Genomic DNA, 71640 nt, shown 5'->3' with positions numbered 1-71640 from the left:
TTATTTGTTTATTTTTTATTATTGATTTGATCATTTGAATTTCATTGAAAAAGCTTAAAATATTATACTTCTGTAATTAATAAAGTAAACTTAACTCATAAATTGGACTCTATATGAGGTTCAGTGATTCAGGTCTAATGATTGTGAAATAATGATTATGTTAAAACACAACCAACACCATCAGATCACCTTTTCTCTTTGTTCATCTGGCTGTTATAACTCATGTACAGCAGCCGAACAAAACTTAAAGTTAATAATTTAAGGTCAAGAGCCCAACTAAAACACACACTGATCTCCACAATGGTGACTTTAATTATGGGTTTCTCCTTCAGTGATTCTGCTTGTTAACACCAGGTGTCTTCAATGTTGGCAATAAAAGATATTTTGTACATTTTACTCATTTTAAATGGTTAACTTTTAAGGAATTCATTTGATTAATTATTACTCAATTCTAATTTGTTAAATTTAATTAATAATATTGCTTGTAATCTGTTGCCTCATTTTTATTAATTAGATATTAATAAAATCAATGTATTCTTTTTTACAGTGCACTGACATGACAACGACGACAACAATCTCAAAAAAGCACAAAGTTTTCAACAATCCCTCATTTCTGATGCTCAGCAGCCAGTGTTGACTTTTTGCAGTCTGGATAGATCCGCCGGTGATCTTCCACCACATGAAGGAGAAACTGCAGTTGTTCTTCAGAGTGTGTGAGATAGCCACTGTATTCTTGAATCAGAGCCTCTGATTTCAATAAAATGTAGTTCATTTGCAGCAACTTTTAATATTACTTGCATATCACAATAACGCCACACAGCTTAACATAGGCAATCTTCCACATGATTGAGCTACCTCTAGATATCATTTTTTTGTCAACATTTTTGCATATTTCTAATTTTGAAGTTAAGAGGAACAGTTTAAAAGGTTAAGACACTACCATTTTGCAACAAAAAAAAAAAAAAAAAAAAATGGACTTGATAAGGACCACCCTACTATATATATATATATATATATATATATATATATATATATTTTTTTTTTTTTTTTTTTTTATCAGAGCAACTTTTAAGAAATCCTTAGAATTATATTGAAAAGCTGGATCTTATGCTGTAGAATCACAGTGATGCTGTAGTCAATAAGGTTAATCAAAAATGAAATATCTAATGTCAAAACACAACCAACATAATCAGATAACCTTTTCTCTTCGCTTGTCTGGCTGTTATAACTCTGTTACAACAGCCCAAACAATATCCAAAATTAAAAGGTCAAGGGTCAAGAGCCCAACTAAAGCAAACACTGATAATCATAATGGTGACTTTAAAATTGTGATTTTTCTCCTTTGGTGATTCTGCTTATTGACATGGGTGAACTCATTTCTGCCCACAGGTCTGGCTGTAATGACAGCAACTTGAAGTAAAGCCATGGGCATCAACCCATTGGAACTCATGACAATATGAGTGATAAAAACTTCCCCAGCAGAACTGGGGTCTCTAATGCTCATGACACAGCGGACTGTGAAGGCTCAACTGCAAGATCAGCTTTAGGTGTCACACACTGCACTGAAACAACAGCAGTAATTCAGATCTGGCCAATGAAACTCAGCTTGTATGACATCTGGGATTAAAATTGTAATAGATAACAATTAAAATGACTCCACGTCTAAATTTGATGCCTTTAAAAACGTCAGAATAAACCGTGGTTCTCTCTGCATTTGCTTCTATCTCAGGTTGACGACTACAATTCCTTGGAGAACAGATGCCAGGGAGGTGTTCGGTCCCACTTGCATCAAGCCAAAACAGTGGTATTGCTCCATAACCTGAGATGCTGGAGATAGGTGTGAAGACCCAAGAGGACGTTCACATTTCACAGTAGCACACCACTGCATAAGATCCCAGTGTAGAACTAGAACTAAATTATGCAACATAATTGTTATAGATTAGACTCCACCCATCTCCTAGACATGAACTCTGAACACACACCTCCATCACTACACCCTCAAGGCTTCATCACCTGGAATAGATCAAGTCTATCCAGGCTGAACACTACACATCATAAGAAGAAAAAGATGGTGGAGAGTCCAAAAGTGTCACTTCACTAAAGATGTATTGTCCATCTTCACACTGACAGATCCACATAGCTTCACACACATAGGGACAGGGAAAGTTAATCTCATTATGACAGTCTAAAAAAGACACACATAGCATACACTATTTACAACCCTGTAATATACATATGCATGGCTACACTCACAAATCGGTGATGCCAAATTATTTAGTCTCAGACACTGTAACCTCCACTAGGTGGCGCTCTTTCAGTGTGATTAATGTAATATTCAGTCAGTGCTGATGGTGGGAGGAGCCAGTAAAGCTGATCATTACTGATAAAGAGCTGAAGAAAGAGGAAGGAACTAAAGCAGACAGATGTAGAGACAGAGAGATTCACACAGAGAACATTCAGCATAAAGAAGACTGAACTCAACTCACAATGAAGATCCTCCTCATCTTCTTCACTTTCTCCCTGATCTCAGGTCAGAGCTTTTCTCTTTCATCACTGCAGTAATGATGCTGTTTTCTGTTCATGAGGTTTCTGATCACAGTATCAATCTGATTGACAGGTGCAGTGAGATGCGTCAGTGTCACTGGATATTCTGGAGGAAGTCTTCTTGTTGATTCACAGAAGACTTGGTTCAGTAACTCTGCTAAATATATGGCCAAATTACCCGAGTTTAGAACAAAAATACATTATAAGAAACATGATAAATGGATTAAGGAAGGACGATTCACACTGTTTAAAAACAATGAGGGAAAACTCATGATCTACATCAGAGATTTAATTCAACATGATGCTGGAAGATACCAGATTTGGTATCATAGCGACTGGTACATTGATATGACCTTGAATGTGGAAGAAGGTCAGTCAATTTACAATAAAAAAAAAATTACTGATCATTAAAAAGCTTGACAAAATATATTTCTGTTTTGTGAATGACAGATTCATGTTGTAACGTGTCAAAGAGAGTGATGGTGAATATTGGAGAAACTGTAACCTTCAGCTGTGAATATTCACAGAATCATATTAATGATCCCAAGATCATATTCAAAGAAGGAAAAGACTCTATTGAGATGATTTACAGCACCTCGAAGAAGACCGAAAGATTCAGTGTTTCTGATGACAGACATAAAAACCTCTTCACTGTGAGAATTACTGCTGTGACTCCAGATGATGGAGGAGTTTATTTATGTGGAGTTTGGATCTACAGTCACTCGTACAGTTACTTCATTATTAACACTGTTCATCTTCATATTATGGGTGAGTAGTACAAACTAGTCTAATCCATTTGTCAATGTTCAATGTTTTCTTTGTTTCATATTTGTATGTAGTTCTCCTAGTTAACAAATAAAACGTTGAATGTTGACAGATTCGTGTTGCGGAGCGTCAAAAACAGTGAATGTAAACAGTGGGAAAACTGCTGCTTTCAGCTGTGAATATTCTTGGAATCAAAGGGATGCTAGAAAGATCTTATTCAAAACAGAAAATAACATCATTGATGAGATTATCTTCACTACTGACACCTGGACTCAGAAAGAAAGATTCAGTGTGTCTTATAATAGTCATAATAAACTCATGACTGTGATAATTTCTACTGTGACTCCAGATGATGGAGGAGTTTATTTATGTGGAGTTTTGGACTACAGTCACCCGTACAGTTACTCCATAATTAATACTGTTCATCTACATATTATTGATAAGTATAAAGTGGGCGTGTCTAGAGCGACTGGTCACTCAGGAGGTCGTATGATGATCAAGTGTGAACATCTTCAACACAAAACCAAGCCAAAATACATCTGTAAAGAATCAGATGGATGTTCAGAGAGGAAGAATCCAGGAGTTCAGGATGAATGGATGGAGAATGGAGATGTTTCTTTATATGACGACACCAGAGCAGGAGTCTTGATGGTGTTTTTTAGAGAGCTGAAAGCTGCAGATGCAGGAACATACAGATGTGGAGTGAATGTGTCTCACTATACTGAGAGCTTCACTGAACTTCAGCTGGACATCAGAGACGGTGAGGAACCAGAAATACTTTATCTCATATCCAGTATTTGTTCTGATGTTTATCTAATTGTGTATATATATATATAGATGGAAAATATCCAAAGACGAAGACTGAATCTGCTCATCTTGGTGAAGAAGTCAACATCACCTGTCAGATCCCAGAGGAACATAAAGTTCATTTCTGCAAAGAGGATGATGATCACATCTGTCAAAACATCAGCACATCTGCAGTGACAGAAATGAGTCCTTCATCTGAGAGAAATGAAGAGAGAGTTTTTACAGTGAGCATCAGTAATGTGAGCGTGAGAGATGCTGGAGTTTACTGGTGTGGAGCAGAAACCAGAGACACACATTTGACTTTCATCTCCCTGACCACCAAAATTCAGCTCAACCTCTTCAGTAATGGTGGGTTATTTTATTTTATTTTTTTTATTTTTATTTTTTACTGTGGTTTGAATCAATAAATACTTTTGAGTGTATAATAATACAGAGTACATGGTATTAATTTAATTATTTATTGCTTCATTAAAAAAAAAAAAAAAAACTCCTCTCTAGAGATGTTTTTTCTAAAGTCAGTGAATGACTTTTCTGAGGTAACGTTACGTGTCAAGCTTTTTATTGGTGTCTTTCCACAGTTGAAACACTGATCAAGCAATTATGTGTGACATGAAACATTTCAGTATGTTGTAACATATGTATTTACACACATTTTGTGTTTCTGTAAATAGGAAAAAAAATATGAAAAAGGTATGATCGGTTCATGTGCTTCCGCTTGAACTAAGGGGGCTACAGCGATCTGTCATGTTACAACTTGATGCAATTGACAGAATTAGTTTCTTATTAAAAATTAGGCACAAAGTTAATTGCAATTATTGGATCAGAGCTTATGGGACATGGGGAAAAAAATATGAGATGGGAATACAATTTTATGCCAATGTTTTTGTGTTTTCTAACAAATGGTTTTGCGTTCCCTTGATAAACTTTGCGTTTGCTTGCGAAACTTTCCATGACCATGTCTCTTTAGGGGCTCCATACACAACAAAGACATTTAGTGAAACTTTTTATGTTGTCCACACGCTGTTTTTTTGTTTTGTTTTTTTATTCAGTCTATAGATCAAAGATAAAGTCTCTGTCTCAAAGTAAATCTGTGTAACTTGACTTTAATTAACACTGTGTTTGTGTGTTTTATTTTCAGGTTTCTCCATGATCATCATTATTTGTGTGTGTGTGATTCTGCTGCTGATTGGTGGATTCACTCTGACTGTGTGTAAATTAAGACACAAGAGACAAGGTGACACACACACACAGTTACACACCTTTTGTTTTTCTGAGCTATGCTTCAATCTTACTTTCATTTGATGTTGATCTCGGTTGTCTTTGTCTTATCAATTGATTTATTTTTTTGTTTTGGGTTAATTAGGAAAAGCCTTAACATCAGACAAAAATATAATGGTGAGTTACACTGTGTGTGTTTGTGTGTTTGCACATAGCTACTGCAATGTTTTCTTTCTTTTTTTTATCCATTTTCTTTCTATTTTCCATGTTCAGTCATCATGTGCAGACAGCAGACGTGATTCTCTCACAGATCCTGGATCAGCTCAGATTAACAGTCATGGTGAACTACCCACAATCCCCTCTGATGAGCTCCTGTACACGTCTGTCAGTTTCCAGAAGCATGAAGAGTCTCTCAGTGAAGCTTCAGTCACTGTCAGTAAGAACGAGCTTTACTCTGATTACGCCATGGTCAATCACTGCATGAGACTCAACTAACTCACTTATAACAGAGATCAGAGCAGGGGCGATATCAGGATTTTATAAATGGCACAGGGGGAACCAAGAACCAGTGTGATGGGAAATCAGATAATTCAACTGGAAATAAATACTTGTTTAGAAAATATTAAGCACGATTTCAAAAATATTTGCAATGCCCAGTATCCTAATATAGATGTTATTAAATGTGGCACTGCACAAGAACCTGAAAATCATTTTGTATTTTGCATGGATTGGACCACACAGTTTTGTTTTAATAAATAAAAAACATCACATAGGCATTAATTAGTCATTTAACATGCTTTATTCTCAACACAAACATTGAATGTGTGTGTGTGTGTGTGTGTGTGTGTGTGTGTGTGTGTGTGTGTGTGTCGGTGAACGTTCTCTGCATGAAATCTGTCTCTGACATGGTTTCTTCTTAAAGAAACCTTGGATGTCCTGTTGCTGTGTCTGACTCTGTCCTCTTTTCATTCTCAACTCCAACCACACACTAAATTCTGTCTAAAGATAAACAAAAACCCATGTAAAACCCAAGTAAAGTACACAGAGTTGCATGTAGCTATGACATTCTCACATTTTAATGTTTACCACACCACAGCTTTTTTGGAAAAAGATTATTGTGCCTTAAGTCTTTAAAACAACAGATAAAGTAATATTTATCTATTTTATATTTATGTGGTGGAGTGCGCTGCCGCTGAATAACACTGACAAGTCATCTTTATTCAGTAGTCTGCCGAAGATACGTTAGCTAATAACGTTAGCCTACTGGCGACATACAATAGCTTGATCAGTCACACATGAAAGAAATCAGACTAACATACGGTGTGCTATTTCAAAATATATACTGTAATTGAATGTGTATACCATATACAGTGACGTGTCTGTCGAGGTGTCTCTCTCTCCTACTGTTTGAAAAATGCGGATCTGTGATTCTGCTTTGCGAATCGCAAATCAAGCAGTGATTGACAGCGCTCTGATTGCTATTATACCGGCGGGATAAATGACTCTTGCACCCGACGCAAATCTAAAATGGGTTGGTCTGAAGTAGCTTCATTACTCATAGGTGTGGTTTGGGCGTAACGTGAAATAAACCAATCAGAGCGTCATCTCACATTCCCTTTAAGAGCAGGCGCACGTGTTCCATGGCGGATTGCTATTATAACAGCGGATTTGCCAGGAGCGGTTCACAGCCGAGGAGACCGCCGTTCTCGTCAGGGCCGTAAAACACAGAGAAGTGACATTGGGGATGGAGAAACCCACCCAAATTAGCTTCGGTTAAACAGGCGTATAATAATTTGGGTAAATGTGTAAGCTAGATTTATGCCTATTTTTTCACATCTTCATAGACACCACAATGATTTCCCTCATGTGGAATATTTTTCCTTGTAATTATGTATGGTTTACAAAAATGTGAACTGCTGCATCTGTGTGTAGATGAGAGAAGCAAAGTGTATGCGCGTTGTGCACAATCTACATTATGGCCAAGCATGCGCCCTTAAAATAGCATCTGAACGCGCCACTGACTTTAGATTAGGTTTTTCCTGGTCTGTGGCAGAATTGTTTTCTGAAACTGCAAAATAGCACCAGGGAAGTTCATTCCCTAATTTTACCGTCGTGCGTCTGTCGAGGGGAAAGTCCGCTGTGCGTCGGATGGAAAATAGAAATGAAACATGCGTCGGTGTACAAAGTCAATTGTGCTGGGTACAAGATAGGGCCCTCAGACAGAGCGTGATCTGATGTGTAACATTATATTAGATCTGTGTGGTACAGTAGCCCGTTTAATCCCACCAGTCACAATTGTGAACAACCCTTTCTACAAAGTACAGCCCATCTTCAGTGCACTGAATGAGTGCACACACATCTCCCAGGGGGCAAGTGTAGTCCTTAGTCTAGTCCATAGAGGTCTAGCAGAACAAGTGGAAGTTCCTGGTCTAAGGAGTAAAATGCATAAACTCAAATTGCCCAAAAAAATAGGCTTTATATATATATATATATATATATATATATATATATATATATATATATATATATATATATACTACAGAATTGGTTTAGAGTTTGAAACATCTTGAATTTTTTTTCTTTTTCCACAAATTGTGTATGCTTGCAAATTATATAATATCAAAGGTAAACATTTAGTAATTGTGCAGTTAATTGTTCTCATACTGTATTTTCAGAAAGTTTTGGAATATATTCTCTACCCAAATGTGTCATTAATAAAACACAATAAAAATAATTTAAAGAGAAGGCTTATATTGACCTTTTAAGATTTTGTTTACATCTACCTTGTAAATATATGTTTTGCTATTTTATTAAAAAGGTTACAATTACAACAACAATTACAATTTTAACAATATTTCAAGTGTAATCTTTCTTTGTAAAAAATAAAACATAGGCCTACATTTTATCATACGTATTTCAAAGTTAAGGATTAATTAGTTTGAATATAGCCTACATTGGAACAAACACTATAATAACATCTTAGTTGATTACTTTATTTTTGACAAAAATACTATATATATAAACATATGCACAGAAATTGCAAAACAAAAGCTTATTTAATGTGGCAGTAGTCTATTTTACAGTAAAAACTTTATAATCTATCCAAAACTAGTCAACAAAATGTTGTCTTTCATATTTCGTCTGTAACATATCGTTTTTATGATATATTAGGGAATATAAATGTTAATTTGCAGTTTAATACGTTGCTTATACAAAGACGTTTTATTTCAACATATTTCAGTCGATTTTTACTCATCTCATTATAGCAATATAGTTTGGTAAAAGCTGTTCATTCATTCACACAAAGAAACGCGATTCATATTTAAACAGTCTGTCGTTTTGCGGTTTACAGACACTATTTGATATTGCGATTAGAACAAAGCACTTAAGAATAAATAACTTACCTATTCTTCAGCTGGATCCATTGCTCCTCGAAATGAAACTACCAGCACTTTTCCCCAGGATTATTATTAAGATAGTATTATTCCTCACAGCGTCATAAAGTACATGAGTCTGATTAAACTCGCAGTGTGTGTTATCCAGCTGATGTGGGCGTTGACACGTTTGCTTGGATTGCCTCAGATCATTTGCGTTTGAATAGCGCGCGCTCTCCGTGGGTGGGGGTCACATTAAAACTTAATGAGCTATAGAGCTATATGAGCTGAGATGAGAACGACTGACATCTCTCTCTTTTCATACAGATTACATAAACTGAGAAAATTATTTCATTTAAAAGAAGAGAATTCAAGCTTCATGCCGGTGTGTCTGTATGCCTGTTTGACTGAGTATTCGCTGAGTTATGGTTCATTTTCGAACGCGTTTCAGAATTGACTTCACTGACAGAGAGAAAGCAGAACTCGCATCATGTTTATTTTTCTTTATTTGGCAAAAAGCACAACACTGTTTTTATTATTAGTATACAAAAAAAATAGATACTTAACAGGATCGAATGATCAAAATCAGTATTTTGAGTCTCTTTTGCACTGATAAGAAAAAAAGTGAGCCTATCGCGCCGACCCCAGGGGGGTAAGGGTGTTGCGCTTTTGCTGAGTACACTGCCATGGGCGGTGTGTAAACAGCTTATCTGCCAACGAAGGCTGCGCTGTCAGGTAGAAGGCCGTAAGCAGGCCTCCTTGATGGGCAGCCACCAAAAAGGGCTCTTTAGGCCAGCTTACTTCAGGTGGTTGGACTTGGTAGTTTGGGAAGTAGACTCACTTACGAGTATTAGGCCTTAACAGGCCTCCTTGGAAGAGAGTCACCTACATTGTGGGACATACTTTATAGCTGCTATGTTGTTAACAACTATGTTGTTTTCGAAGCAGAATAGACTTGCTATCAGCTAGTAGGCCCTATTAAGCCTCCTTGAAGGTGAGTCCCCAGCAGTATGGGTAAATTGGCTGGCGAGTTCCCAAGGATAAGCAACTGGACAGCTATCCTGACCGGCTATCAGGTAGTAGGCCTCACCAGGCCTCCCTGAGGCCGAGTTCCCAAGGATGGGCAACTAAACAGCTAAACTGACTGGCTATCAGGCAGTAGGCCTCACACTACACTGTGTCACAGTGGCCAAAAAAGACAAAAGATATAATAAGAGTTAAGAGTCCAACTATTGGAAACACTAATCATCGTTATGGTGACTTCAAATTAAACAGATTAGAGTTAAACCCATTTTAATTTTTAATAACAACTTTGTAGACGTCTGACAGAAATAACCTCAGTCTGGTTAGTAATAAGTGAAGCTGGTAATGCTGTTTGTGGAGTTGTTTAATCCTCCTCTGCTGAGATCTTCACAGATTTAATGTCTTCTTTTCTCTTCAGTTGATTTCATCTGAGGCTGTGTCTGAAGTCAGTTGTAGTTCTTGTGTTTCTGCTCGTCTCTTTTTCTGTTCTCTTCTTTCCTTCAGTGATTCTGCTTGTTAACAGGCTTATTAAGGCTGAGATGACTCCATATTTAATATACACAGGTTTTGTGGCTCAGATAAGGTCCAGACATGTGGCATTGCTATGGCCTGCTTGTGGCCCAGATCTGGCAAACAGGAGTGGTCCGCCCAAGGGCCGTCATTCCACGCTGCATGTGGGCCAGATCATCTTTCCACGACGTGTGCCAGATGTGGGCCGGATCTGGGACGTAACAATGTTGCTATGTGGGTATAGGTGCTTTATTTTATACAACTGTGGTGGCCATGGAAGTGATTGGAACACCTGAATTCAGTTATTTTGAGGGGTGTCCCAATTATTTTGGCAATATCGTGTATATTTGGTCTTGACTTGATGTGTGCCAAATTTGGTGTTATTAGGGATTTTAAATAGCCTGGTAATACCAAACTCTGCTACTTCACTTTGCTTCGTAGACAGAGTCTGGAATGGCATAATAGAGAAGTGTTTTCTCTCTTGCTAGGGGGCGCTTGTCTGAAGTTTAAAATCATTGGTTACCCGTAAAGCCAATCACATAACGTTTGGTTATGGCGTGTGTTATGCGCATGCGCATCTAACTTCCACTGTAAACACATGTATGATGCGAAAACAAAACCATCGAGCGAAATACCGGAGTGAACATGGCTGTGAACGACTTTTGCAGATTATGTGAAGTAAATCTACGCATCCACGGTAAAATCAGTGTCTACGTCACGGCTCTCAGCCCACCCTCTGTTCGTTGATTGGCCCAGCCGTCCAAAGGCCAATGGAAAACTGAAAGATAAGCTGCTATCTCAGACTGACTACAGAAGCGAAATGAAATTGAGCGGAAGTAGGAAGTCTGACGTAGTCAGGCTAGATTTTAAAGGATGGCTAGGTGAAAATAACAGTAACTCATTTGTGAATATTTGCGCATTGCGACTCATTTTTCCAGCACGGGTCACATGTATACTTTTTTACTTTACATTTGTTTGTGCTCACAGTTCATTTCAAAAGTCTGTGTACAGTCCATAAACAGATTTTTGGTTTAAAGTTCAGTGTTGAAGACAGGACGTAAAACCCCTGAGTGACACTTCTAGAAAATATTATAAAGTTTCCACTCCAGATGCAGACATTTTAAATGCAGCTTTTGACACATAAAACCTCTTTAATAGCAGCTCTTAAACAGACACAAGTTTAAAACACCTTTATGATGAGACGCATGAAACATGATAATCTGTTCAAAGCTGTTAAATAACAGTTTTCTCTTTCTCATCTCTCTGAATTAGATTTGTACATTGATGAGATACTACAGAGAGATTATGAGAAAGATATTTTTTTCCTAACATCATTATTTTAGCACATTTAAAAGTTTATTTTTATAAACTTTAACTCACTGATTCTATACTTTTGCTGATGTTGTTTTTAGTTCAGTCTTGTTCTGTTTGTTTTAGTTTATTTTTCTGATTTTGCAGCTGCTGATACTTTTATTGTAGAATCATATTTTAATTCACTGAAAAATATATATATTATTTTTTACTATAATTTCTTGTTTAATTCTCCAAATTTTAGACTCGTCATTGTGATATTCAAGGATCTGAAAATGATATTTTATTCTGAGATCGTTATGTTGTCAGAAAGTTTCTCACGAGCCTGGAGGTGTTTTTGTGTTTGTGTGATGAACAGACAGTTTTTTCCATCCAGCTCGAAGCCACAGAAAACATGTGAAGGTTGAGGGTCTCAGTTCAGTTTAATTTAACACACTTACTCAGGAAACCCACAGAGAGACACATGAGACTGAACAGAGAGACTGAAGATGAACAGAAGACAATAAAGACTAACAGCTGATCATTCAGTAATTCACCTTCAACATTTACTGTGTTAACATAATACATTGATGTCGATACCACTTTAAACAAGCAACATCTAGAGATTTATATATAATGGTGTCAATGCAGGCAGATCAATAATATTGTTTAATATTACATTAAATGTGCCCATTTGTGATATTTTGTGTGAGATCATCATCATAAGACAGCAAACAGTTGATAAACCATGAAATGATGAGTCTGTATAGTTGTGTTTGAACATTTTACTACAATCTTTCAAATAAAAAAACAGAAATTTGATTTCATTATTTTTTCTAAAAAATATATAGGGGTGTAATTTCAGAAAATGTTAACTTTTTTAACAGTATTTTTACTAAGACAAAGAGACTTGCTTGTAAGAGTCTCAGTGCTTTGTGTTTGCAGGGTGGTTTGATACTGTGGTCAGTGTGATAAAGATCTACATCATGAGATGTTCTTCAGCTTGTGGTTTCTTTTGCTCTATTTATTTTCTTTAGGTCAAACCAAGAAGCCCTTCAGCCGCCTACAGGTGTGATAAAAACAGGATATAATTTTCCATTACCAATGGTTAAAGATTTATCTCCACTCTATACAAAGACACTGTAATTTGTGCAATGTATGGAAAATAAAAATCTTGTTTATAATTGATAAAGCTCAAACTGTTAAGCAAACAGTCTAACTGACTGCAGTCATAAATCAGTCAGTGTGCTTTATTATGAAATAGGTATATGTTAAAAGCCGAACCCTTTTAAAGCCCTTTGCTCTCTGCTGCACTTCATATAGTTTTCATGTAGTAATTAATCGGTAATTGGAAGACCTGAAATAATACATCAGTATTTGAAAAGGGAAATCAAAAGTAGTTTTTGTATCTGTACTGTCATCTACATTGGCACAAAGAACCTACATATTCAAATCTGGCACAACAACATACATGCAAGAGCCAATGAGGTTTAAACACCGTTTTGACTCCTCCCTTTTCTCCTTATATGGCGCTGTGTGTTCTTTTGAATAAAATGAATTGAAATTTGAACTGACAGATCAGAGAGAGGAACATTTTTAATTAATTAAATTTACAGCCATTCCGCACACAGAGTCGATTTATGTTTTCTGTAGACTTGCAGTTATAGAGGACGAAGCGTATGGACTGTTTTTATTGAACTTATTGTAGCTCCATAGCAGAGATGTTACTAAAGGTTGTGCTAAACGTCTTGAATTACTATCAATATCTTTACAAACTCAAACAACACTGTTAAATGGCTATGATAAACAATGAGCATACATTACTGTAGTGTAAACTATACTATTAATCACCATTCTCTATAATGTGCTGGGATGTCAAAATGACCAACTTCTAACAGTATATTAAACTAGATTTGTACATTTTCAGAAGAGTGAACACTGCATGTTCATTCAAAACTCGCCCCACAATGCAATGGAGTGGTTGCCAGGTTTTAATGGAAAAATGAGGAATAATTAATGTATCCCAAATGCTGCTTTATTAAACACACTCCTCTCAGAATTAATAAGCAGGATGCACACGATTATTTTGTGATCATTTAGGAATTAATGTAAGGAAAGACATTGAACTGTATAGTTTGTAAAAAGATCATGTGAGACACCAACTTAGTCTAGTTTGTAAACATGAATTTACAGTGTTTTATTTTTATGCTTTTAAGTTTCTTCTTGTAAGCTGTGTGATCTCATTTAGTGTTTGTGATTTCCTGTTCATGGTTTTCGTTTTGTAGCACCTAATCACAATCAGAAGCGTTATTAAAATCCCTGGCTCCATCTAGAGGCAAAAATGTGCATTTTTTTCATTTCTAAGTGTGTTTTATACAGGCTCTAGTCTATGGAGTGAATTTACATGTACATTTTACTGTCGCCCTCTAGAGGAATATTTATATAATCCAGAACAGTGTCATTTGTCCTTCTATAGAGAAGATGAAGCCTGTATGAGCTCTCAGTATCATACACTGTATCCTCCACTAGGTGGCGCTCTTTCAGTGTGATTAATGTAATATTCAGTCAGTGCTGATGGTGGGAGGAGCCAGTAAAGCTGATCATTACTGATAAAGAGCTGAAGAAAGAGGAAGGAACTAAAGCAGACAGATGTAGAGACAGAGAGATTCACACAGAGAACATTCAGCATAAAGAAGACTGAACTCAACTCACAATGAAGATCCTCCTCATCTTCTTCACTTTCTCCCTGATCTCAGGTCAGAGCTTTTCTCTTTCATCACTGCAGTAATGATGCTGTTTTCTGTTCATGAGGTTTCTGATCACAGTATCAATCTGATTGACAGGTGCAGTGAGATGCGTCAGTGTCACTGGATTTTCTGGAGGAAGTCTTCTTGTTGATTCTGGAAAACTTTGGTTCAGTAACTCTGCTAAATATATGGCCAAATTTCCTGAGTGGAGAACAATAATAAATGATAAGAAACATGATAAATGGATTAATGAAGGACGATTCACACTGTTTAAAAACAATGAGGGAAAACTCATGATCTACATCAGAGAACTGAACCAACATGATGCTGGAAGATACGCAATTGAAGTCCTTCACAAGTGGCGTAAATATATGACTTTGAATGTGGAAGAAGGTCAGTCATTTTAAGAAGTCTTTGTATCGTAAAACTATTTCAAAGTTTCTATATTCATAAAATAGATTTATTATGTGAATTACAGATTCCTGTTGTAAAGTGTCAAAGAGAGTGATGGTGAATATTGGAGAAACTGCAACCTTCAGCTGTGAATATTCACAGAATCATATTAATGATCCCAAGATCATATTCAAAGAAGGAAAAGACTCAATTGAGACGATTTACAGCACCTCGAAGAAGACCGAAAGATTCAGTGTTTCTGATGACAGACATAAAAACCTCTTCAGTGTGAGAATTACTGCTGTGACTCCAGATGATGGAGGAGTTTATTTATGTGGAGTTTGGATCAACAGACACTCGTACAGTTACTCCATTATTAATACTGTTCATTTATGTATTATTAGTAAGTTGAACAAACTCAATCAAATCTGGTAAAAAAACAAAAAACAAAACATTATTACATACTGTAACATGCAATATGTAAACTGTGAAAATATAAGTATGTAATATATAATATATCAAACTATAATGATATTATTTGTCTTTGAAGTTTAATGATATTTGTGATTGACAGCTAAAGTGGGCGTATCTAGAGCGACTGGCCACTCAGGAGGTCGTATGATGATCAAGTGTGAACATCCTCAACACAAAACCAAGCCAAAATACATCTGTAAAGAACCAGATGGATGTTCAGAGAGGAAGAATCCAGGAGTTCAGGATGAATGGATGAAGAATGGAGATGTTTCTTTATATGACGACACCAGAGCAGGAGTCTTGATGGTGTTTTTTAGAGAGCTGAAAGCTGCAGATGCAGGAACATACAGATGTGGAGTGAATGTGTCTCACTATACTGAGAGCTTCACTGAACTTCAGCTGGACGTCAGAGACGGTGAGGAACCTGAAATACTTTATATTGCATGTTCAAAGAATTGGTTCAGATTTTATGCAATTTCTCTTTGATTGCAGATGTAACGTTTGTGACTGAATCTGCTCATCTTGGTGAAGAAGTCAACATCACCTGTCAGATCCCAGAGGAACATGAAGTTCATTTCTGCAAAGAGGATGATGATCACATCTGTCAGAACATCAGCACATCTGCAGTGACAGAAATGAGTCCTTCATCTGAGAGAAATGAAGAGAGAGTTTTTACAGTGAGAATCAGTAATGTGAGCGTGAGAGATGCTGGAGTTTACTGGTGTGGAGCAGAAACCAGAGACACACATTTGACTTTCATCTCCCTGACCACCAAAATTCAGCTCGACCTCTTCAGTGAGTGAATTCAGATGATTTCATTGTAGTAAATACAGTATATTCAGAATCAAATGTGTGAAATTAAAGCAACACTAAAGAACTTTTTTTACCTCAAAATAATCGTATCAGTCGTAACAGGGTGAACAGCACTTCTGGATTCGCTTTGCAGCCCTATATCTGCTATAACAGCACTATGCAAGTTTGCCAGATCGAATAGCGTTTCTGTAATTCGAATAAGACTACAAATTTGACTTGCTTTACGGCAAGCGTTACAATAGACATTATTTAGTTTTTCTTCATTTCTGACGTCGCAATACATCATACTTTCATGAAATCATGCATCATACTCTACCTTGTCTGTGGACATCGTTCATTCCAGAGCCGCTGCTGGATAAACAGCGAGCGTGTGTGCGACTGTAAGCTGCGGTAGGCTAAATTATTTACAACAGCGGTAATGGACAATTCCACTTCCAACCTGTAGGGGGACCGAAGAGTTCCTTAGTGATGCTTTAATAGTTCACTTAAAAATGAAAATTATGTCATCATTTACTCTCCCTCAGGTTGTTCTAAACCTGTATAAATGTCTTTCTTCTGCTGAACACAAAGGAAGTTATTTTGAAAAATGTCAGCAACCAGACAGATGATGGACCCCATTGACTTATAGGTAAAACAATACTATGGAAGTCAGTGGGGTCCATCAACTGTCTGCTTGAGAGTGAGTAAATGATGACAGAATCTTCATTCCCTATTCCTTTAAATGTCTGTGTTTGTTTGTTTGCAGTGGCTCCAGTAGTGAGATATGAAGGAGGAGGAGAATCACACATCTTCACTAAAGTGCATTTAAGCATAAACAAAGGTAAGACAGTTTCTTTTATTTGTATCTTCTATCATATCAACACTTTAACAATCGGTTATGGGCAAGTCTACCGATTTGAGGGGAGGGGAAAGAAAAAGCATTTCCACTCCATCGTTTGGTTTTATGCTATTTAAAATATGCACACAGTGTTGTCCGATTCATGAACAAATGACTCTTATGAAGCGATTCATTTGAGTAAATCAAGAACATACAGTGCAACTAGTATAGTCAGATTCAAGAACAAGTGACTCTTACAAGCCAGTCATAATAAAGAATCGTTTAAAAGACTCACAAACCAAAGCGTGCGATTTGAATAATTCAGTGAACAAACTCAGAGAAGTCACTGAATCGATGTCCATCCACTGGCACTAACTGAACTGTAAGATATTAATAACTTCTCACTACAAAAAAAAAAAGTTAAATTAAAAATAATATTAACTTACAGGAGCTCTGAGAAATAATCCTGTGCATATTGTCTGTGTTTGCATGCAGTATGTTGTTATTTTTTCTCACTGTGTTTGTGATGAACAGGTTTTTTTTAATACCAGATCAAAACCACAGAAATGAGCTGAAGGTTCAGAGTCTCAGTTTAATTTGGCTGTGAAGAATTACAGTCTTTATTCAGAAACCCACAGCGAGACTCGACAGAGACAGAAACAGAAACAGAGATGAAGCAGAACGTGCAGATCTGCAGACGAGAGACTGAAATACACTCATGTTACTGCAAAGCTACAGTAGTTCCTTTATGACAGAGTTCACAGATCAAACATTAAGACAGAAATCTGTTAAGTGTGTTTTTACTCAGTCTTCAGTAAAATGTATTTAAAATTCATAAGTGTTAAAACAGACGTTCATGTTTGGGCTGAAAATGTTATTATATTTGTGTTATTCATCTCTGGGATATGTTTGTGTGTTTTACTTTCAGGTTTCTCCATGATCATCATTATTTGTGTGTGTGTGAGTCTGCTGCTGATTGGTGGATTCACTCTGACTGTGTGTAAATTAAGACACATGATACGAGGTTTGATCATTTATTATCCGTTGAAACAAATTAATAAAGTTATCTGAGTTTCTCTGTTCTGCTTCAATGAGCAACAGTAAAATCTCAATGAGTTTCTGTCTCAGATGCTGCTGTTCGTCTCCAGTTTGATCTAGTTGCTCTATGTTTTACTAATTGATTCATTTTGTTTTGGGTAATTAGGAAGAACCTCGACATCAGAAAAGAGAAAGAGGGAGAAAAATACATTGGTGAGTCACAGTGTGTGTGTGTGTGTGTGTGTGTATTGTGTTTTGTCATGTTAATGTACTTTTTCCTCTCTATTTTTCCTGTTCAGTCATCATGTGCAGACAGCAGACGTGATTCTCTCACAGATCCTGGATCAGCTCAGATTAACAGTCATGATGAACTACCCACAATCCTCTCTGATGAGCTCCTGTACGCGTCTGTCAGTTTCCAGAAGCATGAAGAGTCTCTCAGTGAAGCTTCAGTCCCCTTCAGTAAGAAACAAGATTCACTTTACCAATCAATCAATCTTTACCAGATTATCACACATTACCACCATTATTAAAAAACAAAAACAAAAAAAAAAACAGTAATTTACATTTGTTTACACTCACAGAAAATGTCGTTATAATCCTTAATTTAGTGTCAACCAGATGTTTGGTTTGTTCTGTACAGTCTTTTAAATCATGAGACACTTTAGTCTAAAGAAATATATCCAGAAATACCTTATTATTATTATTATTATTATGAGTGTAAAAGGGCTATACTCTGCAAAGGAGAAAATCTATGATCTGAATGATTTTATTTTATTTTATAAATTATATTTTGTATCATCTCAGGGCTGATCTAAATATTCACATATAATCTAACACCATGAACGCTGAATGTGTTTTTTGTGTGTTTGTGTGATGAACAGGCAGTTTTTTCCGTCCTGCTCAAAGCCACAGAAAACATGTGAAGGTTGAGGGTCTCAGTTCAGTTTAATTAAACACACTTACTCAGGAAACCCACAGAGAGACACATGAGACTGAACAGAGAGACAGAAGATGAACAGAAGACAATAAAGACAGCTGATCATTCAGTAATTCACCTTCAACATTTAAGGTGATGAATTGAGGAAAAGACAAAAAAATGATGTATGATCAACAAATGATTTGTGTGATTTGAGAGTTTTTCTATTTTAAAAACAGATCAAACTAAATGAAAACAATGAGTCCACAAGTCAATGAAACGTCTCGGGTTACTTGACTGTAACCCTGTTCCCTTTTAAAAGCTACAGTTGATGCTGCACTGATCAGCGCATTGGGAACGTCTTTAACGTCACCAGCTGTGAATATATGTGCAACACGTCAATGAAATTAAACAGGAACTTTTATAGCCTTGGGTGGTGACTTCAGAGGAGCGCATGTGCACCGCAAGGCTATAAATAGATGAGCCACAGCTGCATCGGCAGTATATTTTGTCTGAAGAGCAGTCCTGGGGCATCTTCAGCACTGCAATACAGCGCAGCATTTCATTCCACTTCAGGGAACAGGGTTACAGTCAAGTAACCCCAGACGTTCCCTTTCAAAAGCTACAATCGATGCTGCGCTGCTCAGCGCATTAGGAACGAGAATACCCACGCCGCCGTGCTTGAAGGTGTCTGGACCCCTTACGGTTATGTAGTGTGTGCTCACAAGAACGCAAGAAGGTCTCAGGCATGAGCTTGTGATGTCGACTCAAGGATGTGGCGTGAACATCCAAACTATAGAATCTTATGAATGTGTGCGGAGAGGACCAGCCTGCCACATCACAAACATGCTGTAGGGGGGCACCCCCCGCTTGGGGAGAAGTGTGAGGACTACCATGATATTTGAGCCACATGTATGTACATGTTTTCATTTTTGAGAGAATAATGTTTATGTATGGTTATTGAAAAAACTAAAAATGAAAGTTTCTGAAATAAGGCCACAAAACACATACTAAATATATGTCAATAAGACATATATGTCGTCGCCTAGAGTTTTTTCTTCAAAATGATGTGAAAATCATCCTGCCTAATCATTCACATAAAACGATACATTGATTTAAGTTTTGTTAAACACTTTTAGTTTGGAAAGCCAATATGCGGATGGGGCGTAAACGATCATGCATATTTAGTAGTTCACACCTGATTAGACAATGCCCCTGCATACTTAATGAGCCATTCATTCAGGTGTGTCACCTATAGCTAACTTAAATATACAAGCTTCATAAAAATTATCATTCTAGAAGAAAATTTCAGATGGCATTTAGAGGCTTTTGCATCTGAACTCTTCATATATATACACACACACACACATATATATATATATATATATATATATATATATATATATATATATATATATATATATATATATATATATACACTACCAAATTGGTTCACAGTTGGAGGCATCACAATTTTTTTTTTTTTTTTTTCACAAATTGTGCTTGCAAATTGTATAATATCCAAGGTAAACATGTCTAGTAATTGTGCAGTTAATTCTCATACTGTATTTTCAGTTTTGGAATATTTATCCTCTCCCCAAATTTGTCACTAATAAAACACAATACAAATTATTTAAAGAAAAAAAATATATTTACTTGTTTACATCTACCTTATAAATATATATTTTTTATTAAAAAGGTTACAATTACAACAACAATTCAAGTGTAATCTTTCTTTTTAAAAACTAAAGTATACAAAACGTATTATTTGATGACTTTATTTTTGATAATTTTTGATATTTTTCCTCATCTCAGTATAGCAATAGAGTTTGCTAAAAGCTGTTCATTCAATACAGCAGTATTTGAAAATCGATAATATTTTGTAAAATTACATTTATATTTGCATTTATGTCAAAACCTAGACACTTTATTTCAACATATTTCAGTCGATTTTTACTCATCTCAGTATAGCAATACAGTTTGCTAAAACATCATCATTCATTCACACACGCGATTTAAATTTAAACTGTCTTTTTGTAAGCTGTGGTAAACAGCGCGCATCTCTGCCGTTCATTCATTCATAAACAGAAACCCGATTCACGTGAGAAGGAAAAAATCTTACTACAGCATTCCTCAGCTCGCTCCTCGATATACCCGCACTTCTGAGGTACATTTTCCATTATTATTATTCCTCACAGCGCTGCGAGACGGTGTAAACAAGTAGGCTACAATGATCTGATTCAACTTGTATTCTCGAGCTGATATGGGGGCGTTCACAGTTTGCACGGATTGCCTCAGTCATTTGCGTTTGAATAGCGCACGCTCTCCGAGGGCGGAGTCACATTACAAGTAATTAGATGAGATGAGAACGACTGACATCTTGCTCTTTTCTTACAGATTACATGAACTGAGAATATTTGTTTTTTATATAAATTACTTCATTTAAAAGAAGAGAATTCAAGCTTCATGCCTGCGTGTCTGTATGTCTGTTTGACTGAGTATTCGCTGAGTTACAGTTCATTTTCGGACGCGTTTCAGAATGGACTACACTGACAGAGAGAAGGCAGAACTCGCTTCGTGTTTATTTTTCTTTATTTGGCAAAAAGCACAACACTTTGTTTTTATTGTGAGTATACACAAAAATAATACACATTTAACAGAATCGATTGATGTATGAAACTCCTATGGAAAATCAAAGTCAACAGAGTATTTATGAGTTTCTTTTACACTGATAAAAAAAAAAGCGACCTGGTATCGCCGGCGATACCGCCGACCTCAGGGGGTTAACCCCCAAGCACATTACCCTCTGGGCAGGAGAGAGAACGCTCTTCTGGGCCAGTATCAGCCAATCATCTATGTAACATGGCTAGGTCGAATGGAAGGACCCTGTATTGGTAAGCTTCGCCCATCAAAGCAAACCTCAAGCAACTTCCTGTGTTGATCATATCCCAGATCAGCCATGAAGAACCAATCGCGATGTTGAATTTGCAACATAATCTTCTTGATAGTTAGCATCTTGAACTGGAGCGTTCTGACAGAACGGTTCAAGCCTCAAAGATCTAAAAACGAAGGCAGTCCCCCATTTCTTCTTTTGTGACAGCAGATGCGCCTACTCCTGTTTCACGGTAGTGGGAACCACGGCGTTAAAACGAGGAGGGCAACGTATTCCTTTTTACTGTCTTTAGGACGCAAAGAGAGATACCCGGCAGTAGCTTTCACGCTGCTAAAGTCTCTTTAAAGGGGTACCAATTTGAATACTTCCTTTTGGGGGAATGTTAAATGTTATATAATATAATAATAAATATAATAATGCATTTAAAAGTTGGTGGCTTCACCAATGGACATCGCTCAAATGCCTCTAGGTGCAATTGGATAGACCTAAAACCAATCAGAGCGATCGTCATTGTGTAAAGCCCGCCTCAACGTTTCTGATTGGTGCCGCGATTTCGACGGATTAGAAATGGGCTTGAATGAGCTCTTTGCCAGACTACTTGCAGAGCAAATCTAAATTTGCCGGAAGTAGTCTGGGTTTTCGCAGGCTAAGGGCAGCATGCTCTTTCCCCAAACAAACAAAAACAGCATTGTGTATCTGATTCAGCCATAGGACGTGAACACGGAGGCACACACGTTGTTTTTTTTAAATCACTCATTTTCTTTTCTTTTTTTTGTTTCTTTTCCTTTCACTTGTCAGACAGAGTGTAGAGGATAAAGAGAGAGATAACTCCTATCAGAGGAAATAGAGAGTTTTTGAGAGCTTAAGAAGCACACAGTATGGTCTGAAGACAAAAGACCTGTCGATGCAGCTGTGGCTCATCTATGTATAGCCTCGTGACGCGCACGCGCTCCGATGACGTCACCGCCCAAGGCTATAAAAGCTCCTGGTCAATTTCACATATATTCACAGCTGGTCACGTTAAAGACGTTCCCAATGCGCTGATCAGTGCAGCTTCGATTGTAGCTTTTGAAAGGGAACAGTGTGTCTGTGTTTTGAATGTAATACCTTTGTATTGTTTAAGTTAGGAATATTATGTTAATAAAACAAGCAGCATCTCCAGGTTTACTGTATTATAGTATTTTTACTAGGTTAAAGACACTTGCTTGTGTCTCAGTCCTGTTTGTGTTTGCAGGGTGGTTTGATGCTGAGGTCAGTGTGATAAAGATCATCAACATGAGATGTTCGGCAGCTTGTGGTTTTCTTTTGCTCTATTTACTGTATATTCCCTCGGTCAAACCAAAAACAGGTGTGATAAAAACAGGAAATGTTTTTTAGTACTAAAAGACACAAACTTTTCTCTCCATATGAAGATGCTGTGAATTTGTGTAATATAAAATATATATATATATATATATATATATATATATATATATATATATATATATATATATATATTAGCTCTTCCAGGCTGTATTACTGACTCTATCTGACTCGGAGTATCTCATCCAGGATGGCACATAAAACCTTTAATTCTTATTTATATTGGACATTCAAATATGGCATGACAACATACATGCCAGAGGCAATGAGGTTTAAATGGGTGGTATAATGCCCTTTTCACAAGATGTAAAATAAGTATCTGCTGCTGCTGAAAACTATATCACCTGATTGTTTTTGTCTGAATAACTTCAAATTATGTGTTTTCGTAAATGTTGTTAATTTGCTGTATCCACATCAAACGTTGATATTATTATTGTCTTTATGCATAAAGTATCCATACAAATCCAGATCTGGGGCCTCATTTATAAAGCTTGCGTACGCACAAAACGGGGCTGAAAACATGCGTACGCCAGTTCATGCGCAAAAGGTGGGATTTATAAAGAAAAACTTGACGGGAAAATTTGCGCACCTGCACGCAAACTCTGACCCATGCGTACGAACGTTTTGGAGATGGAGCACTTTGGCGACACCGATGGTGAGCTGGAGTTAAATGTATTTTTGGTCACTTTTATACAGAAAATCTAAAGAAAATTAAACATATACAGAAAGATTATACAAATACAATTTCAATCACCAAGCCTGTCACTTGAAGCAAATATCCATTCCTTCTTAAATGTCCGTGGCAGCGAGCGCGTTGAGCCGTTTAGTGAAACTGACGCAAATAACAGTTTAAATAAATAAAATACTTCTGATATAAACATTTATATTAAATATGCCATTCAAATTAATGGAGTTAAACACTTAAACATGAAATCATTACTGAAGTTACAACATTTTTTTAAATTCAATCATTAGAAATATTTGTTGTGGATGCGATTGTTTTTGAACACTTTTCCTGTGGCGTGCTTTAATGTTTTAACCACAGAGATAATTGCTTATCATGATAATACCAGATTGTCTGAGAAAATAGTTTCGTGCAAATAATGCCCAAGGCCTATCTGTTTCCATTAAAAATATAAATCAATTAAAAATACAATTCGGCAAGTGGAAAAGATTGAGAAAAACTTTCTCTGAAATGTATTTTACACTATTTGATTTATGTAGGCTATTCAAAAACAAGGCAAGGATAGACAACTACTTGATTTGTATTAATGTAATGTTTCTTGTACCGTTTATATCATTTGCATATGATTATTCATATTGAATAATCATATGCAAATGATATGTAGATGAGGATCTGCATAATAAAACTAGGTGTTGTAAGCTCCATATATGGTTATTTCGGGGAGGAGACGCATGTACGCACAATCTTCCGCTGACTGGGATTTATAAAGTGAATTCTGCGCAGGTTCTGGCGTACGCACGGTTTTATAAGTCTGAATATTTTTTTGCGTACGCCATTTTTGGCTTCCGGGCGCACGTACACTTTTAGTAAGGTTCCTACGCACAGTTTTATAAATGAGGCCCCTGGTCTGTTTCCTCCTAAAAAAGATGTTAATGTTTCTTACAAGTGATAAAAATGTTAAGAACCCAAAGTATCAGATGCATTTTTTTTTATTTTTTGCATTTCAAAGTTTACATGTTGATGTTAACATCACACGACGTAATAGCGTACCTCCAGCACGCAAACAATAAAAAAGATGCAGTTTAGTATGTGAGGATGCCAAGGAATAATTCTGAGAGTAAAAGTAGGCTATGTCAAATAATTATTACAATAAGTTAGGCTTCATTGCGTAACAAGAAAATTAAAATGAAACACATTTATTATTCACAGTATGGAAAGAAGAAATAAAACACAGTTCGTTAAGAGCATGACTCAAACATGCCATTAATGGGCTCTTTTATTTTTTAGTTATTTTTATCCATTCCACATATGTGTGTTTTAGCAAGGCGGTCTGTGTTGCAAGTTGGTGAATGAAGATACTTGCCAGGTTACGTAGGGTTGCCAACTTATGGAAAGGAAAATAAGGGATAATCGTGGTTCTTCATAGGAAAATAAGGGACAGAACAAGGGACACCCTAAATATTTGTAGGCTACTGTACCACACAGTGCATATCATTTCAGCATCTGCAGTTAAATATGTGTACAAAAGATGTATAAAGGTTCTCAGACAAACACATTTGGGTCATTTAAAAAAAATCAACCAAATTTCAGAAACTTTCCCGGCTCAAATTTGAGATTTTGTTAAAAGAAAATATTCTGAAGAAAGCCAAAATATTAGGCTACATGTGATGGATGTCTATTTACTGAGTAATTTACAGTTTTGTAAAATTCAAAATGACAATTGTCACCTAAGATTTGGAGTCAGATTACAGGGGGGTTAAAATGACTTTAAAACTGCAGCATTATTTTACTTTTACAGAGATTGTTAGGTCTATTCGCTAGTTGCACGTGGCCGCCATTTTGGATTTCGGATCAGTGAGGGTATGCTAAGACACTTCCGGTTTGGCATTACGCCCGGTGCAGGGAGCCGGAGAAAGACGAAATTTATCTTTTATAGTTGTTTATAGAATCAATTATCACTTAAAATACTACTAAGATCCATATTACTATCACACGAGCCAATGGCAATTAAATGCACGGACGCATAGTCAGATTAATGAACGAAACACAACTGTTCACGAACAGAAGATTGTATTTGACTCATGCTGCATGCACATACGCAATGACAGTTATGCCTACTGTAAATATAGAGTTACAACTACGACTAGAGTTGTTTACATAAAATGTACCGTGAACATCCACATGTTTGCCCTGTGATCGGCTACAATTTATCTCCATAAATACTGTTTTCTCAATTCTGCTCATATCTTTTACTTTCTTACATCAATTGCTCGATCAATATTATCATCACATATTTTACATTTTCATTTTTACGGTAGGTACCACAAACAATTTAATATAGGTAAGTTTGTGTATATTTTACACAATACATGTGCTGCTTATAAACACCAGACATATTATTATTATTATTTATGGAACAGATCTTTACTCATCTCACTTGCACAAATAAATGCAGTAATAGAAAGCATAGAAACGCACAGGTGAAATACACTGAAAATGATATGCATTTAAAAATGTGGTCGGGTTGAAGTCATCCCTCCGGATCTTCTGTATATACGCAGCCCGTCCCGCAGCGTCAACGGGGACCGCATGAAAGCTGACTTCTGTTGTAACGTGACGAAATGGTACCGGCACACAACGATTAAAGGGACACTCCACCCATTTGCATTAAGCTTTGCATTGTTAGAAACCCAGTCATACTATTGAATGGTCGTGCAACATTCTCGCATTTTCCCCTGAGACGGGAGAAATCCGTTATTTACCTCTTACACTTCCTCCTATAATGACGCAAAAATCGTCATTTGACGTCATTGTAGGAGGAAGTGTAAGAGGGGGGGATTTCTGTTGAGACTACTAGCACTAGTTCCTCATCTTTCCCAGGGGGCGGGACCCGCTCACGCTACAGACCTATTACAGATCAGTGGGTGGGACTTTAGTCTCTGAAACTGAAAGCAATATCCTCCATCTTGTTTGAAGCTAAGCTAACAGGCGCTGTGGAGACAGATGTAAAGTTATGACAATAGCGGAGGAGAGTGCTCAATATGATATAGAAGAAGAGGATTTCGGAAGTCTGATGCTTGAATCAGGTGTTTGTGGCTACCTTTACAAGCCGCATTATAGCGAAGAGCAGCCGAGGCAGAAGACCTGCCTGCCGCGGACGAGGAGCCCGGACTGGCTCGAGTTAGGGCGGACTGGTGGCGCCGGTGATCTCACTATGCAACTACGAACACAGAGATAGAGTCCGTCTGCGGCAAAGAATTTCAACGATGACAATTTCTCCTGGACGAAATCTCTGAATCAGACGAGGACACGGACGTTTGTGTTGAGAACTATCCTAGTTTCGCACCGCATATGTTCTGACTGAACATCCAGGTACCATGCAATAATTCACCTTTTCGAAAGAAATACAAACAAGGAGTAATGCACTAATAAGTTCGCCAACTAACTAGACATTTTGTGTGAAATGAATTTCAAGCTCTGGTGGTAGCTAGCCTTGTAGACGGAAGAGTGATTTCTCTTATAGGCAGATATGCGCTTTCTGGATTAGTGGGAGTGGCTTGCGGAGCTGTGCAATGTGGTGCATTTTGGGAGTTGTTGTCTTTCATACAAATGCGTCCTGAAGTTAATTTTTGTCTTTACTCGGTCACAAAGGCACCAAATTCAAAATTTATTTTACATTTCGACTACATATATGACCCACTTTAAATAAAAAACAATGTTCAAATGGGTGATAAATGCCCCTTTAAGTGCTGAGGCTGTCCTCTGAAAGGCAAGTCACCTCTCTTGAATCCTAAAAACACTCCTTGTGAAAAAAATATCTCTGTGGTAATGGAACTTGGTCGCTGTTGTCTCTCGCTCTCGCTGTCAGATCACCGTAGTTTTCACTGGAAGTACTGGCCCACACACTCAAGTTCGAACAACGGTTGCCGTGCACGGAGCGAATTGTAGCCGATCACAGGGCAAACATGTGGATGTTCACGGTGCATTTTATGTAAACAACTCTAGTCGTAGTTGTAACTCTATATTTACAGTAGGCATAATTGTCATTGCGTATGTGCATGCAGCATGAGTCAAATACAATCTTCTGTTCGTGAACAGTTGTGTTTCGTTCATTAATCTGACTATGCGTCCGTGCATTTAATTGCCATTGGCTCGTGTGATAGTAATATGGATCTTAGTAGTACTTTAAGTGATAATTGATTCTATAAACAACTATAAAAGATAAATTTCGTCTTTCTCCGGCTCCCTGCACCGGACGTAATGCGAAACCGGAAGTGTCTTAGCATACCCTCACTGATCCGAAATCCAAAATGGCGGCCACGTGCAACTAGCGAATTGGTTGACTTTAGCCATTAGTGATGGGATTTATGGCTCTTTGAGGGGATCCGGATCTTGGCGATCCGTTCCTTTCAAAGAGCCGTTCAAAAGAACGGCTCTTTTGGCTCTTTTTAAATATTTAGTCAGTTTTAAGAAGCCAGCTTGGGGGCATCTCAGTTTATCCTGGAAATAATCACTGGGAGGAATGATGAGGTGAGATTTGTAGTCAAATAATTAAAACTCAGATATCACACACCAATATCTGAGTTTGAATTATTCTGAAATATTGAATATTACCTCATTTGTCATGTGTGGACTATTTTCCATAGGGTTGCACAACATCCCTCTGCTTAGACAGTGACATCACTATTTTGGATTTACCTTTAGTACAAAGTGTGTGTATAAGCTACGTTGACTTATGTTATTCATACAATACCTACTCACAAATAAGAGTATTTGAGTCTTCAAATGCCTGTGTAAATTATTTGTTGACCCAGACTTAAATGAAATGACTTTTTGACAAATGCTGCATTCAGCCTTACTGTTTTCTTCGCGAGAAAAGTGTACCCAAATGCTGCTCCTTTTCCTCTGGCTCATTTTCAGACGTGTCACGTGTGTGTCTTCTTCCTTCGAACGACGTTGGCACTGAGACAGAGAGGCACTCGCACGTGTTTTTTTTTTGTTTTGTTTTTTTAACTGGAGTAAGCATGTGACGGCAGCGTGCACAAGTCATGGCTCCGCTCCTACCCAATGACAGAGGCACGCAGGGTTTTTTTCCACTGGAGTATTCGCGTGAAGGATGCGTGCACAACTATCATCATGCTGTTAGGCAGTAGCACCCCTGCGCTGGGTGCGCCCCTCCCCCTATAACTGTTCTGTCTCGCGGAGGAGCTAATTTGTGTGCATCTGTGTGAAACACGCATAGGAAAAAAAGAACGACAGAAAGAACGGCTCCCCTCCAGCCGCGACTCGGCTCCCATCGTTCATGTTTATGAGCCGTTCAAAAGAATCGGTTCGTTCGCGAACGTCACAACTCTAACAGTAACATTGTTGTGTGAGACTGCACGTAGTTAAAACAGAAGTTCGGCTGATTGCGTCATCGGACAGAGAACGGTGTTGGAGACTGGCTGAGAGCACAAGAGATAGTTGCTGGAGCCGTGAGTTTCGTGCGGAACACTGTTGTTTTTGGCGTTATTCTGACTGTAAGAATTTTTGAGCGTCCTACTGTTTTTCTGAGTGGTCCATGATGACTTGTGATGACTTGCGGCGACTTGTGGCGAATTGCGATGACTTGCGATAACTTAATGAACAGCTGAGACAAGACAGTAAGATGTCGAAAGGATGGCAGGGTAATAAACAACAACAACAACAAAAAAAACACAGAAAAGTTTCAGCGCGGCCCAGGAAAAACTCAGGAACTTTCTGGAACAAAATGGCGCAGCTCAGCCCAGCTCGCACGCGGCACGCATAGATCGAATGATCTTAATCACACACAAAAATGTCTCTCAAAAACAAATCTTGATCATGGACGATCGTCAGTCTCTAAAAAAACAAACAAAAACGAATCACTCCTTCAAAACCGATCGTTCAGCTCACAGACGCATCCTCGCGCACTAACAAGTGCACTTAAATGATTCACCCAAAAAAAAAAAAAAAAAATTGTCTCTCGCTCCAACAGTTTATGGACCATAGGCGTAATTTGCGGGTGGGACGGGTGGGACATGTCCCCACCACTATTTTCTAAGGTCGATATTGTCCCCACCACTTTTGAAACATCTCGCGGCACGAATGTACCAATACAAATAAACAAAACATCTCCAGTTAACTAGCAGAGCATTCATTTCGTTCGTTTTTTAAATAAGAGGTGATCTAGCGCTGAAATGTGTCGTTTTTTAAAGGTCCCGTTCTTCGTGATCCCATGTTTCAAACTTTAGTTAGTGTGTAATGTTGTTGTTAGAGTATAAATAATATCTGTAAAATTATAAAGCTCAAAGTTCAATGCCAAGCGAGATATTTTATTTAACAGAAGTTGACTACATCGAACGGCCCGTTTGGACTACATCCCTCTACTTCCTTCTTTAATGATGTCACTAGAACCGTGTTTTGACTAACCTCCGCCCACAGGAATGCTCCCTCAACTGCGCACTTGAACTTACTGTGTTTACTCAGCTCTTACGGTGATTTTCTGAAAACTGACGCTTCATCTTTTGTGTGATGTACAATAAACTTTATTAAACTCATCAGTATATGTTTGATCATCATTCAGACAGCAGACTTGTAGGCTATTAATAAATAATGGATACATACAAGCAGATGACAAATACGTTATAACCGTAATTAAACTACTAAACTATACCTGTTTCATCTCTATACAGCACTCTGACTCTGTAGGCATTATTGTCCGACTCGAAATGAACGCTGTTACTGAGAGTTTCTGATATTATCATCATTCCGTGAGATGAAATAGTCCTGAGAGACTGAGCGCGAGCTCATGAAGCTCCGCCCCCTGTGCCGTCCAGCAGCAGCTCATTTGCATTTAAAGGGCACACACTAAAACAGCTCGTATTTCTGAGCCCCAAAAAATGTCAATTTAAACATGCTGTAAAAAATGATCTGTTGGGTATTTTGAGCTGAAACTTCACATACACACTCTGGGGACATCAGAGACTTATTTTACATCTTGTGAAAAGGGGCATAATACGGGACCTTTAAATCAACTGATCAAAGTGCTCGTTGCGATCAGTGGCGCGGATACTATGTTTGTTTCAGGCTCGCGCACAGCCTTCACTCGGACGCGCGCTTCAATCCGCGGTGAAATTCGAAAACAAAAAGCACACAAAGTGTCCCTGCCTGATATACAACCACTGAAAAACATAATCGGTTTTATGAAAAAAAAAAAAAAAAAAACTATACGAGTGCGGATTAGAACCCTGAACCTTTGACACGCTTGGCAAAAGTTCTATCCCTGGACCACTTAAATACACGCTTAAAATAGTCGGATCAACATATAATAGGCCTCATTGAACGACCACTTAAACCTAATCAATGTACTATTTAAATCGATTGCTGGACATCTTAATGTTATTGTACATATGTTTTATGATTAATCATTGTGTCCCCCCCCCCCCGTCCCACCCACTTTTTAAAACAAAGTTACGCCACTGGTCATCACATCAAAGTTGTCGTTGCCACAGACTGGTACAACAGTTCGATACACACACACACACACACACAAACACTTCACTGATATAGTGTGAACCGAACTGAGTGTTTGAACAAACTGAGGGTTTCAACTGTCAATTTGAACTGTGGTTGTGATAACAGTTGTTTGGAAACTGAATCATAAAATTGATTCATAAGAGAATCGTTTAATAAGTGATTTCAAGGTTATACATATTCGAAATGAGTTATTTGAAGTGAGTCGTTTTGGGTGGAGTGAGTTTATGAAGTGAATCATTTGGGTGGAGTGAGTTTATGAAGTGAGTCATTTGGGTGGAGTGAGTTTATGAAGTGAGTCATTTGGGTGGAGTGAGTTTATGAAGTGAATCATTTGGATTGAACTATAAGAGTCATCTACATCTACAGGGGCGGCAGTGGCTCAGTGGTTCATGTAGGTTGTCTACAAACCGAAAGGTTGGTGGTTCAGTCCCCGGTTCCACCTGACCAAGTGTCGAGGTGTCCATGAGCAAGACACCAAACACCAGCTGCTCCCGATGAGCTGGATGGCGCCTTGCATGGCTGACACCGCCGTCGTTGTATGAATGAGTGAGTGAATGGGTGAATGTGAGGCTATGTAAAGCGCTTTGGTGGCCATAGGTCTGTGAAAGCGCTATATAAATGCAGTCCATTTACCATTACATCCAGTGTTGTCTGTTAATAAGTTTGTGCCCTATACTGACATTAATTTTGGGAAACACTTTTGAGGTGTTAAAAGAGGTTTGTTTTGAAAGTGTTAACCATTTGATGGTCTTTCAAGAAAACAAGGAATTTAAAACTGTTTATTTTTATTTATTTATTTTTTTGTTACTTTTTGTTATTTTATTCCATTGAAACAGATCCTTCCAGCAGAAATATAATTTACTTAGGGAAGGAGAAATAAATTACCAATTGATCAAATTAAGACATTTGACAGTTATTTTTGAACTTACCTTGGGGTAGGGGCGTCTCACTTACACTATTAGGATTAGGTGGGTGGGGATGTGAATTTCAATTTATTTTTCACCACATTCACTTCAGGAAGCCACCGTGTCGACCTACTCACCTGATGCCTACACTACCTATTCCTGTAGTATAAAATAGTGTAAGGTAAAACATATACTCATAACATATTTCATACTGAGGCTAGTGTTGTCAAAAATATCGATATTTCGATAAATATCGATACTGAAATATCTGAACGGTACCAATATTAATTTCCCGAAGTATCGATACTAGCCGAGCTGTCACTTTCACTTCTCTCCAAAGGCGCGTTAACAAACACCACACGTGCACTCGTCTCATTCGCTCTGGTTAAATAGCAAAAGTGAAGTGAATGGGGCCGATCAAACCTGATGCGTTTTTTGCAGTGAGAGGCGCCTATTTTCAATTGGTTTCCAGCGAGCGTTCTGCGCGATGTTTATGCGCCTCGCGGGCCTTCCGTTTTAGTGATGAAAGTTAGTTGCTTGAACGCCCGGAGAGTGCGATGATGGAGGATAAACTTGTGGTGCTTTTGCGACTCGCGGGTTACCAGGAGCTTAACGACTTCACGAACCACAATGTTAACGTAACTACCACAATGTTAACAGAAAGTAAATAAAGTTAATAAAAGGCTGATTTGACGTTTACTTGACTGACAGGACAGCTGTTTCAGTGGTTGCCTAGCTCGTTCTGTGTGATGGGTGCTGTGTGCCTCGCGTTTTAGAACCTGAAAAACACGTTAGGTGTGATACCGACACCCGGATCTATATAAATAATTTCGAGAGGTTGGTAACTCTTCTCATTTTAACATTTCTGAAACATTAACCAAGATGGCCTAGTATTGTTGTTGATATGAGTGTGTGTTGTCTCGTTTTTTCACCGTAATTCTTAAAGTTAATATGATCTGACTGAGGAATCTTAGACAAGTAAATATTTTAACTGTGGTCAAATGTAAATTAACTTGTGCTTATGTAACTTTATTCAAAAAAATATTATTTAATTCTGCAATTTGCCTTCATTAGCGATTATCATCAATTTGATAACACAGATAGTTACTAATTAAACTAAACTGAGCTAGACAATGACATCTCTGAATTCAATAATGAAATGCCTTTGAAAATTTAATGTTTAATCTTATTATTATACATTACTGACAAATATCCTCCAATTTGATACTGTTAAGTGATTTGACACAATATGTATTGTTAAAAGCACTATGTAAATAAAGGTGACTTGACTTGACTACATGTCGATCCAGTGAGCATTGTTTTCGCTCATGTAAAATATACCTCATTGTCATGTTCTAAACTTGTTATATTTAGCTTTAAAAAAAAAAAAAAAAACCTTAATATTGTGACAGTTTTTTTCTCCGTGGTATCGAAAATGGTATCGAATATCGATATTTTTCAAGGTATCGTATCGAAGTTAGAAATTCTAGTATCGTGACAACACTAACGGAGGCTCAAAGCAGTGGAGCAGGGACTAAGATCCTTTTGCTTTTAAGTCTCCCAGGGTAGTGTTCTAATTTTCCCCCAACGAGACAAGACTTACAGTCCCGTTACACATGCCTGCAACTCATATTAAAACTATCTTAATATCCTTTTAGATTCTAATTCTTAACAAACTTTTCTTTTGGTTTCTTAATTTTTAAGGCCGAATATGGTTAATTTTAAGTCCCAATATAAGGATGTTAAAGTGGCTCCATGAGTAAATTAGTTTACATTTTCAATAATCGCACATTTTCTGAAGAACAAATAATGTTGAAACTAGAAATGTATCTTGTTTTTTTTTCTATCAACACAATTAAGTTTGTGTGCCTGTAACTATAAAAGTAATAAAGATAATATCCTTCTATATTCTCATTCTTAATAAACTTTTCTTTTGTAATCTTCATTTTAAAGGCCCTATATGGTTCAGTCCCATAGAAATAATGTGGCTCCATGTTCAATTTTTTTAATTTGACCTTTTTTTCAATATTTAGCTATACCAACGAATATTACTGTACTCATCAACCTCTATTCAAAACGAAAACATAAAAGTTTTTTTTTTTTTTTTTTTTGGTCAGGAAGATAGGCCTACAGATGGCATCAAATTTAAAAGCATAATAATTAAACGTCTTTCAAAAAAAAAAAATAAAAATAAAAAACATTTAAACAATGTCACTTAAAATTTTGAACTAGGCCATAAATATTTTTGCAACCATGTATGAATAAATGAAAAGTGCATACTTTCCAGATAAAGAGAACTTAGATGATTAGTATGTGCTGCTTTTGGTGCTTGAGATTTCATTGGTTATTTTGTGTTTCAGTAACGAGGTCCAAAGTAGCCTACTACGGTACAAGTTACTTTAATGTAAAATGTTTCTCTCTATTTAACATTAAAGGTATAGACTATTGTTATCATCAAGACTATTGGTCCTCCTAGTTGTCAATCATTCTGGCCGTCGTACTTAGATTTTCGGCGAGTCTAACATAGTGGAAAAAGTGCAAATCTTCTTTTGGAAAGTAGGCTTGTATGAGCCATGCCGACAGCAACTTGTAAACAGAGCGTGCACGAGGAGAACTAGGCTCGTGCATTTTTTCAAAAAGTGGAGACGGTTCTTTTCTAAAATTCGGGAAAATCCTCCACTATACCTTTAACTTACAATAGTGAAAGATTTTTGATAACGTCTTCCCTCAGGTAGGCTGCATGTTTTCTTGCGTTGCTGAATGTTGGACTCATGAACAATAATCACGTTGTTTGTAGTCGCCCAAACTGATTAGCCGGAATCAAAAGCGGACAGTGAAAGAATGGATTTGCCGTTAGCGCGAGTCCCGATGGCTGTGAAGCGGGAGCGACAGCCGGGAGAGGATTCTGCTGGGTCTTAAAGCCTTCCGCGAAAGGCTATGTTTGCAAATCAAACAAAGATTTGTCTTAAAGAAATGGTTAATTCTTAATTTAGATCGTATGCCTGAAAATACGGGACAAACTGCGTTCCGTATGGCTTTCATACGGGACGCTTCATTGATGCCTTAAATACGGGACGATTCCATATTATACGGAACGGTTGGCAGTGTCACTACTGCTTTATTTATTTATCCAGTGTAAACTAGGTCACCGCCACACAAATGTGACTTTTTGTTGATGACTGTCCTACTACAGGATTTAACACAGAGTAACAGCTCTCTACCCGTTACAAAAGGCACTGTACCAGTCTGTCACAGGCAATTCTAGTTGCATTTTTCATCAATTCATTTCTTAAATTATCCTTTGACTATGTTCTGGCCACCTTCTAGTGGCGAAAACATTTTTTGGCCTGATGCCAATGACCCCTGTTGTATGAGCTCTCAGTATCAGACACTGTATCCTCCACTAGGTGGCGCTCTTTCAGTGTGATTAATGTAATATTCAGTCAGTGCTGATGGTGGGAGGAGCCAGTAAAGCTGATCATTACTGATAAAGAGCTGAAGAAAGAGGAAGGAACTAAAGCAGACAGATGTAGAGACAGAGAGATTCACACAGAGAACATTCAGCATAAAGAAGACTGAACTCAACTCACAATGAAGATCCTCCTCATCTTCTTCACTTTCTCCCTGATCTCAGGTCAGAGCTTTTCTCTTTCATCACTGCAGTAATGATGCTGTTTTCTGTTCATGAGGTTTCTGATCACAGTATCAATCTGATTGACAGGTGCAGTGAGATGCGTCAATGTCACTGGATATTCTGGAGGAAGTCTTCTTGTTGATTCTGGGGAAACATGGTACAGTTACTCCACTAAATATATGGCCAAATTATCTAAAAAATATTATCTCAAATCTCCTGATGAGTGGAGAACAATAATAAATGATTGGACATATGATAAATGGATTAATGCAGGACGATTCACACTGTTTAAAAACAATGAGGGAAAACTCATGATCTACATCAGAGATTTAATTCAACAAGATGCTGGAAGATACCGGATTAGAGTTTTTGGGCAGCAGTACATTGATATGACTTTGAAGGTGGAAGAAGGTCAGTCATTTTAAGATTAAAGGTTTTGTTTTGTAAAACTGTTGATCATTTCAAACATTTTATTTAAGTGAAATATATTTCTTCGTTTTGTTAATTACAGATTCCTGCTGTAAAGAGTCAAAGAGAGTGATGGTGAATATTGGAGAAACTGCAAACTTCAGCTGTGAATATTCACAGAATCACATTAATGATCCCAAGATCATATTCAAAAAAGGAAAAGACTCTATTGAACAGTTGATACATGCCACTGATACATGGAATAAGAAAGAAAGATTCAGTATTTCTGATGACAGACAAAATAAACTCATGACTGTGAGAATTACTGCTGTGACTCCAGATGATGGAGGAGTTTATTTATGTGGAGTTTGGATCAACAGAGACTCGTACAGTTACTCCATTATTAATACTGTTCATCTTCATATAATGAGTGAGTAGAACAAATAATCAATTTGTCACTGTTTTCCTTGTTTCAGGTTTTTTTTTTTGTTTTTTGTTTTTTTTTCAGCTTATAAACAAAGACTTTGAATGTTGACAGATTCGTGTTGTGGAGCGTCAAAGACAGTGAATGCAAACAGTGGAGAAACTGCTGATTTCAGCTGTAAATATTCTTGGAATCAAAGGGATGATGGGAAAACCATATTCAAAACCAAAAATAACATTATTGACGAGGTGATCTCCACTACTAACACATGGGATAAGAAAAAACGAGTCATCATTCAGAATGACTGGAATAACAACTTCTTCACTGTGAGAATTACTGCTGTGACTCCAGATGATGGAGGAGTTTATGTATGTGGAGTTTCAGCCTACAGTCACTCATACAGTTACTCCATTATTAATACTGTTCATCTATATATTATTAGTAAGTAGAACAAACTCAATCAAATCTGTTATACAGTACATGTTTTTTGAGGTCTTTGTTCATGAATAATTGATTAGGTATGATGCTGTGATTGACAGCTAAAGTGGGCGTGTCTAGAGGGACTGGCTGCTCAGGAGGTCGTATGATGATCAAGTGTGAACATCCTCAACACAAAACCAAGCCAAAATACATCTGTAAAGAATCAGATGGATGTTCAGAGAGGAAGAATCCAGGAGTTCAGGATAAATGGATGGAGAATGGAGATGTTTCTTTATATGACGACACCAGAGCAGGAGTCTTGATGGTGTTTTTTAGAGAGCTGAAAGCTGCAGATGCAGGAACATACAGATGTGGAGTGAATATGTCTCACTATACTGAGAGCTTCACTGAACTTCAGCTGGACGTCAGAGACGGTGAGAAACTGGAAATACTTTATCTGGCATACGTAAAATGTCTGTTACAATGTTTAATGTAATTTCTCTTGGCTTAGATGTTAAATATCCAAAGACGAAGACTGAATCTGCTCTTCATGGTAAAGAAGTCAGCATAACCTGTCAGATCCCAGAGGAACATAAAGTTCATTTCTGCAAAGAGGATGATGATCACATCTGTCAAAACATCAGCACATCTGCAGTGACAGAAATGAGTCCTTCATCTGAGAGAAATGAAGAGAGAGTTTTTACAGTGAGCATCAGTAATGTGAGCGTGAGAGATGCTGGAGTTTACTGGTGTGGAGCAGAAACCAGAGACACACATTTGACTTTCATCTCCCTGACCACCAAAATTCAGCTCAACCTCTTCAGTGAGTGAATTCAGATATATTAGAAACAATGTAGTCATCAAACATTTCTGTAGTTACAGTGAGATGGATGTTGAGTTCATAAGGTGTATTATAAATGAACAAAATATCTGATTGACAGCTAAAGTGGGCGTTTCTAGAGCGACTGGTCACTCAGGAGGTCGTATGATGATCAAGTGTGAACATCCTCAACACAAAACCAAGCCAAAATACTTCTGTAAAGAATCAGATGGATGTTCAGAGAGGAAGAATCCAGGAGTTCAGGATAAATGGATGGAGAATGGAGATGTTTCTTTATATGACGACACCAGAGCAGGAGTCTTGATGGTGTTTTTTAGAGAGCTGAAAGCTGCAGATGCAGGAACATACAGATGTGGAGTGAATGTGTCTCACTATACTGAGAGCTTCACTGAACTTCAGCTGGAAGTCAGAGACGGTGAGGAACCAGAAAAACTTTATCTGGCATACGTAAAATGTCTGTTACAATGTTTAATGTAATTTCTCTTGGCTTAGATGTTAAATATCCAAAGACGAAGACTGAATCTGCTCATCTTGGTGAAGAAGTCAACATCACATGTCAGATCCCAGAGGAACATAAAGTTCATTTCTGCAAAGAGGATGATGATCACATCTGTCAAAACATCAGCACATCTGCAGTGACAGAAATGAGTCCTTCATCTGAGAGAAATGAAGAGAGAGTTTTTACAGTGAGCATCAGTAATGTGAGCGTGAGAGATGCTGGAGTTTACTGGTGTGGAGCAGAAACCAGAGACACACATTTGACTTTCATCTCCCTGACCACCAAAATTCAGCTCAACCTCTTCAGTGAGTGAATTCAGATGATTTCATTGTAGTAAATAACAGTGGCAAGTCAAGATGTAACGATCTGTTAAATGGCATAGAGTCAAACTGTATTTGCTTAGGATAAACTTAAATCTACAAAAAATGCTCCCAGTAAACCTTGCACAATGCTCCCAGTAATCTAGAGTATGTTAGGAAAGGCCCTGAAGACTTCTATGGCGGCTAGTCCGAGCCACACTCAAGGAGAGTCAAGACCCCTTCGGGCAGAGCTACCAGCCACATCTTACAATTACACCATAACTGGAGCAATGGGAAGGAGCGTAACCTTAATTAATACCCAGATACCTGGACAAGGTGACAGCGAAGCGAGAATAACTATCATAGATATAGTCATCTCAAACATCTACCAAGCTCGACTTCTGAATATATTATTAGGGAGCCAAACACACAGTGCCGGCTCGACCTTACGCCAGTCATCCATAGTTTATTCTTCTCTAATAACAATCTTCTGTCAGAGACTTTAATTTTCCTCTAAAAACAACATTATTATTCACCTACTCAGGTAAAGGGAGTAGATTATATTATGTCTTTTTTAAACAACTTTTTGTACCCCACACCCTCTTCAGAGGGGGAGCGAGGAACATCTATTTTCCTCTGAGACAAGACAATGAGTCACTTTCCTCTAAAAACAACATGTTGTACCCCACACTCTTCTCAGAGGGGGAGGAAGGAGGTTATTAATCTCCTTCACAAGCAGTTCGCTGCTCAGAGGAAAACTACTATTCTCCTCTAAAAACAACATGTTGTACCCCACACTCTTCTCAGAGGGGGAGGGAGGAGGTTATTAATCTCCTTCACGAGCAGTTCGCTGCTTGGAGAAAAACTACTATTCTCCTCTAAAAACAGAACTTTGTACCCCAACAGCCTCATCAGAGGGGGAGGGATACGATTACTTTCCCCTAAAATAAGACGTTTTCACTCTCCTCTAAAAACAACATACTGTACCTCACACCCTCCTTTGAGGGGAAGGGAGGAGAATTTTATCCTCCTCTAAAAACAATTATTGTACCCCAGGAGGAAGGAAATAGGGGAGGAAGGAAATAGGGAGGATAAAAACAGAAGAAAAAAATCAAAAAAGGGCAAAAGTTCAGCCAGTGGCCCCATTTAAATATTCTCCTCTTTTTTTTTTGGAGCACCCAAAGCCCTCGGATCTGAGAGCGGCTTCCTCCAGTTATGGTGCCTCTGGTCACCACTCCTCGGAGGGGGACTCGGGCAGCTACACTCGGCTTCTGCTCCTCTCTCCAGGAACTTGATCACGCAGAGAGCTCAGATTATTTGGGAGTTCTTGTTTCACTATAGTGTCCCCGTCAGTATACTCGGGCATTAGGACCCACATAGACCACAGGGTGAGCACCCCCTGCTGGCCTCACTAACAGCGGCTTGACTTTGCAGATATTGCTCGTCTAATGGACTGTCTGCGATCTTGCATTTCAAGCCGGACCATTCCAAACTCAGTCTGGCTGTAGAACGAGTCATAAGCTCCACTAGCTCAACGTATTCTGTGTTTTGCTGTATGGACCAGGAAACAGATCTTTTATAAATATCTGTCTCTATTTACACCACACTTTCTATGTATTCAAAATCATAAGTGAGCAACGAGTCCTCATTTCCCATGGAAGAAGCTGCCGGGCAGGCTTCCACTTCAGGCATACAGACAGCAGAGCTTGCGGAAGAAGTGAAGAGAACTTTCTTACGCCCTTCAAACAGGTCCGTGTGAGATCCCCACGGCTGCAGCCTGTGCTCTACCTCAGCAATTACAGGGCTGGACGCCCCTGGCTTTCTAGTCTCCAGCTTCGCCTTGGTGCGTGGATACCCTGGCTCCACTTCAGGCCACGAGCCTGTCACTAGGCCTGTCGACCACTCGGCTCCACCTTGGCTTCTCGCTCCCTTAGCTCGACCTAGGACCATCATTCTTACCTCAACTGGTCATCACTGAGGCTCTGCCTTGGCCTCCAGGCATTTGCAGCTTATATGAGATTTATGGTATTGATAATTCAGCATCATTTGTGTTAAATTAACACATATTTGTTTGTTTGCAGTGGCTCCAGTAGTGAGACGTGAAGGAGAATCTGCTGAGATCTTCTGCCCTTATGATTCAATCTATAAATCAAAGTCAAAGTCTCTCTGTAAGGGGAAGTGCTCCACTAGAGATAGAAATACTCTCAATGAGACTGTGAGAGAAGAGAAAGAGACCAAGACTGACAGATTGACTCTGAATGATGACGTCACTGCAAGTGTCTTCACTGGGACCATCACTGGACTGACAGCAGAGGATGCTGGGAAATACTGGTGTGCAGTGACATTAGAGAGAGACGTGAATTATCTTTACACTCATCTGATCGTCATCATGAACGAGGGTGAGGAAGGTTTATACATCTGAATATGTGAAACTATGGCTGTGAATTGATGTTCTCATATTTCTAATATTTCCAGAGCTGAACTTGACTAAGTATGAAGGAGACGACGTGTCAATCCAGTGCAAACATCATGATGAACATCAGAAATGCTTCTGCAAAGCACATGAACCCTCCATGTGTGTGAAGGATGGAGTTTCATTGGAGATGATCAGAGATGATCGATTCTCTTTCAGTGATGAAGCTTCTACTGGAGTCTTTACCGTAAACATCACTGATCTGAGAGAAGAGGATTCTGGGATATACTGGTGTGGAGCTCACATCATCACCAAAGTGAATCTAGAAGTCAAGAAGAGTAAGTATTTCCTTTTGTCGAAGTAGATTGTCATGCAGCCGATTATAATTGATTTTAGTTTTTTTTATCTAACACCACACACTACACGTTTTGGTAAAAAGTTGAATGTTATAAAATACTTTTGAGTGCTGTAACATTAAAATTGGAAAGTACAGCCACATACACAATATGTGTTACAATTATTTTTTAGTTGTACATTTCAAATAATACACAAAATTTAACAGATGCATTAATTTAAGTGCTTTTATAAAATCGTAAGCTTCACATTTTTGCATTTAAACCATCCAAACTTTTATATTCTATGAGTCTTGTTGTGACCTCAACCTCAAAGAAAATTAGGGACGAGTCAAAATTATTTTTCAGCCACAAATTCTGATGAACATTAAAACTGCAAATGGGGCTCAACCTGAACTACGCTGTTTCTATATTAAGGTGATTAGCAAAAGTGATGGTTTTGACCTCACAAAAAGTGGTAGATTTTGAGATTAAATGTAGAGATTGCATGGTTGAGCAAGAGGTTGGTGGTTTGTGATTTCCTCAGGTTGAAAGCAGAAGTGAGAGAACTGAACAGCCACAAATAGATTTTAGGAAATTCACAGATGCAAATGATATTACATTACACCAAAACTAAAGCTAAACTATTATATATATATATATATATATATATATATATATATATATATATATATATATATATATATATATATATATATATGTCTGTGTTTGTGTGTGTGTGTGTTTATGAAAAATGGTGGTTTAGAGATTGATTCTGATTGAGATTAAACTGTTCACGTCTACTTGTTCTCCAGATTTGTCTGACAGAATCGTCATCTCTTGCGTTTGTGTGTCTTTACTGCTGATCGGAGCGTCAGTCCTGTTATTATACAAATTAGGATACATCAAGACACGAGGTGAGTACCGCACACACGCAAACACACACATGATTTAATGGTCTGCTGGCCTTGTGTGACCTGATACTGTTTTACATTTTCCCTGCGATTGTGAATTCAAATTACATTAGCAGTTTATGCCAGTTGTCACCTGATTTCATGGAAAAGGTATTTGTAACTATTTAGATTTTAAAAAAATCCTGTTTTGAAAAGGTCAAAAAAAAAAAAAAAGATAATTTCTTTCTTGAAACTGGCCTTCCTGTATTTTTTTATCTTATCATGATTTCCACTTGATTATGATTTTTCTTGTTTAATCATTTTGTTTTTCTTATATTCAGTAATATTCAGTAACTAAATTGAGCTGAATAATGACACATGTATCCTCTTTTGTGCTGGTGTGTGGTTGAATTGAGTTTGTCTCATAACTGATGCACTTTCCAACACTGACATTATTATTGAAATAGAATTGAACTAAATTGACCTGAAAAGTGACACTATTGTCTGTTTAGAGCTGCATTACAGATGAAATTGTATTTTTCGTAACTGAAGAGCTTTGCAACATTAACACCGTTATTGTCCTGTCTATTACTGTGAAGCTGCTTTGAAACAGTCTGAATTGTATAAAGCGCTTTAGAAATAAGGCTTTTCCTCTTGTTATTCCACAGATCAGCACCCTTCCACAGACGGGACAGAGATGAGCAGCGGAAAGGTGAGGGGCGTTTAGTTTCTTGTCTATTGAACAGTTTGCTGACTGTATTTTGCACATGAAGCAGAACTAGAACTATATGAGATGCAGAACATGTGAGTGACAGTGTCGTAGATTTTTTCCCTAAACCTAACTATCTGGGTTGTCTCCAATCGACATTCCCTGTCCTATTCTACCTTGTTAATCTAACTCACTTGCTGCGCAGCAGAAATTGACAGACAGACTTTAGCAAATGTCCTTTGAGTTATTTTGCTTGGGTGAGATTCGCTGAGAATTGCTTGAGTACTCTCCTGGCCGTAAATAAAGAACTCAAAGGACATTTGCTAAAGTCTGTCTGTCAATTTATGCTAACTTTTGATAAAGGTTGAACACAATGTCACCAAAACGTTCTGTTCTTTGCCTGCATTGTGTTCAACCTTTATCAAAAGTTAGTAAGACCTAAAAGAAGAAGAAGTAAGATTTAGTTTGTTATATTGTTAGACCTAGACGAGGAAGTCAGGTAAAAGTTTGTCATAATGTTAGACCCAAAAGAAAGTCTGGTAAAAGTTTGTCATAATGTTAGACCCAAAAGAAAGTCTGGTAAAAGTTTGTCATAATGTTAGACCCAAAGGAGAAGTCAGGTTAAAAGTTTAACAGGTTAAATTCAGGTTTTGAAGTTTAACTCTAAAAAAATTACTTTACTATCTTATTTATTAAAAATCCACCACAACAGCAGTGACCCGACATTCAGATGTTCAAGGGTGAAAATAAATGGAAAATTGTGATAATACACAATAAAAAAATAATAATAAACAAAAAAAAAATTATTTTATTATTATAAGCAAAAAAAAAAAGTATTTAAAGTCGTGATGAAACAGAAGTAGTGACAAATTTTTACTTATATATTGCGTTCATCTGAGCGAAATGATTTATTAAATAAAAATGAGGGGGTGGAGACTTGCTTCTGTCCGTCGTTGTTGATTGGATGTTGAGATGTGGGCGTGTCACTCAGAAATGGATGTGGAACTGAATCCACTGCAAAAAAATGAAATATGAATCATATGCATGAATGAATCAATAACATGCATTTAGAAAATAGATGTGGTGAATGTTTATTTCCATTATATTAGTGATTTTGGAGAACCCTCTCTCTGTGAATCTGCCTGTTATTTCCTGAACTGAATCTAGTTGTTATCTCTTGTCTGTTCTCAGGCGCCTCAGGCTGTGTGTGAATATGAGAATATCAGAGACGTCAGACAGCGCTTAGTCTCAGGAACAGGGGACGATGTGTTATATTCCAACGCTAAACTTTCCACAGACTCTTCTGATCCAAACCACACGCTGTATTCCACAGTCCAGTTACCCACAAACCCCTCTGATGATGGGCTCCTGTACGCGTCTGTCCGTTTCCAGAAGAAGAAGAAGCATGAAGAGTCTCTCAGTGACGCTAAAGTCACGTTCAATAACGAGGAGCTGTACACCACCGTCAGTCACCGCACGAGACTCAACTAGTTCAGTGAGATTATTACTGGATTGTATTGCTTTTTATGGAAGCTGGTCATTATTACAGTGACATTTTAATGTGTACAGTGACTCCTGAAATTATGTAAGCACTTAAGACTCTAGGTAACAGAACTCTTCAGGTAACAGAAACTGTAGATAAAACAAAAGCGTGTAGAAATGACAAACGCAGTGCAGGGTGTAATTAACCACTTACAGATTTATTTTCATTATGATTTTTTCTTACTGCAACTGTTTATTTATATGTTCTAATTACACTGTTCATGTTCAGATATGTCTCAGAAGGACCATGTGAAATAAAGCAGTGTTGTTAGATGCCATATCAGTTATGAGACTGAGATATTAATGTATGCTGATTGAATCATTCTCCTTGTTCTTATCATGTCTGTATTATACATTTTATATACATAATGTAAGTGTTGGACTGAATTTATTCAATGAAGATGTCAATAGAGGGAGCTGCAGACACTGCATTTCATATAGAGGAGCAGCAAATGAGTGTGTGTGTGTGTGTGTGTGTGTGTGTGTGTGTGTGTGTGTCATACAGGTCTCTGTTTATCAATGATCAGGGTGTTTTATATTCAGAGTGATCATCTTACAGGGAAATTAACCTGCAGAATCACCTTTAACCAGTCAGTGTTTGACTACTGATTATTATAGTTTTTATACTGCACTTCTGTTTAAACATTAAACATGTTGTTTTGAACAGTCTCCAGTTTTCTGGTTTGACAATTATTTATTAGGTAACAGCCAATGAACAGTGGCAATCCTGAAAAAACAGACTGATTTCAAGACACATTTGGATTCAAGCGTCAGTGTTTTTATGCTCTTCAGACTATATATATATATATAAATGTGTGCTAATTTGTTTGGCAGAAGCTTTAAACCTGCTCACAAGACAAAAGAACAGAAAGATGGTCTTTGGTTTAAGTGTCTGTGTGTCAGTGACAGCAGGACGTGTTTCATCACAGTGAGTCAGAAGAGTTTAGCAAGGAGGAGAAGGAAGAGGTGGAGCTGTTTGTTTTATAAGAAACTATTTAAGAGCACAAGATAAAAACACAAAATCAGACGCAACGGAGACAACTTGCAGTGTCTCTGACTGATGAACAATACAAGCGCATTCACAGTTGTACCATTCGTGATTATGGAGACCTTCCTCTTCTTCCTCTTCTTCACTATCTGCCTGATTAAAGGTCAGACGTTTTTAATTACAGTATCTCAGCCTGTAACTATTTACTCACCTGATATTAAATCATGAGTATTGTCACGTCTAAGCCTGTGGAACCATATATATGTGTGATTTATGTAAAGTGTCCTTGCCTTTAGAGTGGTATGATCCAGAGGGAGGAGTCAAGCCTATAAAAGAAGCACAGTGTAGTATTTGTGTGAGTGTGGGTTATAATATGTGGTTTGAGCTTGCCTATACGCAGATCAGATCTTTTTTGATCTTGTTTTAAAAATTGTACAGTTTTTTGTTTTGTTCATTTTATTTTTATTGCACAATTATTGTGGGACTTCCACCGTGTGTCAAAAAAATAAATAAATATCATCCTCAAAACTTATCCAGCGGTTTCCCTTGTCAAATCTGCCAGTGCAATCTTATCAAGCATTGTGTTATTATGTGTTTTCCCTGTTTTTATTTGTGAATTTTTACATTTTTGTTAGTATAAGATTGTAAGGCTCTTAAAAGAGGAACTGAATATGATTGACAGGTCACATGGGTGATGCTGCTGACGGCGTGACTGGCATCACAGGAGGAAGTATGATCATCAATTGTGTATATTTAACTAAAAATGAGAAAACAAAACAAAGTGCAAAAAGCTTTTGCAAAGTGTCTGGCAGTGAATGTACAACCATGACAGAAGTAAAGAGTGATTTATGGATCCCAGAAGAGAGATTCTCTATGATTGAGGATAAATCTCTTTTCATGATCAGTGTGCTCATTAGAAACCTGACCGTAACCGACAACGGGACGTACAGATGCCAAGCCGGCAGTGAAACCATTCAGATGGTGGATTTCAATGTGAAACAAGGTAAGAATTAATATTTATTTACCATGTTACTCAATTCCTCAGTCAGGGCTTCAGGTTTAACATCTTATGTTTATTCCTGAGACTTAATTTTACAGTAACAGGATTTGTTACACTTGTTTTCAGAGTCGTGTTGTGGGAGATCAGAGGAACAGACTGCTTATTTAGGAGGAACTGCTGTCATTCACTGCAAATATCCAGAAGAATATAAAAGTCATGGCAAGCTATTGTTCAAAGTGCAGAATGGATCATTAGAGTCTATTATTACTGCATTTGGAAATTCGGCCATAGATGGGAGGTTTTCTCTGAATGTAACTGAACAGGAACATGTTTTCACTGTGACTATTGCTGGTGTGAGAAGACGTGATGCCGGGGTGTATTTCTGTGGGATATACATCAACAATCCTATCTACATTCCCCTTCTCACAGAGATTCAGCTTCATGTTTCAGGTGAGCAACAATTAACAACAAATTACACATTAAATGTACATGTAATGTCAATTAAACAGTGTCATTTTGATGTCTGACCTATTTTCTGTATGTGGGCGACAATGGGAAATCAAGAACAAATGGCTTCAGTCCAGTCTGGTGAGTACTTTAACATACATATATGTCCCTCAGAATATCACAGTTTAGAACAGCAAATTGGAAGTGATGTGCAGATAATGTGATGATGCTGGCTGACCAAATACAACATCCCTAGCTCTTTGAAATATTCTAGTCTGGTCAGTGGTGGCTGGTCATCATCATCATCATAATGGTCTGAATAATGATTAAAATACGTTCATTTTATAGTGTTTTTAGGAGGCTCTGCCTGTCTCCTCTGATGATTTACCTCTGATTTTGATTTGTCAGATCACTCTAAAAAGAGATGTGTTAAAAAACAACACACAAGATGTGTTGATGGCATTTTGACACATGTTGTGTATATTTTTAACACACAATGTGTGTTAAAATGTAACTCTGGATAGAATAGCACTGGGTGGAGGAGAGCTTGTGTTTATGAAAAAAAATATAGGTATATTTTATATGGCATCCCATAAAATGCTCTAAAATAAATAAAGCAATATATTCAAATAAATAAATTAAATCTTAATTCATGAAAACTTAAAGAATAACGGTTGTTTTTTTCAGCCAATCACATCATGCCTCTTTTTCAATGTCTTTTTCAAATGCTGCTTTCACTTGTTATTAATAACCAGATTAACTTTATTTCTGTCAGACTCTACAGAAGCTCTTATTGAGAATGAACAGGTTTTGGTGTTGATGATTCATTGAATGTTTCATTTAAAGCAGGGGTGGGGAACGTTGATCCTGGAGGGCCATTGTCCTGCAGAGTTTAGCTCCAACCCTGAATAAAACATTTGGCTGCCTGCAACTTCAGTAATCCTGAAGACATTGATTAGCTTCAGGTGTGTTTGATTAGGTGTTTGATTAGGGTTGGAGCTAAACTCTGCAGGACAATGGCCCTCCAGGATCAACGTTCCCCACCCCTGATTTAAAGTCACCAGAATCGTGATTAGTGTCAGCTTTATTTGGGCTCTTGACCCTTGACTCTTTAACATTAGTTTTCTCTGATTGCTGTAAATGTGTATTTAATTTGCACATTTGAAACAGCAGAAATAAACACGAGAAAAATATGCCCAGATGATAATTTTATCATCATGAACGTAAGATTGTTCAGCAAGAGCTCAGAAAAGCTTAATATTTGAATGGTGAGTGTAATACATAAAAGATTAGCATAATGCAATTAGCTTAAAATTAATTAATAAATACACAGCTCGTACAGAATCTAACAGTCTAGGTATCAAGCAGACATCTCTCATGAGAGGATATTTTCCTAACATTCGCTGTCCTCCATGAGGCAGCGTAAGTGCAGTTGTCGCTCGTCTTCTGAAGGGTTGAAGTGCAGACAGTGAAATAACTGCTCGATGGTGTTTTAAGCCCCCAATGGCTCCTTAGAGGCAGCTAACCCTACCCTCAAACTTAAACCTACCCATCCCCTCGCTGCCTGGAAGCGCTGTTGTGGGCTTAAAACACCAAGTGCCGAAATAACTTGTGCTCTGAACGGAGTAGAGAGCAGCTTGGCTAAGTAGCCGTGCCTTGGCTTGAGAACAACTTTGGAGACGATAGGCCCAAACTCAAGTCAGGAAGCGCTGCCGGAGAGTGCTTGCAAATCACCCACTCGCTTGACCGATGCTAATGCTAGCAGGAGTGCAGTTCGATCGGGGGCCCTTTGAACATCGATAGGTCCCAAGAGGGTATGGTAAGAGGACGAGGCGGGTTGAGCCTTCTTGCCCCTTTCAGGAAGTGAACAATCAGGTTGCTTCTACCCAAAAATTGGCCGGTCACAGGAGCGTGGTGCGCTGCTATGGCCGCCACATAGACTTTGCGCGTGGAGGGGTTGCGTCCCGCATGCAGCAACTCTAGTAGAAAGAAAAGCACCAGCCGTACTTCACAGGAAATCTTAAGCTCGGGTCCCTGATGCTTAGGAGGGTAGCATTTAGACTCGTGAGGGTGCTGTCGATGCTCACGCGCTGGCTGTGGCTGAGTGGTCGCAAGGCGCTGGCTTGGCTCGGACGACTCTGTGCTGCAGAGCTGGAGCGATTTGGCAGTAAGTGGTGCATTGCCTGCGAAGACTTCTGTGCCACCGTGAAGCGCTCAGCGAAGCCGTCTACTGTGAGTTCAAAGAGGCCAGTGGTGGAGACTGGAGAATCGAGGAAGACAGCTCTGTCTGCGTCCTTGATTTCAGTCAGATTAAGCCATAAGTGGCGCCCCAGCACCACTAGGCTGGCCATGGCTTGTTCAGTGGCCTGGGCGGTGGCCTTCGTGGCATGCAGGGCCAGGTCTGTAGCGCTGCAGGGGTCACAGGATGACCACAGTTTCCATCCAGCAAGACGCAGAATGAGCAAAACAAAATATCAGATGCTGTGCAACGAGATCGGTCCGCTGGTTAATCCAGTTATGCCGTCCCATCGAGTCACATGTCGTTTTTGATGCACATCGAGGAATTTATTTGATAAAAGTGTTTCCATCTTATACAGTTTATATGCATGTCTTTTAATCGGATACAAAATCTATCCTCCTCAATTGTGTTTTTTTATGCACATTTGAACAATTTATGTGCATCTTGGCATTTCCATCCAGTGTTTTTTATGTGATATCCCAAAATGTGCACACAAAAAGGTTGATGGAAACATAGATACTGACAATTTGAACAGGAAGTGAAAATTCTGACAAGTCGTTGTCATAGTAAGATGAATTATAAGTAATCTTCATATGCCTCTTATTATTCAGTTTCTATTCTGAATTTTTGGAAATTCTCTTTCTTTTACCAGACAGTGTTTCTCTCTTGTGTTTTCCAGGTTCATTTTTGATTATCGTCACTGCAGAGACTTTAGTTTTACTCCTGATAGCAGTTCCACTGATTATAGTGGCTGTGCGAATGAAAAAGACTAAAGGTAATATTGTACACTAAACACAGTCCTTTTCTCTAATGTTTTGCATTTTGAGCATACAACAAAACACTGAAAATAACCTTAAAATTTGGTTTGGGATGATTTTATCTGGATTAAATTATAAAGAGTTTTGAAGCAGTAATCTGAGTAAGACTGTAATGTTGATCTATTGCTCAGGTCTGTCGCCGTCCACCACTGTTGTGTTTAATCCAGTGATTTATGAACAGGTGAGTCAGTCGTCCACCACTGTAGTGTTTAATCCAGTGATTTATGAACAGGTGAGTCAGTCGTCCACCACTGTAGTGTTTAATCCAGTGATTTATGAACAGGTGAGTCAGTCGTCCACCACTGTAGTGTTTAATCCAGTGATTTATGAACAGGCGAGTCAGTCGTCCACCACTGTAGTGTTTAATCCAGTGATTTATGAACAGTTGAATCAGTCGTCCACCACTGTAGTGTTTAATCCAGTGATTTATGAACAGGTGAGTCAGTCGTCCACCACTGTAGTGTTTAATCCAGTGATTTATGAACAGGTGAGTCAGTCGTCCACCACTGTAGTGTTTAATCCAGTGATTTATGAACAGGTGAGTCAGTCGTCCACCACTGTAGTGTTTAATCCAGTGATTTATGAACAGGCGAGTCAGTCGTCCACCACTGTAGTGTTTAATCCAGTGATTTATGAACAGGCGAGTCAGTCGTCCACCACTGTAGTGTTTAATCCAGTGATTTATGAACAGTTGAGTCAGTCGTCCACCACTGTAGTGTTTAATCCAGTGATTTATGAACAGGTGAGTCAGTCGTCCACCACTGTAGTGTTTAATCCAGTGTTTTATGAACAGTTGAATCAGTCGTCCACCACTGTAGTGTTTAATCCAGTGATTTATGAACAGTTGAATCAGTCGTCCACCGCTGTAGTGTTTAATCCAGTGATTTATGAACAGGTGAATCAGTCGTCCACCACTGTAGTGTTTAATCCAGTGATTTATGAACAGGCGAGTCAGTCGTCCACCACTGTAGTGTTTAATCCAGTGTTTTATGAACAGGTGAGTCAGTCGTCCACCACTGTAGTGTTTAATCCAGTGATTTATGAACAGTTGAATCAGTCGTCCACCACTGTAGTGTTTAATCCAGTGATTTATGAACAGGCGAGTCAGTCGTCCACCACTGTAGTGTTTAATCCAGTGATTTATGAACAGGTGAGTCAGTCGTCCACCACTGTAGTGTTTAATCCAGTGATTTATGAACAGTTGAATCAGTCGTCCACCACTGTAGTGTTTAATCCAGTGATTTATGAACAGGTGAGTCAGTCGTCCACCACTGTAGTGTTTAATCCAGTGATTTATGAACAGTTGAATCAGTCGTCCACCACTGTAGTGTTTAATCCAGTGATTTATGAACAGTTGAATCAGTCGTCCACCACTGTAGTGTTTAATCCAGTGATTTATGAACAGTTGAGTCAGTCGTCCACCACTGTAGTGTTTAATCCAGTGATTTATGAACAGGTGAGTCAGTCGTCCACCACTGTAGTGTTTAATCCAGTGATTTATGAACAGTTGAATCAGTCGTCCACCACTGTAGTGTTTAATCCAGTGATTTATGAACAGTTGAATCAGTCGTCCACCACTGTAGTGTTTAATCCAGTGATTTATGAACAGTTGAGTCAGTCGTCCACCACTGTAGTGTTTAATCCAGTGATTTATGAACAGTTGAATCAGTCGTCCACCACTGTAGTGTTTAATCCAGTGATTTATGAACAGGTGAGTCAGTCGTCCACCACTGTAGTGTTTAATCCAGTGATTTATGAACAGTTGAGTCAGTCGTCCACCACTGTAGTGTTTAATCCAGTGATTTATGAACAGGTGAATCAGTCGTCCACCACTGTAGTGTTTAATCCAGTGATTTATGAACAGGTGAGTCAGTCGTCCACCACTGTAGTGTTTAATCCAGTGATTTATGAACAGGTGAGTCAGTCGTCCACCACTGTAGTGTTTAATCCAGTGATTTATGAACAGGTGAGTCAGTCGTCCACCACTGTAGTGTTTAATCCAGTGATTTATGAACAGTTGAATCAGTCGTCCACCACTGTAGTGTTTAATCCAGTGATTTATGAACAGGCGAGTCAGTCGTCCACCACTGTAGTGTTTAATCCAGTGATTTATGAACAGTTGAGTCAGTCGTCCACCACTGTAGTGTTTAATCCAGTGATTTATGAACAGGCGAGTCAGTCGTCCACCACTGTAGTGTTTAATCCAGTGATTTATGAACAGGTTAGTCAGTCGTCCACCACTGTAGTGTTTAATCCAGTGATTTATGAACAGGTGAGTCAGTCGTCCACCACTGTAGTGTTTAATCCAGTGATTTATGAACAGGTGAGTCAGTCGTCCACCACTGTAGGGTTTAATCCAGTGATTTATGTACAGTTGAGTCAGTCGTCCACCACTGTAGTGTTTAATCCAGTGATTTATGAACAGGTGAGTCAGTCGTCCACCACTGTAGTGTTTAATCCAGTGATTTATGAACAGGTGAGTCAGTCGTCCACCACTGTAGTGTTTAATCCAGTGATTTATGAACAGGTGAGTCAGTCGTCCACCACTGTAGTGTTTAATCCAGTGATTTATGAACAGGTGAGTCAGTCGTCCACCACTGTAGTGTTTAATCCAGTGATTTATGAACAGGTGAGTCAGTCGTCCACCACTGTAGTGTTTAATCCAGTGATTTATGAACAGGTGAGTCAGTCGTCCACCACTGTAGTGTTTAATCCAGTGATTTATGAACAGGTGAGTCAGTCGTCCACCACTGTAGTGTTTAATCCAGTGATTTATGAACAGGTGAGTCAGTCGTCCACCACTGTAGTGTTTAATCCAGTGATTTATGAACAGGTGAATCAGTCGTCCACCACTGTAGTGTTTAATCCAGTGATTTATGAACAGGTGAGTCAGTCGTCCACCACTGTAGTGTTTAATCCAGTGATTTATGAACAGGTGAGTCAGTCGTCCACCACTGTAGTGTTTAATCCAGTGATTTATGAACAGGTGAGTCAGTCGTCCACCACTGTAGTGTTTAATCCAGTGATTTATGAACAGTTGAATCAGTCGTCCACCACTGTAGTGTTTAATCCAGTGATTTATGAACAGGTGAGTCAGTCGTCCACCACTGTAGTGTTTAATCCAGTGATTTATGAACAGGTGAGTCAGTCGTCCACCACTGTAGTGTTTAATCCAGTGATTTATGAACAGGTGAATCAGTCGTCCACCACTGTAGTGTTTAATCCAGTGATTTATGAACAGGCGAGTCAGTCGTCCACCACTGTAGTGTTTAATCCAGTGATTTATGAACAGTTGAATCAGTCGTCCACCACTGTAGTGTTTAATCCAGTGATTTATGAACAGGCGAGTCAGTCGTCCACCACTGTAGTGTTTAATCCAGTGATTTATGAACAGTTGAGTCAGTCGTCCACCACTGTAGTGTTTAATCCAGTGATTTATGAACAGGCGAGTCAGTCGTCCACCACTGTAGTGTTTAATCCAGTGATTTATGAACAGTTGAATCAGTCGTCCACCACTGTAGTGTTTAATCCAGTGATTTATGAACAGGTGAGTCAGTCGTCCACCACTGTAGTGTTTAATCCAGTGATTTATGAACAGGTGAGTCAGTCGTCCACCACTGTAGTGTTTAATCCAGTGATTTATGAACAGGTGAGTCAGTCGTCCACCACTGTAGTGTTTAATCCAGTGATTTATGAACAGTTGAGTCAGTCGTCCACCACTGTAGTGTTTAATCCAGTGATTTATGAACAGGTGAGTCAGTCGTCCACCACTGTAGTGTTTAATCCAGTGATTTATGAACAGGCGAGTCAGTCGTCCACCACTGTAGTGTTTAATCCAGTGATTTATGAACAGGTGAGTCAGTCGTCCACCACTGTAGTGTTTAATCCAGTGATTTATGAACAGGTGAGTCAGTCGTCCACCACTGTAGTGTTTAATCCAGTGATTTATGAACAGGTGAGTCAGTCGTCCACCACTGTAGTGTTTAATCCAGTGATTTATGAACAGGTGAGTCAGTCGTCCACCACTGTAGTGTTTAATCCAGTGATTTATGAACAGGCGAGTCAGTCGTCCACCACTGTAGTGTTTAATCCAGTGATTTATGAACAGGTGAGTCAGTCGTCCACCACTGTAGTGTTTAATCCAGTGATTTATGAACAGGCGAGTCAGTCGTCCACCACTGTAGTGTTTAATCCAGTGATTTATGAACAGGTGAGTCAGTCGTCCACCACTGTAGTGTTTAATCCAGTGATTTATGAACAGGTGAGTCAGTCGTCCACCACTGTAGTGTTTAATCCAGTGATTTATGAACAGGTGAGTCAGTCGTCCACCACTGTAGTGTTTAATCCAGTGATTTATGAACAGGTGAGTCAGTCGTCCACCACTGTAGTGTTTAATCCAGTGATTTATGAACAGGTGAGTCAGTCGTCCACCACTGTAGTGTTTAATCCAGTGATTTATGAACAGGTGAGTCAGTCGTCCACCACTGTAGTGTTTAATCCAGTGATTTATGAACAGTTGAATCAGTCGTCCACCACTGTAGTGTTTAATCCAGTGATTTATGAACAGGTGAGTCAGTCGTCCACCACTGTAGTGTTTAATCCAGTGATTTATGAACAGGTGAGTCAGTCGTCCACCACTGTAGTGTTTAATCCAGTGATTTATGAACAGGTGAGTCAGTCGTCCACCACTGTAGTGTTTAATCCAGTGATTTATGAACAGGTGAGTCAGTCGTCCACCACTGTAGTGTTTAATCCAGTGATTTATGAACAGGTGAGTCAGTCGTCCACCACTGTAGTGTTTAATCCAGTGATTTATGAACAGGCGAGTCAGTCGTCCACCACTGTAGTGTTTAATCCAGTGATTTATGAACAGGTGAGTCAGTCGTCCACCACTGTAGTGTTTAATCCAGTGATTTATGAACAGTTGAATCAGTCGTCCACCACTGTAGTGTTTAATCCAGTGATTTATGAACAGTTGAGTCAGTCGTCCACCACTGTAGTGTTTAATCCAGTGATTTATGAACAGTTGAATCAGTCGTCCACCACTGTAGTGTTTAATCCAGTGATTTATGAACAGGCGAGTCAGTCGTCCACCACTGTAGTGTTTAATCCAGTGATTTATGAACAGGTGAGTCAGTCGTCCACCACTGTAGTGTTTAATCCAGTGATTTATGAACAGTTGAATCAGTCGTCCACCACTGTAGTGTTTAATCCAGTGATTTATGAACAGTTGAATCAGTCGTCCACCACTGTAGTGTTTAATCCAGTGATTTATGAACAGGTGAGTCAGTCGTCCACCACTGTAGTGTTTAATCCAGTGATTTATGAACAGTTGAATCAGTCGTCCACCACTGTAGTGTTTAATCCAGTGATTTATGAACAGTTGAATCAGTCGTCCACCACTGTAGTGTTTAATCCAGTGATTTATGAACAGGCGAGTCAGTCGTCCACCACTGTAGTGTTTAATCCAGTGATTTACTGTATGAACAGGTGAGTCAGTCGTCCACCACTGTAGTGTTTAATCCAGTGATTTATGAACAGTTGAATCAGTCGTCCACCACTGTAGTGTTTAATCCAGTGATTTATGAACAGGTGAGTCAGTCGTCCACCACTGTAGTGTTTAATCCAGTGATTTATGAACAGGTGAGTCAGTCGTCCACCACTGTAGTGTTTAATCCAGTGTTTTATGAACAGGTGAGTCAGTCGTCCACCACTGTAGTGTTTAATCCAGTGATTTATGAACAGGCGAGTCAGTCGTCCACCACTGTAGTGTTTAATCCAGTGATTTATGAACAGTTGAGTCAGTCGTCCACCACTGTAGTGTTTAATCCAGTGATTTATGAACAGTTGAATCAGTCGTCCACCACTGTAGTGTTTAATCCAGTGATTTATGAACAGGTGAATCAGTCGTCCACCACTGTAGTGTTTAATCCAGTGATTTATGAACAGGTGAGTCAGTCGTCCACCACTGTAGTGTTTAATCCAGTGATTTATGAACAGTTGAATCAGTCGTCCACCACTGTAGTGTTTAATCCAGTGATTTATGAACAGGCGAGTCAGTCGTCCACCACTGTAGTGTTTAATCCAGTGATTTATGAACAGGCGAGTCAGTCGTCCACCACTGTAGTGTTTAATCCAGTGATTTATGAACAGGTGAGTCAGTCGTCCACCACTGTAGTGTTTAATCCAGTGATTTATGAACAGGTGAGTCAGTCGTCCACCACTGTAGTGTTTAATCCAGTGATTTATGAACAGGCGAGTCAGTCGTCCACCACTGTAGTGTTTAATCCAGTGATTTATGAACAGGTGAGTCAGTCGTCCACCACTGTAGTGTTTAATCCAGTGATTTATGAACAGTTGAATCAGTCGTCCACCACTGTAGTGTTTAATCCAGTGATTTATGAACAGGCGAGTCAGTCGTCCACCACTGTAGTGTTTAATCCAGTGATTTATGAACAGGTGAGTCAGTCGTCCACCACTGTAGTGTTTAATCCAGTGATTTATGAACAGGCGAGTCAGTCGTCCACCACTGTAGTGTTTAATCCAGTGATTTACTGTATGAACAGGTGAGTCAGTCGTCCACCACTGTAGTGTTTAATCCAGTGATTTATGAACAGTTGAATCAGTCGTCCACCACTGTAGTGTTTAATCCAGTGATTTATGAACAGGTGAGTCAGTCGTCCACCACTGTAGTGTTTAATCCAGTGATTTATGAACAGTTGAATCAGTCGTCCACCACTGTAGTGTTTAATCCAGTGATTTATGAACAGGTGAATCAGTCGTCCACCACTGTAGTGTTTAATCCAGTGATTTATGAACAGGTGAGTCAGTCGTCCACCACTGTAGTGTTTAATCCAGTGATTTATGAACAGGTTAGTCAGTCGTCCACCACTGTAGTGTTTAATCCAGTGATTTATGAACAGTTGAATCAGTCGTCCACCACTGTAGTGTTTAATCCAGTGATTTATGAACAGTTGAATCAGTCGTCCACCACTGTAGTGTTTAATCCAGTGATTTATGAACAGGCGAGTCAGTCGTCCACCACTGTAGTGTTTAATCCAGTGATTTATGAACAGGCGAGTCAGTCGTCCACCACTGTAGTGTTTAATCCAGTGATTTATGAACAGGTGAGTCAGTCGTCCACCACTGTAGTGTTTAATCCAGTGATTTATGAACAGTTGAATCAGTCGTCCACCACTGTAGTGTTTAATCCAGTGATTTATGAACAGGCGAGTCAGTCGTCCACCACTGTAGTGTTTAATCCAGTGATTTATGAACAGGTGAGTCAGTCGTCCACCACTGTAGTGTTTAATCCAGTGATTTATGAACAGGCGAGTCAGTCGTCCACCACTGTAGTGTTTAATCCAGTGATTTATGAACAGGTGAGTCAGTCGTCCACCACTGTAGTGTTTAATCCAGTGATTTATGAACAGGTGAGTCAGTCGTCCACCACTGTAGTGTTTAATCCAGTGATTTATGAACAGGTGAGTCAGTCGTCCACCACTGTAGTGTTTAATCCAGTGATTTATGAACAGGCGAGTCAGTCGTCCACCACTGTAGTGTTTAATCCAGTGATTTATGAACAGGTGAGTCAGTCGTCCACCACTGTAGTGTTTAATCCAGTGATTTATGAACAGTTGAATCAGTCGTCCACCACTGTAGTGTTTAATCCAGTGATTTATGAACAGGCGAGTCAGTCGTCCACCACTGTAGTGTTTAATCCAGTGATTTATGAACAGGTGAGTCAGTCGTCCACCACTGTAGTGTTTAATCCAGTGATTTATGAACAGGCGAGTCAGTCGTCCACCACTGTAGTGTTTAATCCAGTGATTTATGAACAGGTGAGTCAGTCGTCCACCACTGTAGTGTTTAATCCAGTGATTTATGAACAGGTGAGTCAGTCGTCCACCACTGTAGTGTTTAATCCAGTGATTTATGAACAGGTGAGTCAGTCGTCCACCACTGTAGTGTTTAATCCAGTGATTTATGAACAGTTGAGTCAGTCGTCCACCACTGTAGTGTTTAATCCAGTGATTTATGAACAGGCGAGTCAGTCGTCCACCACTGTAGTGTTTAATCCAGTGATTTATGAACAGGTGAGTCAGTCGTCCACCACTGTAGTGTTTAATCCAGTGATTTATGAACAGGTGAGTCAGTCGTCCACCACTGTAGTGTTTAATCCAGTGATTTATGAACAGGCGAGTCAGTCGTCCACCACTGTAGTGTTTAATCCAGTGATTTATGAACAGGTGAGTCAGTCGTCCACCACTGTAGTGTTTAATCCAGTGATTTATGAACAGGTGAGTCAGTCGTCCACCACTGTAGTGTTTAATCCAGTGATTTATGAACAGTTGAATCAGTCGTCCACCACTGTAGTGTTTAATCCAGTGATTTATGAACAGGTGAGTCAGTCGTCCACCACTGTAGTGTTTAATCCAGTGATTTATGAACAGTTGAATCAGTCGTCCACCACTGTAGTGTTTAATCCAGTGATTTATGAACAGGTGAGTCAGTCGTCCACCACTGTAGTGTTTAATCCAGTGATTTATGAACAGGTGAATCAGTCGTCCACCACTGTAGTGTTTAATCCAGTGATTTATGAACAGTTGAATCAGTCGTCCACCACTGTAGTGTTTAATCCAGTGATTTATGAACAGTTGAGTCAGTCGTCCACCACTGTAGTGTTTAATCCAGTGATTTATGAACAGGTGAGTCAGTCGTCCACCACTGTAGTGTTTAATCCAGTGATTTATGAACAGGCGAGTCAGTCGTCCACCACTGTAGTGTTTAATCCAGTGATTTATGAACAGGCGAGTCAGTCGTCCACCACTGTAGTGTTTAATCCAGTGATTTATGAACAGGCGAGTCAGTCGTCCACCACTGTAGTGTTTAATCCAGTGATTTATGAACAGGCGAGTCAGTCGTCCACCACTGTAGTGTTTAATCCAGTGATTTATGAACAGGCGAGTCAGTCGTCCACCACTGTAGTGTTTAATCCAGTGATTTATGAACAGGTGAATCAGTCGTCCACCACTGTAGTGTTTAATCCAGTGATTTATGAACAGTTGAATCAGTCGTCCACCACTGTAGTGTTTAATCCAGTGATTTATGAACAGGCGAGTCAGTCGTCCACCACTGTAGTGTTTAATCCAGTGATTTATGAACAGGCGAGTCAGTCGTCCACCACTGTAGTGTTTAATCCAGTGATTTATGAACAGTTGAATCAGTCGTCCACCACTGTAGTGTTTAATCCAGTGATTTATGAACAGGTGAGTCAGCACAAACTATTTGAGGATTTTTATTTCTTGCTCGACTCTGTAATGATATTGAATCTCCAGCAGCTGGTGTGTGAATGATCATAATCTTGTGTTAAACTCTGTAAACCTGAAAAACAGATTGAGATCTTTGAGGGGTCTGTTAACTAACTGAAGTTTCCTGCGACTGTAGATCAAAGACACTGGACGTCACTGTAATCCAGAGGACAAGGACACAGAAACAACAGTGATTTACATCAGCTGTGTTTCCTCAACCAACACCACAACACAAATGACTTCATTTTAACTAATCAGCCTAATATATAATAAACGTTCATAAGCATATTAAAAGCCAAGAGAAATCTTCATCCTTCTCATAATTTACATTGTTTTACTGAAAATGATTCCTCACCAATCTCGTTTTGTTTTTTCTATTCACAAGACTGGATTCATCTTCATGACTTGATTATTTGGTCTTTTTGTATTGTGATTATCAGTACTTCAGCAGTGTTATATTTGGTCTTGATATGTTTACAGCTGACATACAGAACTATGGATCAGAAATATATTAAATGTATTCATTTTTAAAGCTAAATGTTTAATGAGATACTTATATTCTGTAGTTTAATGGACAGATTAGATGTTATACTGGATTGCAAGTGAAGCATACATTGTAAAAAATTGTCCTGAAAATTTACGTTAACATATTGGTAAAAAGTTGCCAGTAATTCAGTTAATCTTAAAGTTCTTTACCGTATTTTACAGTGTGTAAAAATAAATGCACTAATTTAAAACTCGAGTTAACTCATTTCATTTGTAGAAACTGACTGCATTAATTCACTCAGCTGCCATTTAATTTAACTGCCATTGTGTCATGACAACTCTCGGGAGATTGGTATGCTAATAGAGATTGGCATGGTAATGGATATGGTAATGTTAATGTATTTGGTCTTGGGGGAATAGATCTGCTACGCTGCTGCTGCTGCACGTCACATACATCAATTAACCACCCAACAAAGCAACACAAACACAAACAGATCATTTACAGGTTGTACACCCAATACCAATAACGCTGTTGTGCAACAGCTGGAAAGAAGACTATTGCTATACACTGTAAAGCAAAGTTTCCCCCTACACAGTTGCACAGGGTAATGAAAGAAACAGACAATATAAGTACATGTGCTGTCGAGTGAGAAAACAAGCGCAGCATCAGCAATGACAATGATGCCATTGACAGGAAGGGATAGAAACAAACCCCCCCAAAAACAAGCAGATCTATCACCAAGACGTACTGTTTCTTTTCTTCTTCATGGGATCGCATGTTTTACTATCTATGTGTGCCTTGGCAGCCTTGCCGACCGGCTTAGCACTAGAAATGCAGTACTCTTGAAATGTGTTCTCTTGATAAATATATATAATCCTGCAAGCTGATAGATAGATAGATAGATAGATCGATAGATCGATAGATAGATAGAAATCACATGACCAATGACAAACAAAGCCTCACTTTCTGTCCAATCACGTGCACGGTTCATTTTGCATGTCAGAATGTTCGAACCACCAGATCTTACTTTACAATTAAGTTTTCATTCACACTTATTTAATTACATTTTTAAATACCCAGTCACAATAAATATGAAGAATACAAATTATTTAAGGAAAATAAAATATTTGCCATGTGCAATTCATATATGTGTACATTATTCTTCTATTTCATCATATTGAAATTCATACTGGCATTAAATGCCACAGTTTAATGGTTGAATTAATTTATCACAGAGAGAAATGTAACACATACACACAATGTTAGGCTTTTATTTGTGCATGTAACATGAAACTAACTAGGGACCGCGTGGTGGCTGCTTCGTCCTGCTGCTTTCACAGAGTTTTGGCTGCTTTATTGTTTGCTTAACACCAGATGCCGCTGTGCTCAACACTCTCGAAGATTTAAATCTATTCCCTGAACAATCAGGGGAAAGCATCAGTGCTTCATGAGGCTTCATTTGTCCATCCCTACTGAGTCCACAGAACTGAAATCCTTTCAGCCAGCAAGCCTATAGACTGAAGCCCCACCTACAGCAGGAACAAACTAAAAAGTTTGTAACAATCAAATTAAATACTATAAAACCCCAACACAACCAGACTTAAACTTCCAAACAGCTAGTACATCAACCATTAACAGGAAAATAGTTTAACAACAAATTGAATGTTCCTAAATTCTCCCCCTCTGACATCACACCAAAATGGTAGCTTCCACAGGAAGTGATATGACTGTTGCTTTAAAAAGCACTTTAACCAGGGGGGCAGGGTTTTCTATTATTTTGAAGTTTCCCCGGGCGCCGCCATTGGCTAGCGGACCCCCACCTGCTGTTAGCATCCCATTGACTCCCATTCATTTTGGCGTCACTTTGACAGCGAATAACTTTACATCTGAGGCGTTTAAAGACTCCATTTGTCCATTGTTTATTTCTAAAGAAACACGAAAATGTATAAAAGGCTCCATTACCTTGTATCTTACGTTATATGGTCCCGTAGAAGCAATTTTTGTAAAAATAGGCTAACGATTGCGTCATAACCCGCGACTCTCTGTCGCACAGTAGAGAGATTACCGTATGGACAGGAGGAGAAGCTCGCGGGCAATCGGGAGGCGTGGAGGCAAAATGACAATATAATTAATCAGAATACTTAGCAAAAGTTGCTCCTGCTCCTGCTCATGGACACCTCCTACTCACACTCTCCGTCTCTGCAAGTTTCAGAAGGGAATGATTCAGATTTCTTTTGGCACAGCTACTAGAAAACAGACGGGTTGTTCACGTCACATCTACGTCGTCAAGCTCAGTTTGAGTCTGCGCAGTCGCTCGACCCCCAGGAAGTAAGAGTTTCTAATTGACTTCACTTTGTCTCCGTTGAATCCAATGGGGTCGCTGTGTCCATTTCTTTTACTGTCTATGACTTTAACCTAGATGTAATGGGTTTGGTTATACAGAGTGTGAACCGGCAAGACTGCAATAAGGTTTGTGGAAAATGTGCAGAAAAATAAATGGTAAATATCACATTAATAATGACAAACTTATGAAAATAATGATGAATTTTAAGAAAATAAATAGAGTTGAAAAGTATAATAATATGTAGCAGTAACAAACTTTAGACTAAATAAACAAAAACTCCATAACACCTTCCTGATGTGTACACAGATGTTAGTTGTTTGCTGGCAATGCACAGTACAAGTGATATGGTTGTATGTTTGTAAGTCTAAGTTTCTAAAGAGAACAAGTTAACCTGTGACACCATTGTTGAGATTCATGTGCTGATTTTTTTATACATATATCTGTGTGTGTCTAAATGACACCGTTGCTCTGTTTTTTTTTTTTTTTTTCCTGTATGATGTTGTCTTATATGCATTTGCAAGGAGGCATTAATCGTCTCTATTATGTTTATTGAAGAGCCGCATGGAACAACAATACTGTCTTCATCTTGTTTACATAAGGAACCCGTTATTTGCTTGTAACTTTAGCATTCTGTACTCCTCGAGTCCCCCTAGTGGGCTGGATAGAACATCACAACTAAAGAGGTAATTTACAATACCCTGATAGATGTGTTTAAAAAAAATCCTTCATTATAAATAATTGCTGTTGGAACTCGTTGGAGTGTGTGAATGTGTGTATGTGTGGCAAATGTGGATTGCAAAAACACAGTTAAAGCAGCAAGAGAAAAAACTGATGTTAAAGGTGCTCTAAGCAATGCTGGGTGACGTCACTTCTTGTTGACGTTCAAAGTATTGTCAAACAAAACGGAGGCTAGCTCGACCCTCTCTCCTTCTCATCTTGTCCCCTCCCCCTCCCCCTCCCTTCCATGCTTCCAGAAACAGTCATGAATGCCAGGCTGGATTTGCCCACCTGTCCAGCAAAAACAGAGCCACCTAAATGTGGGATGGGAAGCCCTTCTGCCGGTGGAGTTCTCGCTACCTTTCGAAGGCTTTTCCAATGTAAATTCGGGACTTGCGCGTTCCTTCTCCTTTTCCCTATTCTTTGTTATTTGTTCATCGGAACGTTGTCTCTTTTTGGTCGTGTGTCGGCCATATCAAAATTCTCAAGAATATACATTTTTAACATTAGTCCTTGTTGTTGTCTAGGACATCTCTCCTCTAGCTAAGTTCCCTCTTCATGCTTCTCTCTCCTCCACCCCCCACACCCCCCTTCATGTGCACGCGCACTAACTTCTGCTTGTTAAAGGGGTCATCGGATGCTAACTCCACTTTAATATGGTGTTTTCATATTAATACATCTTTGCAGTGTGTGGACACAACCACCATACAATGAAAGTTCACTCCTTTTCCATTTTTTTTAATCCTCAAAAAGCCTAAACACTCTCAATATTCAAGCCTTTTGTATTTTTAATGGATAGTGAGCAGTTGCTCATTATCATTTAAAGATACTTGCACAGAATCGGGTTATATACACTATACAAATAAATAAATAATAATATACACTGTTGCCAGTAGTTTTACTGTAAAATGTATTTTTTTGGGTCACCATTGTGCAGAAGAGTAGAGCCTGTGCTTCAGTCCAGGAGAAGATCTACAAACATTGATGATTTGCTGCATGTTGCTTTATTTAACAGGCGGTGACTGTGTAGTTGCTGGTCCAGTGGAAATCTCATTATTTAAGATATTTTTCATTGGACTCAAATGAAATAAGTTCAGAGAGATAATATGCTCACAATATAAGCACATATCAAATATGAGTTTAAAGTCGGCATGAAATCAAATTTGACAAATCTTTTTATATGTAATATTGTAGTGTTTATTATAAATGATTTATCTGTGCACTTCATTATTTTTTTAAAATTCATGTACCCTTATAATCTTTAATCAAATACATTACCCTTCCCTCCCCCCTCGAAACGACCTCTCTTCTCTTTCGGTCACGTGCCATGGCGAAAGGGTGCGGCCAGAGCCGATGAGGGGTGCGGCTATCGGTGTCTGTCTCGTTTCTGCACCGCTCATCTTGGTTCGCGGGAGGCTCATATAAATATGGGCTGATTCCTGCCTGAAAATTTAGCTGCTCGTCCTCGTTCTCGTCGCCGGGCTCCTCAATAAAAAATCCTTCATGGGAGGGTAACAGTGGGGAATGTTTACAACTGAATGTAAACTGGCATTCAAATCTGCCTCCATTTTGTTTGCAACGCCCAACCTCCAACGATCCAATCAATTCCCGAAGGACGAAATCAAGCCCCGCCCTACATTTTTTTCTAATTTCAGAAGCCGTTTCACTCGGATATACGTCACAACAAGGAAAAAATTACAATCTCAACTTCCGTTTCATGCTGACTTTAAATTGCAGATGTCCAATTTAAGGTAGTCGATTTCTGCAAATGAAATGAGTTAACTCGAGTTTTAATTTAGTTGCCTTCCTTCTGATCCTAACATTAGGAAAGAGTGGATGAACTTTATTTTTAATGCAGTTCCAGACCGCGTCAGTACCCTGATAGCACAAGTACATCTCGGAGACATCTATATGATGTCTCCATTTACATCTGCAAGATGTATTTTTTAGAGTGTTTGCTCATCTGCAATAAGTCTCTACACTGTTAGACCTTACCATGCTTTTTTACAATACTGGCAGCACTGTTGCCAGCTGGTTACTGTAATGAATCTTTAACAGTGACTAACTGGACAAAAGAACAGAAAGATGGTCTTTGGTTTAAGTGTCTGTGTGTCAGTGACAGCAGGACGTGTTTCATCACAGTGAGTCAGAAGAGTTTAGCAAGAAGGAGAAGGAAGAGGTGGAGCTGTTTGTTTTATAAAAAACTCTTTAAGAGCACAAGATAAAAACACAATCAGACATAGAGGAAGAACTTGCAGTGTCTCTGACTGATGAACAATACAAGCGGATTCACAGTTGTATCATTCATGATTATGAAGACCTTCCTCTTCTTCCTCTTCTTCACTCTCTGCCTGATTAAAGGTCAGACGTTTTTTAATTACAGTATCTCAGCCTGTAACTATTTACTCACCTGATATTAAATCATGAGTATTGTCACGTGTAAGCCTGTGACTACACATGAACTGAGCACACACACACATATCACACACGCACATACACTGATGCCATGTTAACATGGTCTGTCATGTTTACACAGATCTGTGTAGCGTTTCAGTCTATTGTGTTTTGTGTGTTTGCTATCCCGGAGTGTTGTAGTGTATTATGTCCTATAGCTGATCTTGGTGAAATATTGTAAAGTTTTTAAAAAATATATTTTTATTTTTATTTTTATTGCACATTTATTGTGGGACTTCCACCGTGTGGCATAAATAAATCATCCTCAAAACTTATTCAGTGGTTTCCCTTCTCAATTCTGACTTCACTTCTGATCTTATCAAGCATTGTGTTATTATGTGTTTTACATTTTTGTTAGTTTGAGATTGTAAGGCTCTTAAAAGAGGAACTGAATATGATTGACAGGTCACATGGGTGATGCTGCTGACGGCGTGACTGGCATCACAGGAGGAAGTATGATCATCAATTGTGTATATTTAACTAAAAATGAGAAAACAAAACAAAGTGCAAAAAGCTTTTGCAAAGTGTCTGGCAGTGAATGTACAACCATGACAGAAGTAAAGAGTGATTTATGGATCCCAGAAGAGAGATTCTCTATGATTGAGGATAAATCTCTTTTCATGATCAGTGTGCTCATTAGAAACCTGACCGTAACCGACAGCGGGACGTACAGATGTCAAGCCGGCAGTGAAACCATTCAGAAGGTGGATTTCAGTGTGAAACAAGGTAAGAATTAATATTTATTTATCACGTTACTCATCTCCTCTGTCAGGGCTTCAGGTTTAACATCTTATGTTTGTTCCTGAGACTTAATTTTACAGTAACAGGATTTGTTACACTTGTTTTCAGAGTCGTGTTGTGGGAGATCAGAGGAACAGACTGCTTATTTAGGAGGAACTGCTGTCATTCACTGCAAATATCCAGAAAAATATAAAAATCATCCCAAGCTATTGTACAAAGTGCAGAATGGATCATTAGAGTCTATTATTACTGCATTTGGAAGTTCGTCCACCAATGGTAGGTTTTCTCTGAATGTAAACGAACAGGAACACGTTTTCACTGTGACTATTGCTGGTGTGGGAAGAGGTGATGCCGGGGTGTATTTCTGTGGGATATACATCAACAATCCTATCTACACTCCCCTTCTCACAGAGATTCAGCTTCATGTTTCAGGTGAGCAACAATTAGTAACAAATTACACATTAAAGGAACACCCCACAGTTTTTTCATATTAAACTATGTTATTCCCTTAACTAAGACGAGTTGATACATACCTCTCTCGTCTCAGTGCGTGCACTCAATCGCTCTGGCGCGCGGCGACACTTTGATAGCTTAGCTTAGCCCAGTTCATTCATTAGGATCCAAACAGAGATGAAGTTAGAAGCGACCAAACACCTCCACATTTTCCCTATTTAAATGCAGTTACACGAGTAGTTACACGACCAATTATGGTGACACAAAATAAAACGTGGCGCTTTTCTAAGCGGGTAAAAAGGATAACTATAATGTATGGCAGAATAGCACTTGGAAGCACTTCGACTCGGCGCAGTAATATCATCACTCCTGAAAAATCCTCTCCCTCTCACTTCTGTCATTAGAAAAAACGTGACTTTTTACTGCGCCGAGTCGAAGTGCTCCCAAGTGCTATTCCGCCATACATTATGGTTATCCTTTTTACCCGCCATGTTTTGTGTCACCATACTTGGTCGTGTAACTGTATTTAAATAGGGAAAACGTGGAGGTGTTTGGTCGCTTCTAACTTCATCTCTGTTTGGTTCCTAATGAATGAACTGGGCTAAGCTGTGCTATCAACTCGTCTTAGTTAAGGGAATAACATAGTTTAATATGAAAAAACGGTGGAGTGTTCCTTTAAATGTACATGTAATATCAATTAAACAGTGTAATTTTCATGTCTGACCTATCGTCTGTATGTGGGCGACAATGGAAAATCAAGAACAGATGCTTCAGTCCAGATTGGTGAGTTATTTAACACACATATACACCTCAGAATATCACAGAATTATTCTGCATTTGGATTAATGACAGTTTAGAACAGCGAAGTGATGTGGTGCTTTACCATTCTATAGTATTTTTTGGAGGCCATGCCTGCCTCCTCTGAGTTTGATTTTGATTGGTCAGTGCGAGGATATTTTCCCAACATTCACCATCCTCCATGAAATTGCTGTATATCAGCCTGCATTTCCCATCTCAACCTACTTTCTCTTGTATCTCATGCTGCTGTAATTCACTATCTGAATTATAGTAATGCTATTTTTATAAATCGCCGAGATGGGCGACCATAAACTTTAAACATGACGAGGGGAGATCGATAGCTGCTGTAAATGGTATTCTTTATTAGTTTTTTCCACAACCCCCACATTGCCTTTCCTTCTCGTTAAAAAAGTGTATATTTACATACGTGAATAATCTTTTGAAGCATATTGTATGTTTTATACACAGCGAAAATAGCCTGTATTTGACCGAAATTCCAGAATTGTCTGCTGACTATTGATAGCGTAGTGATTGTTTATATGGATGTCAATGAAGAGGATGCTAAATATCATTTTGGTTTTAAGATTTTGCCAATTAATAGGCAAGAATAAACCTGATGTCCTCCATGATTCCTACACTGTAAAATCCAACAGTGATTCTAACTAACACTTTTTTAGTTAACTTTATTTAATGTCTTAACTTAATTGTTGAAATCCAGTAAACTGTACTATTCACATACTATGCTTCTTTTTTTTTTTTTTTACTCAGAAAACCCGAGTTAAGATTAACTGATTGGTTTGAGTGCCAATTTGTGAAGGAAAAAAAAAGTTTTTGATGCAGACTTTTCACTCATTTCCTCCACTTCTGCAGTTATTTTTGCATTCACCGATTTCCCAAATTCATCTTCAATGTTGAATTGTCAATACAACAATACAATTTTAAAGAACATCTCATAAGCTGACTTCATAAATTAATATTGATTTTCCTAAAATGTTTCAGTGTTCCTGTTGGTTGGGCACTTCATTTATATTAATTGGAAGGAAGTAATAAATAGTTTGCTTTTAAAATGTGACTCTGACTTCTAAAGTTAAATATATTAGCTAAGCATTTATCAGTACAACATATTATTCCTATTTCACTTTATTCAGTTTTTTAAAGGCAATCGGTTTAAATGCTTTTTTTTATTATTAATTAATTTGATTTTTATAGTGTGATCTTTCTGACAAAAAAGCCACAACTTGAGAAGTGGGAGATTTCCGACAGCATGTGAAGGCAGCATCAAATCTCAGTTTTTACTGTCATGTGTGTGTTTTTCAGATCTCTACATCATCAGTACGATGTGTTCGTGTTTGATTCTGTTGTTAGCTGTAGGACTGAGTTTGGTGTTGTTCAAGTGCAGATGGAAAAAGACAGAAGGTACAAACACATATGCTCTGGTTTTATGAACTGAAACCAAATGTGATGCTGAAATGTTTCAACTTCTGAATGTTTACTGTAATAATTTGGTCCATCCACAGCTTCAGTCTCATCGGATCCGAGGAACACAAGAGACGGCGATGAGGTAATGTTTCATTCTTCATACAGTCTTTCTCTGTTCGCAAGATTTCTGCTATGCATTATTGCCAAAACTATGTAAAACCATTGTGTACAAGTGCAAAAGTAATTTTAAAATTTTCCAATTACATATCATGTTATAAAATATAATTAACATTTCCCTTTCAGGAAGTAAATTCTGCTTATTATGAAGCAATTCAGGACTCTGCTCAGGTGTCCATTGGTTTAAACACAGTTTATGCCACGACAAATTTACCCACAAGCCCCCCTGTCAGTGATTTCTACAAACTGGCTCAAAACACTGAATCCTGAAGACACCCATCATAATCTCTCCATTCTTTCCTCATTAATTTGACTCATGTATGCAGTTTGATATGTTGTATGTTGTATTTTTCCAATTATTTGGGATTTTTTAACCATCCTTTTTGTTTTATTCACCAATCGTCTGCTACAGTCAAATAAACTCTGTTGGCATAAAAGTCTATATGTTTATATGAATGATGTGATTCAAATTAATCAATTTAAGACCAAATGTGGGCTTAATTGCCTTTAAAGAGCACAGCATTAAGATTATTTAAAGTAATGATTCATTTTGAAACCTAAAGTTTTATTTCTGACAATCACTACGTGAATAGAAAGTATGCAAATTGACACAACAAGGGTCAAAAGGGCAATATTTGACACAAGAGTCGTATTTGCCAGAACAACTGAATGAATAAATATACATTTTTGGTAGTACAATGTTATAATATTTAATTGAATATTTTTTATAGAAGTAATATTTTATTGAAAATGCTCGTCCTCTCATTATGGACACTACTGTCATTATTAGATCATACTGACACCAAGTGGTCGAATATTCAGGTTAAACCAGTACAATACTACTTTTGAATGGTGCACGTTGTCTCTAGTTATGATGATCAGTGTTGGTGAACTGATGAAAAATAGTTATTCTTATTCTGACATGTTTATGTTTTCTAAACTGTCCTAAATCTCTTTGAAGATCTATACATTTGTTGGTGTCTGCTAATTGCTAAATTAATAAATGTAGCCTAAGTGTTGGACTGAACTTATTCAATAAAGATGTCAATAGAGGGAGCTGCAGACACTGTATTTCATAGAGAGGAGGAACAAATTAGTGTGTGTGTGTGTGTGTGAGTGTGAGTGTGAGTGAGTGAGAGAGAGAGGGAGAGAGAGAGATTTTGAAAAAAAAACACCTTTATTTACAAAATCTCTTCACAATTAGTTATTTGTTTAAACTTACAAAATTAAATTAAAAAAAAAAAAATCATCATCACAATTGTACACAAAACATCACAACTACACAATTTCAAATCAAAAGTAGCAAGATCACACATAGCTTTGTTAAATCTAAAAATCAGTCAAAAGTATTGCTCTAAGTAAAGACTTAAAAACAAAAAATAACATCATCATCATCGCTTTTTGGTTCTTTTTCCTTTTATTTTGATCTTTCTACTCATGTAGATCACCATTTTAGCCTGCCCAAGAATAAAATTTAACAACTGAAGCATAACACGCTTTCACAACAAGCCAAAAATAAAGGTTTCTGGACAAAAACACTCATTAAAATTATTACACCATTCTTTCACCATTACAAACAAAGGTTTAAGTCTGAGGCATTGCATAAAAGCATGAAACAGTCTCTTTTTGAGAACAAAACAAAAACTCGAAAAAAAAACATTTTATACAAATCTTTCACCACACATGAAAAAAAATCAAAAGATGAAAACTTTTTTTGTTGAAAGAAACACCATGAATACTCTTTAACATTTGGTTGAATTGAATGAATACTACCCAGTATTCATCTTGCGAATCTCCGATCTCTTCCTAACAAAATGGACGAACTTCTTCTCCTCACCCGCACTAACAAGGATTTTTTAAACTCCGCTGCTCTGTGCTTCACTGAAACCTGGCTGAGTGAAGCCATACCGGACAACGCACTACATCTGCCGGGCTTCCAGCTGTTCCGAGCGGATCGCATCGCGGAACTAACGGGGAAAACGAGAGGTGGTGGATTGTGTTTCTACATTAACGAAAGTTGGTGTTCAGATGTAACAACACTGAAGAAGATGTGCTCTCCTAATTTAGAGGCGCATTTCATAAACTGTAAACCTTTCTACTCGCCGCGGGAGTTTTCCTCATTCATTCTCGCGAATGTTTACATTCCCCCAGACGCGTGTGTGAGCGCGGCGCTACAACAGCTGGCTGAACATATAGCTGAAATGGAACAAAGGTACCCAGACTCTCTTTTAATCATTCTTGGGGATTTTAACAAAGCAAATCTCTCCCGTGAACTGCCAAAATACAGACAGCATGTTACATGTCCTACCAGAGACAGTAATATATTGGACCACTGTTACACCACGATAAAGAATGCGTATCACTCCGTCCCACGGGCAGCTTTGGGGCTCTCTGATCACTGTTTGGTTCATCTTATACCGACCTACAGGCAGAAACTGAAATCAGCTAAACCTGTATTAAGGACTGTAAAAAGATGGACCAACGAAGCAGAGCAGGATCTACAGGCCTGCTTCGATTGCACTGATTGGACTGTTTTTGAAGCTGCAGCCACCGATCTGGATGAGCTCACAGATACTGTAACATCATATATCAGTTTCTGTGAGGATACATGCATTCCTACCAGGACATTCTTATCATTCACTAATGATAAACCATGGTTTACTGGGAAACTCAAACAGCTTCGTCATGCCAAAGAGGATGCTTACAGAAGTGGGGATAAA

At 38.4% G+C, this 71640-nt stretch overlaps 5 protein-coding genes across 8 annotated transcripts; all 5 read left to right on the top strand.

Moving 5' to 3' along the window:
- The first annotated feature begins 2327 nt into the window (after window positions 1–2327).
- On the top strand, window positions 2328–6109 carry LOC307154481 (polymeric immunoglobulin receptor-like). Its single transcript, XM_079864468.1, has 8 exons — window positions 2328–2530; window positions 2618–2914; window positions 2995–3312; window positions 3422–4069; window positions 4147–4464; window positions 5255–5350; window positions 5480–5511; window positions 5608–6109. Exons 1-8 carry the CDS (start codon window positions 2488–2490, stop codon window positions 5827–5829), a joined length of 1974 nt encoding a protein of 657 aa, XP_079720594.1. The 5' UTR covers window positions 2328–2487; the 3' UTR covers window positions 5830–6109.
- Window positions 6110–14244: 8135 nt separating this feature from the next.
- Window positions 14245–18346, top strand: LOC307154799 (polymeric immunoglobulin receptor-like; the record flags this gene model as incomplete). Its single annotated transcript, XM_079864889.1, has 9 exons — window positions 14245–14287; window positions 14375–14671; window positions 14757–15074; window positions 15246–15560; window positions 15638–15940; window positions 16704–16778; window positions 17704–17799; window positions 17980–18026; window positions 18113–18346. 9 exons carry the CDS (start codon window positions 14245–14247, stop codon window positions 18344–18346), a joined length of 1728 nt encoding a protein of 575 aa, XP_079721015.1.
- A 17283-nt stretch (window positions 18347–35629) lies between these two features.
- Window positions 35630–45542, top strand: LOC307154451 (polymeric immunoglobulin receptor). 2 transcript variants are annotated; one of them, XM_079864400.1, is made up of 13 exons: window positions 35630–35747; window positions 35835–36158; window positions 36259–36585; window positions 36694–37020; window positions 37119–37433; window positions 37511–37822; window positions 37941–38255; window positions 38333–38644; window positions 40720–41037; window positions 41114–41389; window positions 42199–42300; window positions 42945–42988; window positions 44177–45542. In XM_079864400.1, exons 1-13 carry the CDS (start codon window positions 35705–35707, stop codon window positions 44474–44476), a joined length of 3315 nt encoding a protein of 1104 aa, XP_079720526.1. In that variant the 5' UTR covers window positions 35630–35704; the 3' UTR covers window positions 44477–45542. The 2 variants fall into 2 exon arrangements, with proteins under 2 accessions (XP_079720526.1, XP_079720527.1); XM_079864401.1 differs by having other exon boundaries at window positions 37098–37433.
- A 2-nt stretch (window positions 45543–45544) lies between these two features.
- On the top strand, window positions 45545–60071 carry LOC307154530 (polymeric immunoglobulin receptor-like). 2 transcript variants are annotated; one of them, XM_079864543.1, is made up of 7 exons: window positions 45545–45678; window positions 46198–46518; window positions 46642–46965; window positions 47080–47103; window positions 49881–49976; window positions 50151–50200; window positions 59467–60071. In XM_079864543.1, the coding sequence occupies exons 1-7, from the start codon at window positions 45588–45590 to the stop codon at window positions 59578–59580; spliced, it is 1020 nt and encodes a 339-aa protein (XP_079720669.1). In that variant the 5' UTR covers window positions 45545–45587; the 3' UTR covers window positions 59581–60071. The 2 variants fall into 2 exon arrangements, with proteins under 2 accessions (XP_079720669.1, XP_079720670.1); XM_079864544.1 differs by having other exon boundaries at window positions 45552–45678; window positions 46421–46518.
- Window positions 60072–65094: 5023 nt separating this feature from the next.
- On the top strand, window positions 65095–70011 carry LOC307153602 (polymeric immunoglobulin receptor). Of its 2 annotated transcripts, XM_079863171.1 has the most exons (7): window positions 65118–65239; window positions 65738–66058; window positions 66182–66505; window positions 67292–67309; window positions 68642–68740; window positions 68842–68885; window positions 69047–69471. In XM_079863171.1, the coding sequence occupies exons 1-7, from the start codon at window positions 65149–65151 to the stop codon at window positions 69188–69190; spliced, it is 1041 nt and encodes a 346-aa protein (XP_079719297.1). In that variant the 5' UTR covers window positions 65118–65148; the 3' UTR covers window positions 69191–69471. The 2 variants fall into 2 exon arrangements, 1 of the variants encoding a protein (XP_079719297.1); XR_013820178.1 differs by lacking the exon at window positions 67292–67309 and having other exon boundaries at window positions 65095–65239; window positions 66182–66519; window positions 69047–70011.
- Window positions 70012–71640: the final 1629 nt, after the last annotated feature.

This window comes from Squalius cephalus (assembly GCF_949319135.1).
Source record: "Squalius cephalus genome assembly, chromosome: 2".
Taxonomy (NCBI): Eukaryota; Metazoa; Chordata; class Actinopteri; order Cypriniformes; family Leuciscidae; genus Squalius; species Squalius cephalus.
Note: the sequence above shows the minus strand (reverse complement) of the source record. Positions and strands in the feature narration are given on the sequence as shown.

Excerpts from the sequence above, each read along its gene's own strand:
- LOC307154481 (XM_079864468.1), top strand. The coding sequence starts at position 2,488 with ATGAAGATCCTCCTCATCTTCTTCACTTTCTCCCTGATCTCAG. Across the intron at positions 3,313-3,421 it reads TGTTCATCTTCATATTATGG|ATTCGTGTTGCGGAGCGTCA; the intron begins GTGAGTAGTACA and ends GAATGTTGACAG. Across the intron at positions 4,070-4,146 it reads TCAGCTGGACATCAGAGACG|ATGGAAAATATCCAAAGACG; the intron begins GTGAGGAACCAG and ends ATATATATATAG.
- LOC307154451 (XM_079864400.1), top strand. The coding sequence starts at position 35,705 with ATGAAGATCCTCCTCATCTTCTTCACTTTCTCCCTGATCTCAG. Across the intron at positions 36,586-36,693 it reads TGTTCATCTTCATATAATGA|ATTCGTGTTGTGGAGCGTCA; the intron begins GTGAGTAGAACA and ends GAATGTTGACAG. Across the intron at positions 42,301-42,944 it reads AGGATACATCAAGACACGAG|ATCAGCACCCTTCCACAGAC; the intron begins GTGAGTACCGCA and ends GTTATTCCACAG.
- LOC307154530 (XM_079864543.1), top strand. The coding sequence starts at position 45,588 with ATGAACAATACAAGCGCATTCACAGTTGTACCATTCGTGATTATGGAG. Across the intron at positions 49,977-50,150 it reads GCGAATGAAAAAGACTAAAG|GTCTGTCGCCGTCCACCACT; the intron begins GTAATATTGTAC and ends TCTATTGCTCAG. Across the intron at positions 50,201-59,466 it reads ATCCAGTGATTTATGAACAG|ATCAAAGACACTGGACGTCA; the intron begins GTGAGTCAGTCG and ends CTGCGACTGTAG.
- LOC307153602 (XM_079863171.1), top strand. The coding sequence starts at position 65,149 with ATGAACAATACAAGCGGATTCACAGTTGTATCATTCATGATTATGAAG. Across the intron at positions 65,240-65,737 it reads CACTCTCTGCCTGATTAAAG|GTCACATGGGTGATGCTGCT; the intron begins GTCAGACGTTTT and ends TATGATTGACAG. Across the intron at positions 66,059-66,181 it reads GGATTTCAGTGTGAAACAAG|AGTCGTGTTGTGGGAGATCA; the intron begins GTAAGAATTAAT and ends ACTTGTTTTCAG.